At 42.1% G+C, this 72,089-nt stretch overlaps 1 protein-coding gene across 2 annotated transcripts; it reads left to right on the top strand.

Annotated features, from left to right (window-relative positions):
• Positions 1-41,318: 41,318 nt before the first annotated feature.
• On the top strand, positions 41,319-56,034 carry LOC141642757 (putative receptor-like protein kinase At2g42960). 2 transcript variants are annotated; one of them, XM_074451676.1, is made up of 8 exons: positions 41,319-41,620; positions 42,126-42,855; positions 42,948-43,052; positions 43,217-43,339; positions 43,990-44,160; positions 44,256-44,385; positions 44,917-45,126; positions 55,329-56,034. In XM_074451676.1, the coding sequence occupies exons 2-8, from the start codon at positions 42,206-42,208 to the stop codon at positions 55,476-55,478; spliced, it is 1,539 nt and encodes a 512-aa protein (XP_074307777.1). In that variant the 5' UTR covers positions 41,319-41,620; positions 42,126-42,205; the 3' UTR covers positions 55,479-56,034. The 2 variants fall into 2 exon arrangements, with proteins under 2 accessions (XP_074307777.1, XP_074307776.1); XM_074451675.1 differs by having other exon boundaries at positions 55,320-56,034.
• Positions 56,035-72,089: the final 16,055 nt, after the last annotated feature.

Raw genomic sequence — 72,089 nt, 5'->3', positions numbered from 1 at the left:
AGATTGGCGACTCCGCTGGGGAAAATTAGGACACTTGTGTCTTTGTGATCCCTAGATGGCGAGACTCGAACGAGGTCTTGGTTGGAATGCATTAATTGATATTACGGTCACGGTCGAGTTCCTTGTCCGGGCCCACAACCTAACCCTTTTCGACCAATTAGCTCGTCTTGTCGGCGTGAGTCTCTTTCTCATCCCCGCGTTTCGAATCCCGATTGAGTCAAGCATACCGTTGATGATACACATTTCTGTTTCGTCAAAGAGCTTTCATCACCTTCGAGCACGAGGCTAGGGCACCCTCCTTACACATTTTGTTTGGATTGGTATCCCTCTCGCAAATCGGGATTTGATTGCTTGGTGTATAACCCACCCTTTTAAGCCAAAACCCGTGTCAACATTATGCATAATATAATGAAACTGCGAGTGCTTATATGCTATGTGATCATAAGTCCTTCCGTGTCATTTTCAAACTTTCAAAACACCTTTTGCGCCGTTATAATGGTCATTTCAAAACTCGGTCTTTCGCCGACCGTTGATTTTCAACACGCCTTTCTAGGCCGTCGTAATGACAATTTTCAAACCCGGTTTTTATAACCATTTCAACACGCCTTTTTAGGCCGTCGTAATGACGATTTTCAAACCCGGTTTTTATAACCATTTCAACACGCCTTTCTAGACCGTCGTAATGACGATTTTCAAACCCGGTTTTTATAACCATTTCAACACGCCTTCCTAGGCCGTCGTAATGACGATTTTTAAACTCGGTTTTTTTTTTACAACCACTTCAAAACACCTTTTTACGTCGTTATAATCGCCGTGTCTAGACAAGGATTTTAACCCGTTTCGCGCCGACAATGGCTCTTTCAAAACCCGAGAAAAGCACACACCCTTTTCTCGAGACACTTTCGAGATCCTGAGGACCACACACCGTCCCCGAGACCTTTTCAAACATTTCAAACTCGATTTTCAAAACATACAATATTAAATTTCAAAAACCGTCTTGGGAAACAGTACGTTGTTTTCTAAGCCGACTCAAACTCAAACCGTCTTTTGCAAACAAACTTAAGACGACCTTTCAACTGACTGACTTGCGGAGTTCCCTATCTTCAGAAGCCGTCCATAAAGCGACAAACGAATATTTTTGAAAATTTCTATTTTCGAAAACTTCATTCCACCACTCCAATTCCGCCTCGTGTCTATCGAGTTGAAGCAAACGTACTTATGAGTCTTTACTTATGAGTCGTCTCACCACAAGACTCGTCCAACGGCGCCACGCCACCACGTTGGACGCGAGTCGGAGTCGAGTCAGCACCAAGGTACCACACACGGTCACCCTCGTCTTGTTGAGTCTGATCTTTGTTCCATCCTTTATGTTGTCTGTGTTCAGTCTTTGAACCGTGTCAGATTGAGTTGTAATGTGAGCCGTTTTTCTGCCTCAGAACCATGGCCTCATCTTCAGCTTCATCTAACAACAACAATGACAACAGAGATGTTACAACTACTCAGCTAGCCAGCCTAGTCGCTGCTCTTAAGGTCACCCTGGACCGTGTCGAGACCCGTATCGAGACCCTGGAAAACAAGGAAACTAGAGAACACAACACTCTGCCCTTGACTGAAACTGAGAAAAGGCTCAAGTTCCTGGAAGAACAACTCCTAGCCCGGAGTAATAATATCCACCTTGAAAACAATTGAAGATTTGAACCCATTGGGGATCAATTACCCGACAACTTTACCCTGACTGATGTGCCCAAATTCAAGGGAGTGGAGGACCCACTCAATCACATCCGAGCCTTCAAAGACTACATGGCCATAAAAGGGGTTAAACTAGAACTTTTCACCCGGATCTTTCCATCATCCTTGGAATCGATCCCTTGCCAATAGTACTACTCCCTTGACCCAAAGAACCTCACTACCTGGGATGAGGTTGCAGTTAAATTTGCTAAGCAATATGCCGACAATGTCGAAATCCAAGCCAATACCCGTACTCTTGAGGTCCTAACCCAAAATGATAAGGAGGGATTCACCGAATTCTTGACCCGTTGGAGGAGAGTAAGCACTCAGTTGGTCAGCATGTAACACCCCCATACTCCAAGTGCCTTACCAGGACCACTCAAGGCATGGAAGTGCTATCATCTCGGTTACCCGAGGCAATGATAATCAAATGACAATGAAGAAACATAATTTAAATAACAAAATAGTTTAAAGTGATTACATGATCAAAACCAAAACCAAAACTGAAATACAAGATTCTCAGACGGTCTACTGCTAAAACTATCAAGCTATAAAACATCGTCGACACGGCGGAAGACTTCTAAGCGCCACGTGATGACTCATCCCAGCTATCCCATATGCGTCATATCATACCGCTCAATAATCGCTCACCACCCCGAATGGATCACCACGAGTTTTAAAACATTAAACGGGTCAGTACTAATCACACAATTTATATAATCCAACAACACAGTAAACAAACAGCTCAAACGGTCACACACACAATCACACCCACTCCAATCAATCTCCGTCACCGACTGTCCACTGGACCAGCCCTGCCAGTGAGTGACCGCAGCCGTACCCACCAAATCCCCGCTCATCATACCGAGCGATAACCCTGTCCCATTAATGTGCACATCCCTTCCCGTGGCGGGTTCCACGGAGGGCAAAACTAGGGCGTGAAGCCACTCCCGCAAGTGACTCCACTCAGCCGAGAACGCATCTCGAGAACCAGAGACAAACAATCACAACCATTAGACAGCAATCAAAACCAACAACCGTCACAATACGAGTACGATAATATTCAACAACCACAACACACCAACAACACATTATGGGACTAATACTGAGTAGGGAAACCCTACCTGGAACAGCAACACAATTAGACGGTCTCAACAGCTGTATCAAAATTCCTCTTCTACGAATCCTCCTCCTAACATATAATCACATAATTATTAACAATCACAAAACTAACACAAATCTCCAATTCCCAAAATTAGGGTTTAAACAAAGTTAGCTAAATACTATAAAATTGGTATGTAGATCTTACCCTTGACGCAAGGAACACTATGATGCAAAGAACAATGATCTGACACTCCTAGCCTTGTGGATTTGCCAACAACGCGACGAGAGAGAACTACGTAACTCCTTTTACTTTTGAAAGGTTTAGAAAGGTTAAAAATGATGAAATAAACTGACGGAAACCTTTTATATCAAACTCGCGTTATTAGCAAAACCCGTCAAAACAACCCCGTAAAACACACTTACTCGATCGAGTAACTAACGTACTCGATCGAGTGCCGCTTACTCGATCGAGTACCAAGGCTACTCGATCGAGTACCCAACAGGTCAGAAACTATTTTAAAACGCAAAACACACTTACTCGACAGAGTAAGGCCCACTCGATAGAGTACCCAGAGACTCATCAAACCGTGGTATTACAGTCTTCCCTCCTTAAAAAGAACTTCGTCCCCGAAGTTCAACCCATACCCAAAAACAAACATACTAACTCGATCAAGACACAACAACCAACTGAGAACTCAAAACAAAACCCCAACTGACCAAACATGAACTCGTAACCCCAACTCCACCAACTATTCCTACTTCCACAACATGGCTCACGATATCGTACCAACTCCACTATATCTCTCTCGATCCTAACTCCATACACTACCAACACAAACACTGCTAGCTCCGTAAAATATCATCCACTAGATAATCCAACATCAAGATACTCATAACATCAAACGGAATGTTACATTCTACCACCCTTAAAAGGAACTTCGTCCTCGAAGTTTACTTACACTCATAAACATCATCATGCCACTATCAAAACTCTCGAACTCCTAAACATCACACTACTAGAAGCACGGCCATGACCTTTAACAAAATCTACCACAACACGAATCCATCTTTTATTCTACATCAAGACTCAAACTTCCAAATCGACTACAACCTATACAACCATTAAACTCTCTTTGTCGCATCCTACTCCTCTTAAGATAAATGTTACGTCCTCGTAACTTACTAATACTATATCCTTAGTTATATCTTCTCATTACTCTCATCAACATCACATGTCATAGATAACCACCTATACTCTAAACACTCGCCATGCATGTATCCAAGTCTCTCTTACTTAAAAAATTCTCATACTTCAATTCACTCGTCAGACCACCTAACCTATACCTCAAAATCTTTAGCTTAACCCGAAACTTCAACTCTTCCACATTACCGCAATAGGACATACCTCTCTATATAAACTATATAAAACTCCCATCGTCAACAGCATAACTCACGATCCACACTTGTTACGTACACTCACACTAGATCCTCGAGTTCTTTTCTTTCATTACCGCAAAACTCATACATAACTTAACATGACACCAATTCCCAATATCCTACACTCACTGTCTCAACAAAAGATTATGAACCACCTGCCGCTTTCAGATCATTACAACACATGTTCCACGAATCACTTGCCATGACTATGACTACCGATGCCTCATCTTAAAACAAGATCAAAATTACTGCAATAACTTCTCACAACTATGTCCCATCAACAGAATATCACTATATCATGACAACAACGAAAACATATACAACTCTCTTTCATATCATACTCTACCCTTATTCCAAAACTTAACTGATAAGAAACATCAATAAACAAAACAACTATCTATCTGTACAAACTGAAACTCACAGGAAGCAACATCAAACAAAACAACAATCTATGTGTAACTGGTATGTACTTTCGAAACTCGAATCATAATCATCCCGCCTACTCCACCACAACCGGTGACGGCATCGCAACACCGCCACCAACAGCCACACCGCAGTGCGAAAATACCCGCATCACAACACTAGATACTGTGCCCGGATCACCACCCGAGGCACCACAATCACATCGATAGTCATCACAACTTACACAATCTCATAAACACTGACTCAACATAACTTCTCGGACAAAGAAAACTTACTCAAATACACTTTACTAAATCACAATGCAACATATTATATGAATTAAACAGATAATAACCTCATGAATATCATCCCCTTACCATATCACGGAATAACATATATCATGAATGCATACAAGTATAACCAGTCACGCCAGATCACTCAAATTATTACCTTTTTGAATATCATTCAATTAGATTAGCGTACCTAACATGCATTACAGAACATTCAAATACAACTTTATAATAATCACACCATACCACTTCTTGTGAGGTCAAAACCTCACACAAACATTTATATATATCACAGGCCCGTAATCACATCCAACCAGTCAATCCTGATCACGTAAGTTACCACTCAACAAAGGCTACCTGTCGCCCGAGCTTAACTCATATGCCCCTCATAACATATTCTCCCATTCGCATATACATCACCCCCTGCCAAATGTAGCCATACTATTAATACTCAACTACTAACAACCGCCTTATATAACCACATCTTATGCTCTCTCACAACCATACATATCAATATGGTCTCTACAAAATCAACCTCTTTAGAATTGCTACCTTTCTAATATACCATCACCCTTAATCACTAGTCACAAACCATAACACTACCACTGTCCGGGCATCAAACCTCTTACACTCATCTCTAAACATCACGATTTATTTCCTATCTTTGGTTAACATCTCAAATAGCGAACATCGAATCCATCAACAAAATTACCTCAACATTCTTCCCAATACTATCCTTAATTATATCATCTAACTCTCCACCAAAATCTCATATCATGCAGATATTCTACCAACTTCTTACTTTCCTTAATTCCTCAAAACTCAAGACTAATCATGTTGTCCCGAACTCCTATATAATCATTAACTAACATTCTCATGATTGGTATCACACATCTCGACGACTCCTTACCTCTATATCACATAACTCCGGTCAACATTTTCCTAGTTTTATTCCCCTCATTCTTTTCTTTTACACTCGACAAAATCAATTAACCATTCAACTCCTTATCACTTCTACCTAACTCTTTAGTGTTCCGGTTACTTTCTCATTGCTCCAAAACTCACACCTCATTATTTCATATCGATATCATCTCACTCTTTCTTACCATAAATATTCTCTTATTATGCCATCAATCACCCTTGCCACCAATCCATCCATAGAATCAACGTTTACTGTTCGACAATTGTATCTCCTTTGTACATCTCTAGAAATCTAAAATTCCTTTCATACCATTAATTGCCCAAGGAAATCCCACAGTAGTTTCACCTCTTAATAAACCAAATCTCCCAAACTCACTCACTGTCTACAAATCCACCTCGCGACATGTCTCCACAAAGTTCACTATGTACCACTATTCTCAACCCCTTTAAAACGAACTTTCACTATGCATATTCTTAACCCACACGACTCCTAACCATCTCCCTTCATAATTCTTTACACATCTCAAGTTGCCATTATCCACATCCTTACTCTCAATCCTTTCATTCTCACGTTCCTTAGACTCACATCATCCCTTGCCGATATTCACTTGCTTTTACGTTACTCAACACACAATCATATCACTCATCTCATCTCAGAAAACATGCTCTATGTCTGAATTAAGCCATAACGATCTTCCTTTTCTTTTTTTTTTTTACTATCTATCGCAACCACATATAACTCATGTCCTTCCTCCGAACTCATACTCACCACAGGTGCCACTCCTTACATCATAAGATTGGTTAACTTACGCATCAGGATCAACATACATATAAAATAATGCATAAAGAAGCAAAATAACACCTTTGAATCACACATGATATGCAACGAATTCAAAAGTTAAGCATATGACCCGAATCATGGGTCACTAGATCGAGTACTGGCCACTCGATCGAGTAAGGGACTTACTCGATCGAGTAGGTGAAGGTCAGAAGCACGTAAAACAAATCACCAGGGCTACTCGATTGAGTAACTAACGTACTCGATCGAGTGCCGCCTACTCGATCGAGTACCAAGGCTACTCGATCGAGTACCCTACGCAATTCTCAACACTGTCCAGATTTCGTAAAACGGTCATAACTCACTCATTTCTTGGTCGTTTTGGGCGTGTGACCTATCGTTAGAACTATAAAAGAACAAGCTATCACCTCCAATTGGAATCACATTAAAATCATTTATGCATCTCAAGTTATAACAGTTTAAAGACAACCTCTTTATAATCGAAAAACACAACTACTTGATTTTTACTTCCAAACGACTTAAACAACAACAAGGTAGACAAAAACAACTCAGTACTCATAAAACCAGTATTACTAATCACATGTTACTATCTTCAAAAGTCAAGCAACAACATCCATCATGCACATATATTATTTAACTTATTAATCATGTACTAACCGCGGGCTTTAATTTTATAACTTTTCGTAACACAAAACATTCTCATACATTACAAATCCTATTTCCATGTTACTAACGCAACAATATTATAAATCCACTTCATCATCTAAACATATTCATATTCACAAAATCCATATTCTCATGCAATTGATACTCCATCTTTTCCAATCAGTTCATCTATTTCAACCACATTCTTCATCTACAAGTGCATATGATACCACAGTAGACAATTATATGAACTTATTATCTAACTTTACGCAAACAGAATTATGTAAAATCATATCAAATCCCCTAATCACAAGTTACTAGTATGTACACATTATAAATCATTCATCCTGTAACATCATTATTCATCACATATTATCACATATGAGCTACTTCCTTTTTTCCACCACATCATTCGTCATTCTCACATACTTTTCCAACTATTCCAATCAACATGGTAAACCAACTATCATCCAACATGCTTTCAACCAACAACATACAAAATCACACTTATTCATGCCACACATCACTATAATGGTACACAATTCACAAAATAAACACATAGCGATCCCGGCTCATATCCCATGGTGACCGGTTCAAAATTGTAGGGCGAGTTCGCGACTTTAGGACGTCTCCCAAGCCTTTGCATTAGCTCCTACAACTTTTACCCCGGGTTCATTTTAATTTGACTCCCTATATTCATTAGGTTCATTGGTTACAGGTTTCAGGATCGTCGCTCTGATACCATTTTGTAACACCCCCATACTCCAAGTGCCTTACCAGGACCACTCAAGGCATGGAAGTGCTATCATCTCGGTTACCTGAGGCAATGATAATCAAATGACAATGAAGAAACATAATTTAAATAACAAAATAGTTTAAAGTGATTACATGATCAAAACCAAAACCAAAACTGAAATACAAGATTCTCGGACGGTCTCATCGCTAAAACTATCAAGCTATAAAACATCGTCGACACGGCGGAAGACTTCTAACTGCCACGTGATGACTCATCCCAGCTATCCCATACACGTCATATCATACCTGCTCAATAACTGCTCACCACCCCCGAATGGATCACCACAGTTTTTAAAACATTAAACGGGGTCAGTACTAATCACACAATTTATATAATCCAACAACACAGTAAACAAACAGCTCAAACGGTCACACACACAATCACACCCACTCCAATCAATCTCCGTCACCGATCGTCCTTTGGGACCACCGCTAGTGGGGGACCGCAGCCGTACTCACCAAATCCCCGCTCATCATACCGAGCGATAACCTTGTCCCATTAATGTGCACATCCCCTCCCGTGGCGGGTTCCACGGAGGGCAAAACTAGGGCATGAAGCCACTCCCGCAAGTGACTCCACTCAGCCGAGAACGCATCTCGAGAACCAGAGACAAACAATCACAACCATTAGACAGCAATCAAAACCAACAACCGTCACAATACGAGTACGATAATATTCAACAACCACAACACACCAACAACACATTATGGGACTAATACCGAGTAGGAAACCCTACCGGAACAAAGAACACAATCGACGGTCTCAACAATTTTTGTATCAAAATTCCTCTTCTACGAATCCTCCTCCTAACATATAATCACAAAATTACTAACAATCACAAAACTACACAAATCCCCAATTCCCAAAATTAGGGTTTAAATAAAGTTAACTAAATACTATAAAATTGGTATGTAGATCTTACCCTTGACGCAAGTAGGGATGTCAATGGATCGGGTTCGGGTCGGGTGAAGCCTCATCCGTCATTCATCCGTTCTTTTAAAATCTCATCCAACCCGTCCGTCATCCGCGAAACATATCATCCGTCATCCATCCATCCATCATCCATGGATGAAACGGGTGGATCGGGTGATAAACGGGTGTTGTGTATTTATATATTTCAAGTTAAAAAAAATGATGATTTTTTTTTCTCTACAAAAATAAAGAAGATAATTATTTAGTTTAACTTTCTAGTGGGTAGGTTCACAAAATATCTATATTGAGAGTAGATAAATATGAAAATTTAAATATTTTATATCTTAATAATGTGTTATATGTAAAAAAAATTAAATAAAAAGTAATAAAATCGGGTGATGGATGGATGTCGGGTGGATGGCGGGTGGAATTTCTTCATCCAACCCATCCGTCATCCATCATCCGTTTCATCCGTCATCCATCCATCATCCATTTAAGTCGGGTTTTCACCCATCTTTTAGGATCGGGTGGATCGGGTTTTGATGGATGCGGGTGAAATTGACATCCCTAGACGCAAGGAACACTATGATGCAAAGAACAAGATGATCTGACACTCCTAGCCTTGAGGATTTGCCAACAACGCGACGAGAGAGAACTACGTAACTCCTATTTCTTTTGAAAGGTTTAGAAAGGTTAAAAATGATGAAATAAACTGACGGAAACCTTTTATATCAAACTCGCGTTATTAGCAAAACCCGTCAAAACAACCCCGTAAAACACACTTACTCGATCGAGTAACTAACGTACTCGATCGAGTGTCGCTTACTCGATCGAGTACCAAGGCTACTCGATCGAGTACCCAACAGGTCAGAAACTATTTTAAAACGCAAAACACACTTACTCGACAGAGTAAGGCCCACTCGATAGAGTACCCAGAGACTCATCAAACCGTGGTATTACACAGCAAGCCGGGTGAGTCAACTTTGGTGGAAAAGTTTGTCAACAATCTTCGCCCGGTGTATGCCAACTTACTGAGGTACCAAAACATCAAGACATTCCAGGATCTGAAAATCCTTGGAACCCGCATTGAAGACGACCTCCGAAAGGGTGTCCTAGCCAAAACTACCGGTAGAGGCTACCAGGGATCCACAACAACCAGATCTCGCCCTTATGGTCAAACGAACAAAATTGACGAGGTCAACCTCCTCGAGCCGACCGCCAAGAGAGCTGAACGCCCTAAAAAAGTGTTCACCAACATAGGGTCAACTTATGCAAGCGCCCTGAAAAGGCTTATGGACCAAGGGAAGTTAACAGCCGATCGGACCCACTCCAGATCCGTCTGATGCTAAGAAATCCCGCTTCTGGAACCCTAATGCCTACTGTCAATACCACCAAGGGAAAGATCATGACATGGAAACATGTTTCAAGCTCAAACACGTCATTCAGGACACGATCGAGAAAGGGGAATTACCTTTGCCTCCACCGACTAAACCAAACAACAAGACAAACCCTTTGGGAATCCATGCTATCTCCGACGATGAGCCGACTTTGGACTGCTCACACCTCATCTCACCAATTGATGACAAGGTGAATGCCTTGGAGAAGGATGCCTCGGACGGGGTATTCGTGTTCAGTGCCGCAACTATGTTTGCCATGTTCCAACAAGTTGAGGAAGATATAGCCAGTCTCTCCGAAAGGATTACCCGACTTGACGACGCCTACCGACGACTGATTTTCAATCCTCCAACACCACGCCCGAGGGAGGGTCCCCAAGCACGCAAAACTACCCTCACCCGGAAGGATTGCTCCCGCGACCATTCTGGCATGCACCTCACAATAATCACCCCCACAATAATCAACCTCACAAAAACTACCCTCACAAAAATTACCCTCACAAAAATCTCCCTCACAAAAACTGCCCACCGAGGAATACCCCTCTGAGGTACCCTTGAGATCCCGAAATCAACGGTATCTGGAGAGATGATGCTGAGGATATCTATATAGTCCCAGGGAAAGAGAAACGGACAAAAGAGATCGGTTATCTTACTCGGTCCGGACGCCCCTATCAAAACCCGAACAATTCAACAGTCGTTCCAACAACGAATGACCAGGTTGTCCCGGACACGGACACTCAACCCAAGGCTCCCGAGAATTCGATCCTCAAACAACTGCAGAAAGCAAAAGCCGAAATTTCAATTTGGCAACTGATTACTACATCCTTCGAGCATCGACAAGCTCTACTACAAGCCTTGGGAAAACTGACTGTGCCCTCTACCTCCTCCCCCGAAGAAGTAGTGGCACACGTGACAAAGGATGTCCCCGACTTGAGCAACCCGGTCATCTTCTTTGATAAGGATATCCCTCCCTTCGGAGCCAACCATAATCTTGCCCTATACATCACCGTACAGTGCCTCAAAAAGAATGTGCCTCTTGTGGATGACGAATCTGCCGTTAATGTCATTCCTCTCAAAACAGCTCACAAGCTGGGTATCGAAGAAGCTGACTTGGTCCCAACCAATCAAGGAGTACGCGCTTATGACGGCACTCGTCGTAAGGTCGCAGGGTTTATCACTCTAACCGTTGCAACCAGACCACTGGAAAGGCAAACCAGTTTCCAGGTAGTCGACATCGACGCCTCCTTCAACATGCTTCTGGGACGTCCCTGGATCCACACCGTCAAGGCGGTTACCTCCACCCTTCATCATAAAATCAGGGTCCCCTTCAATGGGAAAACGATCACGATTCCTGCTTCCCCGATCAAAGCCGTCATGAAAAAGGGAATAGCCTCCCAAGCCATCGAGGAGGACGACAACGAGATGTGGGGATTTCGAGTTGTGAATGCCCTAACTGATGAATCAGCACCCTCTGATTGTGACCCGTTTGCCAACCTCACGGTCAACCGCATTCTGATGCGCCAGGGTTATTTCCCGGGTTTACCCCTTTATCCGCTGAAGAGCCCCTTACCTCCCTTGAAACAGGCTAAGGTCCCCAACATTCCCTTTGGGCTGGGCTATGAACCTACCGATGAAGATATCCAGGAGATGAACCTCCTAATTCGGAAGCGCAAGAAGCACGGAATTATCCTTTGTCCCTATCATCTGACCCTCAATGGATACTTTATCCCCGAGGGAGAGTCCGAGCTCTACCATGGCTTTCCGGAGCCGATCTATGACTCTGTGGCTAAGGTCAGGTACCCGGGTGTAGAAGTCTTCCAGGACTGCTACTTCATCCCCAACAACACCGAAGCTACATCAACCGAGTCTAAGTCGTCCCCATGCCTCGACGGACAAGCTGTCACTCTCCTCTTTGGGGAAGATAAAATCAAGCACCTCGACTACGAGGACATTATAAACATTGCTCTAAGGGACAACCACTTTGACCCCACCGCCTTAATCTCTGATACTGACCTAGAGAAAGCTACACAGGGCTTCAGAAAACTGTCAAGTGGACAATTCGCCAAGGCCGCGTTCTCAAGATCACAACTGGAGAAAGCCCTATGTTCAAAGAGGGAAGTGAAGAAGAGTCTGAGTCAGAGTCTGTCTTAGCTCCTAACGTTCTTGATGTCCCAGTCAAGGTCCCATTCCCACTGTTTTATCACAAGCTTGTGGCTGCTTCACAGGCTGAGTCAACTAGGGTCGTCCCCACTCCCATGGAAGGTGACAACCTGGAGCCTGTTCCAGGGGCCACCTCCTCTGCTGTGTCGCCTCTGACCGACCATGAGATGTTTGTCCTGTCCGAGCTTTTCGCTCGAGTCAACTTAATGAACGCTAAGTTTGCTTATGACTCGTCTCAATTTAACTACAATGCAATTCTGAATGACTATGAGGAATTTGACTTGAGTGACTACCCACCTCACTTAGCCAAAGAACTTGACAAACGGGAAACCAGGACCCCCATCATTGAGGAGACCGAACCTATTAACGTAGGAACCGACAACACATCTCAAGAACTTAGGATAGGGACAACCCTTGACCCCTCGGAAAGACGACAATTCATTGACCTCCTACACGAATATAAGGACGTATTCGCCTGGTCCTACAGGGATATGCCTAGGATTGACAGGGAAATTACCGAGCACCGGATACCCATTAAGCCAGAAGCTAAACCCGTAAAGCAAAAGCTGCACCGAATACGCCTAGAGTGGGCCCTAAAAATCAAAGAAGAAGTGGATAAACAGTTCAAGCCTGGTTTCATCAAAGTGTTTGAGTATTATGACTGGGTGGCTAACATTGTTCCTGTACCAAAGAAAGACGGGAGTATTCGGGTTTGCTTCGACTTCAGGGATCTGAACAAGGCGAGTCCAAAGGACGAATTCTCTTTGCCACATGTTGACATTCTGGTGGACAATACCGCCGTGCACGCCCTCCTATCATTCATGGACGGGTATGCTGGGTACAACCAGATCAAAACGGCTGAGGAAGACATGAACAAGACTGCATTCATTATACAGTGGGGTACATATTGCTATACGGTCATGCCTTTCGGTCTCATCAATACCGGAGCAACCTATCAAAGAACCACTACCACTCTCCTACATGATATGATACACAAGGAGGTAGAGGTATATATCGATGATATGATTGTCAAGTCAAGAGAATGAGACGGCCACATCAACGCCCTCCGGAAATTATTCGCTCGTCTGCGGAAATATAACATGAGACTAAATCCTCAGAAATGTGCATTCGGGGTCACCTCCGGAAAACTCTTGGGACATGTCGTCAGTAAAAGAGGCATTGAGAATGATCCAACCAAAATCAAAGCCCTTCAGTAAATGCCTCGGCCTAAGAACGAGAAGGAGATTCGGGAATTTCTCAGTCAGGTTCAATACATCAGTCGCTTCATAGCCAAGCTCACCATTATTTGTGAACCAATCTTCAAGAAACTTCGCGCCTCCGATCACACCGATTGGGACGACGATTGTCAAAAGGCCTTCGACAGGATAAAGGAAATCTTATCCAAACCACCTGTCCTCATGCCACCGCAACAAGGGATTCCTTTATCCCTGTACCTGACTGTCACCGACACGGCCATGGGAGCAATGCTAGCACAAACAGTCGACGGCGAAGAACGAGCCATCTACTACATCAGCAAGAAGTTCATCGAGTATGAGACGAGGTACACCCAACTGGAAAAGACATGCCTTGCCCTAGTATGGTCAACAAAGAAGTTGCGACATTACATGCTCAGCTACACGGTTCACATCTACTCCAAGATAGACCCGGTCAAATACATCTTCGAAAAACCCGTACTAAACGGAAGGCTGTCTAGGTGGACACTCATATTGTCCGAGTTTGATCTCAAGTTCGTACCCCTCAAGGTTATCAAGGGAAGGGCAGCCGCTGATTTCCTGGCGGAGAATCCCGTCAACGAGGATTCAACGACCGACACATGGTCACTTCCTGACGAGGACATCCTTTGTGCCGACACCGACGCATGGGACCTATACTTCGACGGTGCATCTAATCTGAGAGGCTTCGGGGTAGGAATTCTTCTAATATCACCAGAGGGAGAACATGTTCCGATCTCGGTCAAGCTAGACTTCACCATCACCAATAATGCCGCCGAATATGAAGCATGACTCATCGGCCTACAAGCGGCTATAACACTTGGCATCAAGAGACCGAGGGTCCACGGCGATTCCTCACTCTTCATCAATCAGGTGTCCGGATCATGGGAAATCCAAAGTGACAACTTAGCTCCCTATCGAGCAAAAATCAATCAAGAGGCCGAGTTCTTCGACCAAGTCGACTACTTCCACTTGCCACAAGAGGAAACTCAATTTGCTGATGCCCTAGCAAAACTTGCTGCGCTCGTCAACATACCTGACGACATGACATCGATGCCCCTATGTGTCGAGAGAAGGAGCGAGCCAGCTCACATATGTGCCATCAACAACGAAGAGGAAAACCATGTCAAACCCTGGTACCAAGCCATCCTCAACTACAAAAACAAAAATGAATTCCCTCCTTACTCTGATCCAAGAGGACAAAGAGCCATCCATTTACTTGCATCACAATTCGTGATAAACCAAGACCAATTATACAAAAGAACACCCCAAGGGATTCTCCTCCTTTGCATTGACCATCACAAAGCCAAAAAAGTCATGGGAGAGGTCCACGACGGAGAATGTGGCCCTCACATGAGCGCAATGATGTTGACCCGAAAGATCATGCGGTTAGGCTACTACTGGACCACCATGGAAGCCGATTACTGTGACTACGCCAAACATTGCCACAATTGCCAAATCTTCGCAAACATACAACACATACCACCATCCCTTTATACACCATGACATCACCCTGGCCTTTCTCAACCTGGGGCATCGACATCATCGGAAAAGTCAACCCAATAGGCACTAACGGGCATTGCTTCGTCCTCGTTGCCATCATTATTTCACCAAATGGGTAGAAGCGCAGTCATACGCAGTCTTGACCGCAAAACAAGTGGCCAAGTTCATCCAAAATAACATCATCTGCAGATATGGGGTACCCCATGAAATCATCAGTGATCAAGGCTCTCACTTCCGGGCGGAAACACAAGTCTTGCTGGAAAAATACAAGATCAAACGACATCGATCATCCCCCTACCGTCCCCAAACCAATGGAGTGGTGGAGGCAGCAAACAAAACTCTTGTCACCATTATCAAGAAAATGCAAGACAACTACCGCGATTGGCCGAGCAAACTCCCATTCGCACTTTGAGGATACCGAACCTCCATTCGAACACCGACGGGCACCACACCCTTCTACCTAGCATACGGTATGGAGACCGTTTAGCCGGTAGAGTTAGAAGTCCCATCTCTACGCATCCTACTGGAGAGTCAAGTTCCTGAGGCGGAATGGACCCGTCGAAGGTATGAACAACTCACACTTCTAGACGAGCGGTGGCTCAACGCCTTGCATAACGTCCAGCTATACCAACGACGTATACAACGGGCATTCAACAAGAAGGTTAAACCCACGAACATCAAGGAAGGCGGCTTTGTCCTCAAGTCTGTTCGAGCACCATTACCCGTCGATCCGAGGAGGAAGTTCAAACCCAACTGGGCTTGACCATACCTGGTCAAGAAAATACTTTCGGGGGGCACAATGAGATTGAGTGACCTAGACAGGGAGGATTTTACAAACCCGACCAACCTAGACCAACTCAAAAAATACTACCCTTGAACCGTAGTAACCAACGACCTCACCCTATTTTTACAACTAGCGACCACCTTAACCCTTTCAAGTCAAGTTCCTCAACGTGTTCTGATTTGAAATTGCATGTTTTATCGAGTCTAAGTTGCGGCACCTTGCCCGTTTCGAATGCCCTTTGATCTGTCAAAGGCAACACCCATTTGCACTCAAACAAAAAAATCTCTTGAACTACGAACATGGTTTGATTTCACCTCTTCAGGTAGATACGTAGGCAGTCCTTCTTATACATGAGGGATACAACCACAAAACCCAATCAAAATTTACAAAACACCCTGAACTACGAGCATGGTTTGATTTCACCTCTTTAGGTGGATATGTAAGCAGTCCTTCTTATACATGAAGGATACAACCACAAAACCCAATCAAAATTTACAAAACATCCTGAACTACGATCATGGTTTGATTTCACCTCTTTAGGTGGATACGTAGGCAGTCCTTTCCTACACAGGAAGGATACAACCATCCCCATCAAAAAAACATTCCTTTATGTTTACCCACATACAAAACATCACCCTTATCAACCTTTCAAAAAAAAAAGAATGGGAAAAACATTCCCTTTCCTACAAAAATACAAAAAAGAAGCCTTTCTCCCTTCCTACAAAAATCCACCTCCCGAGTGCAATGTTTAGGATAATTCAAACCGAATTGCCTATACAAAATGGATGGAAGAAACAAGCGTTCACAGTTTTCTTTTGACACAAGCAATCCTCTTACTTAATTAATAATGAGAAGGATTACAAATTCGACAACAAATAAAGCTCGACAAGTCTACAACTTGTCAAAGCTAAGGTGTCAACTAAAACACACAATACATAGGTAGTACAACATAATAAAAACTCACAATACTAATACAACATAATAATAAAATGGGTAATGGAGGTCTTCACTCTTCCATTCTACCCTTGCTTTTTCTCTCGGGGTACATCTTCCCCTTGTTCTTCTTGTTGGCCCGCCTAGCTTGAACTTCCTCTTCGGAACGGATCCTCAACGGATCTACAATGGCGACGGCCCCCGGTCTCTTGCAAGACCCCATGTTCGGCCCAAAACAAGCCCATACATGGCCCACCACATCTTTCGGACCCGAGCTTCTCCTCTTTGGTGGCCTCATCGCATCCCGGCTAGCTCCATCAACATAATCCTTAAAGAACGCACGGTTGGCCTTGCCAACCTCTCGATACTTCAAGTCAATGACCTCGTCCTTACGAGATTTGGACCTCTCCTCCAAGGTTGGAGCTCTTGACCACTTGACATAAGCGGGAGTTACCCATGTCGTGGAAACGGGGTTTGGTACCTCCCAAATCGGCCGAGTGGCCCACCATCTTTCGAAGACCTCCACAAGCTCGGAGTTCCGAAAAACATTCTCTTGGACAAGGGTATCTTGAGCAGGCACCTTTTGTTGACGCCCCATTTGCCTCATGAGCCTTTCGGGGTATAAATGAAGGAAGCAACCTTCAAACCCACCACCGTCAAAGAACGAGGACTAGCACCCGAAGCGGGCAACCCCGTGAAGGACCTCAAGTGCCACCATGGCACCACCCAACGGATATGAGGATCACCCTCCTCCGCCAATCTCGCGGCCCAATAGGCCTCGGTGGAAGCAAAACTATCCGAGTACAACTTCTTCTTCATGGTAAGGTGACGGAAAGAATAAGAGGAAGAATAAACCGGAGGCTCTACATACCTTAGCCTCTCCAATAGCCACACTTGTAGGATCCTTGGAGATCCAAACGAGGGAGCTTCTCCACAAGAGCCCTTCTTATCCAAAGCTTGGATGATCTCGCCAAGCACCAACCATGATGGATCTCTACCATGCTCCATTTGCTCAACAACATGCACGAGGGTCATGCTACCATAGCATTTGCCCCCCCCCCCCCCCCCCCTTCTTCAAAGCATCAACAAAGAGGTATACATGAACAAGGCAAAAGGCAAGAGCCCTTCTCCTAGCCACCTCCGAAACATTGGCATCCAATCGGTTTGAGAAAATGTTGATAAGAGCCCACATATCCACGCCATGAGGAGCAAGGAGGAAATTGACTTGGCTTGTTGATAAGCCCAACATTGAACGAAATTTCTCCTTATAACACAACCGAATCGGAAGAAGCACCGGAACACAACCCGGCCACCCACCAATGGCTCCTACTTCTTCGGCAAGAGGACAAATTTCGCCTTTCGGGAAAACGAAAACATGATATTTCGAATCCCAAAACCGAGAGCATGCCTCAAGAAATGAGGATTGCACCTTGACTTGACGAAGCACCAACAATTGACCAACTCCCATGCAAACGAGTTGATACTTTTCGGGAGGCGACAAATCCCAGCACCTTTGTCGCAACGCATTCTCAAAGGCAGCCATGAATATTTTTGTGGAAGAAGAAGAAAGGTTTTGTAGAGATGTTTTTCGTGTTTCGGATGATGAAACAATGAAGCACAAACATCCTTATTTATACAAAACAATCAGCGCCTATTTTCCGAAAAAAGGGGAGGCTGACTTCTATCGCCAAGCTGCTCGCGCCTCTTTGGGCCTGTTCTCAGGATTCCCACGTTGAATTGTCCCTTTCAATTTGTGTTTTCTCCTGACACCTCAAACCTCCCGCCATAATGCTCGCGCCTCTTCGGTACGGTCCAGGACGTTTTGTGTTTTCTTACACTCACATTTCCTTGTTTTCGCGTTTTACGAAATCCGACACGGTTTCCATGACGCAGCGTTAAACATACGGATTTTTATTTCTTTTTTTTTAAGAGGGAAGGGCTAGTCGCCCCGATCCGCGACGGATCGTTTTCATGTCAGTCGAAATTCCGAAAATTTTTCGCTTTTACGCTTTTTCACAAAAATCGAAAATTGATAACACGACATCAGTTTTCCTGAAAATTTCAAGTACTCACAAATCCAAGTCTTGATCTCACAAAAATCAAATCAAATACACTCGCAAAAATCAACTTTAAATTCAACCCTGACAGTTCGAGTTTGAATTTTTCGAGTTACAAATCAATTTCAACAATTTCGATGCAATTTGATTCAAGACACGAGTTAATTGCTCAATTTTCAAACCAATACCTTTTGAGAAGTCCAAACGTGACGACTTGTCGCGGAATTTCAAAATATCATTTCAAATTTCAAATTTCAATTTTAACTTCGAGTCATCATGGTTAATTTTGTTTTCAATCAAATGCTTGTTACGTATTCACGTTTATGCATAGGTGCTACATGTTGCCTGTTTTCTACACTAACGATGCAGGAACTGGTGCGAAGCAAAAAGGGAACTGACAGCCAACAGTGCTCCTCCGAAACACAACAAAAAAAGCCAAAAATCACAAATAAACCACAATCCAAAAACACATATATACAAACCGCCTCACGCAAAATACATCGACACACGTTTGATACAAACGACTGACCATATAAACAGGAGCTAGTACAGACATCTATCATACAGACACGGGCCTAAAACAATGACCTGGGGCCTATCTACCACCTATCGAACTAAGCACTCCCTATCCTTTCGATCGGAAAAGAAAAGGAGCAACACGGGAAACGGAGAGCAACAACGGAAGCAGAGGTGGTTACCATGACGGTAACACCTCGCTCCTGCTCCACGACAAAAACAAATATAGTGTCTGGCAGACTTTGGATAATAAGGAGGCTAAGAACCATGATGCGGCGCATCACCCCGGTGTTGACCCCCAATCATCAGTCATCCTGCCTATGAGTCACAATGAAAAGGACAAGTCGGCCGCGTCAGCCGCCTCCCCTCCTCTACGGAAGCATCCTCTACCACCACCTCGGCTCTGGCAGCCTCCTCGGTCGCTTCTGCTCCTCCAGGATCATCCTCCTCCTCCAAGGCCTCAACGGCAGACCCTGTGGGTCCCAGACGCTCCCCTACAACCAAAGGCAATCAAAGAACGTCAGCCGAAATTTCGGCATTATGACGACATGAAATGGACAAATCCAAAAAAAAACCTGCAAAGCAGAACAAGGGCAATCCCGCCCAAACCCAACCAAACAAAACAATCTACAAAAAAACGCAAAAAAAGCGACTCACCCTTCTTTTCAAGCAAAAGACGAGTCAAAACAATGACAACCAAAAACGGCACCTCAAGACCCACACAAGGTCCGCCAACAACCCAAAATACGTTCCCGATGCAATGGGGTATTTTCTACCACTCAAAAAGGCAATTTCTACGCCAATTTGAGCGCAAACAGGTCAAAATTTCAAAATACGACCACAACAAGGCAACGTAATTTTACCACGTCTCAAATCAACCTAAACTACCAATAAGGTACATTTCAAAGCAAACTGACTCAATTCAAGCCCAAACGGACGCTTATTTTGTCAGACATAAGACCGTCACAAAAGGCAAAAATTCCAATTTTGCCCACAATACCCAACAAAGGTCCAAAATGGCAAACACGGTCTTCCCCGACTACCATGCAACCTAGTGGGGCACACAACTCAAGCAAATAAACTTGACATTGTGAAATGAGACGGCTTCTTCGCCTCACTCACGTTTTTCGAGCATGGAGAATGGAAACAGGGACCAAAATGCAAACTAAAAGCACCCCTATACTCCTAAACAGGTTTTTAACCTAATGCAATCATCAATTTCACTCGAAATTGGCTCAATCAAAAACGCCCAATTCAATTTTCAAGGGTATATGATTTCGCCCTAATTCAATCAACGAAAAGACCAACAAATTCAAATGGATTCAAGAGGAACTACATACCTTGAGATGACATGTTGATAATGGCAAGAAAATGAGCAAAGAAGCAAGGTCGACAATGGTCGTTTTCGCCTGTTTGTCGCGTGTTTGGAGAAGACGAAGTGAGAATCGGGAGCTTCCCATTCTCGCGTATTTTACAGAAAAAAGGGAAGCTCCCTTCCCTCGCCAAGGTGCTCGCGCCTCAATGAGGCTTCCCCTTTACTTTTCCAGCTGAATTTTGGGCTTTGGCCCAATTTCCCTACATAAACTATCAAACTTCAACAAAGGCGACCAAGACCGCCGTTTCATCTTCAAAAATAATAGTGAAAATTTAAAATTCACTATTCCTTCAAATTTCAAACGACGGCGATTAAAACTGCCATTTCACTTCAAAAATAATAGTAAAATTCGAAATTCACTATTCCTTCAAATTTCAAAAGACGGCAATTAAAAATGCCATTTCATTTCAAACAACAATAGTGAAAATTCAAATTCACTATTTCTTCAAAATTCAAACAAACAGCGATTAAAACCGCCATTTCACTTCAAAAAATAATAATGAAAATTCAAAATTCACTATTCCATCAAATTTCAAATGACGGCGATTAAAACTGCCATTTCATTTCAAACAACAATAGTGAAAATTCAAATTCACTATTTCTTCAAAATTCAAACAAACGGCGATTAAAACCGCTATTTCATTTCAAAAAAATAATAGTGAAATTCGAAATTCACTATTCCTTCAAATTTCAAACGACGCGCGATTAAAACCGCCATTTCATTTCAAACAACAATAGTGAAAATTCAAATTCACTATTTCTTCAAATGTCAACGGCGGCAACATAAACCGTCACTTCAAAAACAACAATAGTGAAAATTCAAATTCACTATTTCTTCAAATATCAACGACGGTAATTGAGGCCGTCACTTCAAAAGCAATAATAGTGAAATTCAAAATTCGTTATTTCCACGGTGGCGTCACAAGCCCCATCTGTCAAAAACAAGCAGGTAGCGGGATCCAAACCCGATATCCCCTCAAACATTCAATACAAGCACCGAAGTTCCCCAACAGGATGTTGGGGGCTTTCTCGCGAAGCCCGCTATTTCAAAACAAGCCCATTCAATGCGGCTATTTTCACGGTCGATCAACCGACCCTTCACAATGGCTGGCGAGCCTTACAACGCGCAGCGGCTGGCGAGCCCCTTCATATGTGCATAATGGCTGGCGAGCCTTACAACGCGCAGCGGCTGGCGAGCCCCTTCATATGCGCACAATGGCTGGCGAGCCTTACAACGCGCAGTGGCTGACGAGCCCCCTCATATACGCACAATGGCTGACGAGCCTTACAATGCGCAGCGGATGGCGAGCCCCTTCATATGCGCACAATGGCTGGCGAGCCTTACAATCGCATATGGCTGGCGAGCCTTACAACGCGCAGCGGCTGGCGAGCCTTACAACGTGCAGCGGCTGGAGAGCCCCCTCATATACGCACAATGGCTGGCGAGCCTTACAACGCGCAGTGGCCGGCGAGCCCCTTCATATACGCACAATGGCTGGCGAGCCTTACAACGCACAACAGCTGGCGAGCCTTTGTCCGCAAACAATATACAGATCGAGGACGTATCCCGAAGATGCCTCGGGTATGATGCCTCCACACAACTGGCGAGCCTTTGTCCGCAAATAAGACACAACTCAAGGACATATCCCGAAGATGCCTCAGGTATGACTCCTTCTTATGGCTGGCGATCCTTTATACGTCGTTTAACCGACTTTAAACAACCCGCATGGACAGTCGACAAACTCTAAACTGTTCCCGATGACAGGTCCTTGGCTCGTAACCTCGAGTCGTCTTGGCGTCGCCCTTTCCGACAGTAGGTCCTTGGCCCGAATCCTTTCGAGCCGCCTCGACGTCGCTTGGGTCTCCAGGTTGTAATCTTCGATTGACCTGGGGGCTCTACTTTGACTTTCGCCCTGTCCAAGCCTCAGTCAAAGTGGGGGCTCTGTGGATACCCAGTATCTGCTGAGACTCCAACAAACACCCGGTGATTATCGGACTACAACATGCTTAGGAATTGCAGCGTTTGATCGACAGTTTGTGTACAACTTTACGTCGGAAAACTTAAAACGATTTCGAAAATAAAACATTTCAAAACTTTTCAAAAGTACCTGGAGTGTTTAATGCATGACGACGGGGTCGCAATGACACTAACTAGAGTCAAAACCGACACGGACCAAAAACCGACTCAAAATTCAAATCCCGACTCCAACAACGAGTCAAACCGAGTCAAACACAAAAAACAAAACCATTCAAATGCTTCTATGTTAAGATTTCCCGGAATCTTACATATTCAAGTACCAAACATGTTCTTTCAAATCCTAGGATAGAACAAATCATGAATGCACTTGTGTGAAAGCGACAAGACACCTCGAAGACGTGCTACATGGCTCGCGCCTCTTTGAGCAGCCCAGGTGGCCACGTCGCTCAAAACTCACACAACCACTCATTTTCCTATAAATACCCCTCAAATGCAACCATTTGAGAGTTATGCGAGCGTCCGCCCCCTCTTTTCTCTCTTAAAATTCTAGACTCGACTTCCTAAGTCACAATCCGACACGTGTTTATGACCTACCGATCGTAAACACAAGCCTTGCACATTGTTTGGTACCGTCATCGTGCATTAAATCACTTGACCGACCATCTCGACCACTACACCATCACTAAACTTAACAAAACACTCATTTTACTTACCAAAACGGTTTTAAACCGAGTTTTTCGACCAAACAAGTTGATACACTTACGTCGATTTCTCGCCATAAGCCTAGCATGTAAGTATGAGGGTGTAAAAATCTTCTTTTATCATGTTTTCATTTGTTTTATGACTATAACATGCTAAAACATGCATAACATGGTCCAAAACATGGGAAGAATGAGCCAAAATGGGACTTTTGGTTAAGGCAGAGGCTACTTACGTAGTAGATAGGCTCGCGCCTAAAGGACCCTGCCCAGCCTTAAGTCCAAACCATGTTTGGTCTCTTCATCTCCTTACTTTTATTTTCATATTTGTAATCGTTTTTTACCATTTCAAACATTTTCAAACCATTTTTTTTTACAAGTTTTTAACCATAAAACATTTTCCACCCTTGGTTCCTCATACCATGACGGTTTAATCAGTGTTTCGGTGATAATATTTAATTAATTACATTTAAAAGTTATCTTAAAGCCTTTTATTTCATTTCTTTACATTTTGGAGGGTATTTTAAAGCCTTTCATCATTTCTTTACATTTTTAAAGTAAACGTATTAGTCACCAACACAAAGTCATCCTTGGTTCCACATACCATGTCGGATTTTAACCCGAGTACGATGATGAATGTGGACTAATTATATTCAAATGAACTTAAAAAAATTAGTTCATAATCATTTTCAAAACTATTCATGTCAAGCTTGCAAAGTCGAACCCGACATCGAATATCGCCAAAACAATGACGATTATTCAAGTCTCGCTCTTCAAATCAACACAAAGACGGCCTAAACGGCCCTTTCAAGCCGAAACGGGTTCAAATACCCATTTTTCAACACGTTTTACAAACGTTTTTCAATGGTCAGAACACGTCTTCCATCATTGACTGACCCGCACCTAAACAGGCCACTCCTTTTTCTATTTTTCAAACTAGGGGAGATCCTCTTGCATCGCCAACAGGCTCGCGTCTCTTCTGGCTGCCTGATGCAGGGTCTGTTCCCTTTCCAGCACTAGTCTAGGACGATCCCGACTTCGGTTAAGCCTAATACAGGACGGATCAGATGACTAACTTGCTCATTCAAACACCGTATTCGCAAAATGCCCTATTAAGACAAATGGATCACGTTATGCATCATGAACCTAATTTGTTAAATAGATGTTTAATTTCCGTCTTGCATGCAAATCAACATTAAGTCCAACTTGACATCTTATACTTGATACTTGGATTAAATCAACCGACATAGAAAGCTCTCACATGTTAGGTTTAAACCAATGGATGCGCATTCATGCATTTAAACCATTTTATCAACTTTTGCATTCAACCAACCAAGATCGATCAGTAGAGGCCGCTACCGCGGGCGGGATTTGGTGTCTGATTAAAGGGCTTCCCAATACGTACCTTCACCTCTTACTCAGAAACTTTGGATAGTGGACGACCTTATCCAGGGCGTACGAGAGTCATTCTAGAGATAGGATGCTAAAGAGGGACGATTCCTTATCTTTAGTACCTATGTCAAACACTGCTTTGTGCTTCGTTTGACCGAGGTATAAAGTGGATTCGAACGGGTTCCAAGCATCCCACAAAAGACCGCTATACGTTCACAGATTGGCCTAACGTGTAGGTGGCTATGTCCACAAGACCCCATCATTAAGCTCAATTAAAGCCATAACATTAGGCTTATCTCTGTTACCGGCAGAGTTTTTATGAGATGTCACATTCACTTTCAAAAATGGATCAAAATTCAAATTTCATTATATTGTTCAGCTTCCAGTGAACAAGATTCAATTCAGAAATAATTTACCCTTTAATTAAGACCGCTTCAAACTCAATTGCGGGTCATAAAATCATAGCTGTGAACTTCTGGCTACTAGCATTTACACGTGGACTTCTTACTTCTGGCCACTTGTACTTATACAATATGAATATATTGTATTGATGAGACCGTGTTAAGTTATTACACACCTTTAAAACTTTGAACTTCAGGCCAAAATTATAATATGGGCATATATGCTCATCTTTATCAAATAATATGGCCTTTTGGAACTTCAGGTCCAAAAATTATATGATATGTCCTTTCTCAAAATTTGTTTACCGCATATATGAATTTAAGGTCCAACAATATGTACAATACTTTATATGATAGATGAACCAACTCAACCAAAACCTTAAGGTGATGGTTGAGGCCCAACTATTATAAATATTCCTATTACGCTCCCTCACTCAAATGCCCGTCGGGCTTGAAGAGTGGTTAGTTGTGCACCGGCTCCCCCGTACCGTGTGCTGGGTTTCCACTTCGAGTTTTTGAGGGGTTTTGAGGTTGCCAGGATTCGAACCCGTGACCTTCGGTCACACTGACTCTGATACCATGATAAGTTCCTTTATCGGGCCTGGGCCGCACCCGTATGGAGGGGAGAGGGTCCGGCTTATAAGTCCAAAGAGGTTTCATCCCAAAACCAATTGGCAATGGGTGGAGTAACTTCTTGATTTATATGATAGACAACTCTCTCCTATTTTTCCAATGTGGGAAACTCACATGTGCCTTTATCATGGGTGAGCTGTATCTTGACACTCCCCCTCACATGTGAGGTCCCTGTTCAGGCAGATTGGATTTTTTTTAAGTCTTTTGTCCAACTGCAATTTCTCTGGCCCAGTTTTTCTTTTTCTATTTTTCTTATGAGTCTTATACTTGTTTCTTACCTAGCTTTGAAGACGACGAAGAAGATTAATGAAGATCAAGAAGACGAAGATCGAAGTTTTTATTTTATATTTGTGCAAACTCATGGAAATTTTTATCAAATTACCATGAGTTTGAGGGGGGATGTTAGAGGAATTAGGGTTAGGTTATGAGATACGATGGCTATCGTCTAGGGTTTAGACTATTTTCGTTTATTATATATATCGTCTATGTATTCAATAAGAGACACACCATTCAATAATATATTTCCCTTATGCAATGCTCCCCTCTATAATCATAACATGGTATCAGAGCCTCTTTCTTGAGGACTCTAGAAAACCGTTTCCACTTTCTTTTCGGTGGGCGAAGATCTATGGCGCTCACCGGCGGGATATCATCCATCATTTACTGTCTACTCAAATTCAAAAAAAAAAAAAAAAAAAAAAAAAAAAAAACTTAGCGAGGAAAGACCACGGCAACCATGATTCATGTGCTTTCAATAATCAAACAATTCTCATATACTATAAACAAAGCAAGTGGTGATATGGTTTTCTTTGCCTATCCAAATTATTTCTGCCTATCAATCTAGCATCTCCCAATAAAAATTTGTATTGAAACGTTTTCTTTCTTTTTCTTTGATATCTGATTAAAATTCTTCAATGTTGTTCAAGGTGGTACTTGATTTATTTGGAGTCCGAAAAAAATTAACGTTCTCCAGATCTTAAAATTGACGGATAATTTTCCGTTTTATTGATATTTGTCAGGTTCGATTAGGGTTCCTGCAAATTAACTCATATTCGACAAGTCCGAAAAACTTAACGTTCTTGTTCGAAAATTTTTAACGAGTCTTATACTCGTTTCTTAGCTACCTTATGCTCGTTTCTTAGCTACCTTTGAAGATGAAGAAGATTAATGAAGATCGAAAAGGATGGAGATTGAAGATTTCATTTTTTTTTTCTTTGTATTTCTCCAATCGTAAAGTTCGTACTACGTACTGCCTTTACGATTGCGGGAGGGTATTAGGATATTAGGCTAGGCCCATTAGGGTTACAAGATATGGCGGCTATCGTCTAGGGTTTATGGTAGTAGGTGTATTATATATACACCTATATATTCAGTTAGAAGGATAACAATCAATAATACATTCTCCCTTATTATCGTCTCCCCTCTATAATCTTAACAATCAATATGTACAATACTTTATATAATAATGTATATCGAAATCATCATGATCAACTAAACCAGCTAATTTAAATTTACACTATGTTAAATTGGTCAAATTAATTTTGATGGGGCATATTCTGCACCCGCTGACCAAGTCAACATATTGAGCAAGGTCAAAGATATCCACAACAAGTCAACGACTTAGACAGCCTAACCGACGCAGCCTGTCGGCCTGTCTCTTGTGCCTCGGCTAGGGTAACTAGCCAGCCGGGGCACACATTCGCGAACTCATATCCAAGACCCCTCGGCGGCGAGTCGACAGGGCCCGCCGGCCTGCCATGGGTCCCTCGGCCGAGGGTAGATCAGTCTTTCCACTTGGCCACATGGCCACTACGTGACAAAAGGTGAAAGTCTATAAATACTCCTCAACTCTCATTGAGGAAAGGATCCACAATTTAACCTAAACACCTCATAATCTGGTAATATCTTCCTTATCTCTCTACAATATATACTTCGCCAAGTAACAACAACTTATCTCTCTAAGTTTACTGACTTGAGCGTCGGAGTGAGTTCGCTCGGCCCAAAGCCGAGCCCTCGCTTGTTCATTGTTTCAGGAGACCGAAAGGAGGATTCAACCAAGAGACGTCATTCTACAAGCACGGGTGGTAACAAATAACTGCTCTGGAATTACACCCGGAACAATTGGCGCCGTCTGTGGGAAAAGGTACTAGAAGCTAGTCACATTCATTCCCAAACAAAAAAAAACACAAAACAAAAACCCACCCAAAAAGCTAAGAAGATGTCGAAACAACAAGAGGTATTCGTGACTGACGAAACCGAATTCTACCAAGATGATACCGTCCACAGTGCGGAGTTGCGCACCCTCCACCAGGGTAATTCAACCGGAGTACGGGATGCCAATAATACAGATACGCCGCCGCCCGCCAACCAGGTCACCATCATGGGACATGTGGTTGATGCAAAGAAACCGAAGCTACTCCTGGACCTAATTGGTAGTACGCGGCTCACACCGTCACACCGACAAGAGCGGCGGAACCCGTCCAGGAGACCAGGGCCCAAAATGTGAATCCAAGAGACTTGAACGAGCACTTTGGAGGAAGCGCCTGTCAAGACGCGGGGAGCCCAGTGCTAGTGGTAGACACGAGTCCTTCCCGCACTCGCGGGAGGACGGCGTCGCGCCGCAAAGACCGACGAGGCATGCCCCAGAGGAGTGAAAGAAGTCCGACTCACCAGAGTCAGAGAAGAAGCCCGACTCACCAGAGTCGGAGAATAAGCCCTTACCGCCACGGGGAGAGAAGCCGGACTAGGGATGCGAGGAGCCGATCGCCGCGTGTCGTTCGACACGTGGTCAGACAGCCCCTCAGCGCCTACGTCCTAGATACCCCGGTGCCGACTAAGCTGAAGTTGCCACCCATAGCATACAATGGAGAAGGCGACCCAACCGACCACGCCGAGGCCTTCGAGTCTTACATGTCGGTATGGGAGCAACCCGATGAGGTTTGGTGCCGAGTCTTCCCAACGACACTGCATGGGATGGCACAAAGTTGGTACAAGGGGCTACCCGATGGGTCGGTATACTGTTACGTCGACTTAAGGGACATGTTTTTAGCCCAATATTCTTGCAACAAGAGGAGGGCCGTCGAGACATCGGACCTCCTAACTATCAGGCAGGAGGGAGGCGAGTCTCTCCGAAGTTATGTGAAGAGGTTCGACGCCAAGGTTCAGCAGATTCGTGAGCTGAACAGTGAGCTGGCGGCCTTCGCACTGATGAAAGGCCTCCCAAGAGGGGACTTAAAGAATGAGCTCATCAAATGCGGAGGCCCGGAGTCCGGGAAGATGGCCGATCAAGCCATAAAAGTGGAGGACTATCACAAAACCTGGGTAGGCCCCAGCGAGACCGGGCACTCAAAGAGTAAAAGCCGCCGGGAGGACAACCCGGATGAAAGACGCCGTGACGATAATAGGTCACGGTCTGACAGGTCCGCCAGGAAGCAGAACTCGGCGGGCGCCGGGGGGAGTTCGGGAACGTACTACCAGAAGCGGTACAATGACCACACCCCCCTGGTTGTATCTGCTGCCGAGGTCTTCGCCCTGAGCAAAAACGAGGGTCAGAAGTGGGAAAGGCCTCCCAAGCCGAGGAGTGACGGTGACACGAGCCTGTACTGTGAGTACCATGGCCACACCGGCCACTTAACTGACAACTGTCGGCATCTGAAGAATGCCATCGAAGATCTGATCCGGAAGGGGAGCCTCGGCAAATATGTCGCCAAAGGACAAAAGGCTGATGCCGGCGGCTCGAGTAAGAAATCCGTCTTTGAACGGATAGGAGTAATCCATGTTGTCATCAGGGGCAACGAGAACGGTGGGTCCGCTCATGGGCACAAACGGCACCTGAACGAGCTGTATCAGGCCATCAACTTTGTGCCCAAAACAGCGGTCCCCGCTTCCAACATCCCCGACATGACTATTGGAAAGAAGGACTACGAGGGAGTCATCGCCCCTCACAGCGACCCACTTGTAGTCCACCTGGACATATCCAACCACCTGGTCAAGAGGTGCCTGGTTGACACAGGCGCCTACACGAACATCATGTTCAGGGAGTGCTTTCTCAACCTCGGTCTGAAGGTTGAAGACTTGAGCCCCCGCACCAATCCGCTGTACAGTTTTTCCGGGGCCGGCCTGGTACTCCTGGGGTCGATCAGGCTGCCAGTGATGTTCGGCGAGGGGGATGCGGCTAAGAATGTCCTAGCTGAGTTCGTGGTCATTGACGGCTCGTCCGCCTACAACGTTCTCATAGGCCGAGTCACTCTGAGCGAGGCCGATGCAGTAATGTCCATCCGGGCCCTGACACTAATGTATGTCTCGGACCGGGGGGAAGCGCACAAGCTCGTCTCAAAGGACGAGAAGGACGAGGTGGTCAACGTCCGGATATCCGCGGAGGGTGCAACATGCAATCCCTCAAAGTGGCAAAGAAGTCCGAGAAAGGGAAAAGCCCATCCTTACTACAGGAGGGCGACCACATGGATTCAATCGTCGCATGGTCGAGGGGGCCGAGATCGAAGAGGTGGAAATTGACCCGGGCGCACCGTAACTATCGGTGTTAACCGGAGCCAAAATTCGGGCCGCTCTCCTGGACTCGTGAAGAAAAACAAAGACGTCTTCGCCTACTCGGCGGCCGAGATGTCAGGCGTAAGCCGGGAGGTAATTGTTCACAAGCTGAACGTGATCTCCACCGCTCGCCCTGTCAAGCAAAGGATGAGGAACTCCTCAGCCGAGAAGGATGAGGCCATCAAAGCCGAGGTAGATAAATTACTAGCGGCGGGCTTTATCATGCCTTGTACTTATCCTGAGTGGTTAGCTAATGTTGTAATGGTGAGGAAGTCGTCGGGGGCGTGGAGGATGTGTGTAGATTTTACCAATCTTAATAAAGCATGCCCCAAAGATTGCTATCCCTTGCCTCGAATAGATAGTTTAATTGACGCCACGGCAGCTACACTATCGAGCCTCTTTGGACGCCTTCTCAGGATATCATCGGTATTCATGGCCGAGGAAGACATGCCTAAATGCGCATTCATCACCGCCAACGGCACATACATGTATAAAATGATGCCGTTTGGTTTGAAGAACGCCGGCGCAACTTACACAAGACTGGTGGACAAAGTGTTCCAAAATAAAAAAGGGCGAAACATTGAGGCTTACGTCGACGATGCTATTGTAAAAAGCAAGTCCGACAAATGAGCACTTAGCCGATTTACACGAGACATTTTGTTCACTAAGGAAATACAAGATGAAGCTCAACCCAATGAAATGCAACTTTGGTGTCCGGGCGGGTAAGTTCCTCGGCGTACTTGTCGCGCGCCGGGGGAATTGACGCCAATCCGAGAAAGTCCAAGCAATCCTGGACTGCCGGAGCCGAGGAATCGAAAAGAGGTTATGATCGACCGGGAGGATGGCGGCTCTAGCCCGTTTCATCTCTCGGTCAGCCGACAAGAGCACCCCATTCTTCAAAGTGTTGAAGGGGAATAAAGACTTCACTAGGGGGGAGGAGCGAGCACGGCTTTCAAGCAACCGAAAGCTCATCTTCGACTCTCCCAACCCCGTCCGGCCGATCTTTCGGGGAGACGCTATATCTATACATAGCGATTACCTCGGCCACGGTCGTCGTCGTAATCGTCAAAGAAGAGGACAAGCAAAGAAGACCCAATCTACTTTGTCACCCATACATTGTTGCCCGCCGAGAGAAATTACCCGCTGATTGAAAAAGCAGCCTTTGCTGTCGTCGTCGCCGCAAGGAAATTGAAACCCTACTTCGACGCACATCCCGTGACGGTCTTAACCGACCAGCCATTGGAGAAAGCATTGGAAAAATTTGAGCAATCCGGCAAGAGCTCATCAAATGGGCAAGAGCTATCCGGCTTCGGCATTCAATACAAGCCGAGGCCCTCGATAAAGGGGCAAGCACTTGCAGATTTCCTGGCCGAGTGCACATATCAAGAAGAGCAAAACCCCGGGGTATGGGAAGTGTACACCGACGAGTCCTCCACGGCGAACAGCTCAGGAGCCGGCATCCTTATCATCAGCCCAAACGGGGACGAGTTTGAGTATGCCTTGAAATTTACCTTCTCGGCCTCAAACAACGAATCTGAATACGAGGCGGTGACAACCGGAGTCGAGCTAGCTAGAGCCGCCGGGGCAGAGCACATCATTTTAAAGACAGATTCACTTTTAGTGGCTAATCAAATCAGAGGAGAGTACGAGACTCGAGACGACGGGATGGTAAGATACCTGGAAAGGGTAAAAGCTGACACTTCTAAGTTGAAATCTTTTCAGATACAATGCATTCCCAGGTCTGAGAACAACCGAGCCGACGCTCTCTCAAAGCTTGCCAGTTCGACCATCAAGAATGTCAGCCGAACCGTGCTGGTGGACATCAGGAATGCCAAGAGCATTACTGAGGCCGTCGGCATGGTGGGTAACATAGAGACCGAGACGACGTGGATGACTCCGATAATGAAATACAAATTGACAAATGAGTTACCAGAGGACCGCAGTCTCTCGCAGAAAATAAAAAGGATCGCAGCAAGGTACTTGGTATTTGAAGGGGAATTGTACAGGAGGTCCGTGATAAGGCCACTCCTGAAATGTGTCGGCCCAGCCGACGCGGAGCTAATACTAACATAAATTCACGAAGGCATCTGCGGCCATCACATGGGGGCAAGAACACTAGCCCACAAAGCTCTCCGAGCCGGCTACTTCTGGCCCACCATGCTTGCGGATTCCAGAGCCAAAACCAAAAAGTGCAACAACTGTCAAGTGCATGCTCCGGTGATACATGCACCCTCCCGAGACCTGCAGCCGGTGCTTAGTCCCCTTCCTTTTGCACAGTGGGGGATGGATCTACTAGGGCCATTTCCAACGGCATCCGGAGGAAGAAAGTACTTGATCGTCGCCGTTGACTACTTCACCAAATGGGTTGAAGCTGTCGCGGTACCTGCCAAGACCACGGCGGCCGTAAGAAAGGTAATCTGGGAAAATGTCATAACTCGTTTCGGGTTACCCCAAGTCATGGTATTCGACCACAGCCGAGAGTTTTGGAGTGACACAATAATGAACTGGTTGGAAGAACTTGGCATCAAATTTGCGTACTCCTCCGTCTCCCCGCCACCCACGAGCAACGGACAAGCGGAGGCGGAGCGACCAATAAAACAATCCTCAACGGTTTGAAGAAGACAGTTGAAGACCTAAAGGGAAGATGGGCCGATGAACTACCCGACGTCCTGTGGTCCCTCCGGACCACGGAGAAAGAAGCAACGGGGTACAGTCCATTCCACTTAGTCTACGGATCCGGCGATCCCGCAATTGAGGCAACGGTGCCAACATTCGAACGGCCACCTTTAACCCGGTTGAAAATGAGGAAGGTCTAAGAGCCTCCCTAGACCTGGTCGAGGAAAGCCGAGATACAAAGACGCCTCAACTTGGCAAAGTATACCAAAACCGAATGAGAAGAGCATACAACCGAAGAGTCCACAAAAGGGACCTAAAAGTAGGAGATCTAGTCCTAAGAAAGTCAGCCGCCACCAACAAAGGGAACATTCATGGTAAACTGACGGCTAACTGGGAAGGTCCCTACAAAGTCGTTGAAGAAATGAGGCCGGGTACATACCGGCCGTGACATGGAGGGTGTGCCTTTGATGAGCCATTGGAACACTGACAACCTCAGGAAATACTTTGTATAGCGGCGGAGGTGCCTAAGACAACTGTGGGCACCCCGACGCATGTTTATGTCTAATGAAGAATCGTCCAAGTTTTCCATCAATCATTTTCCCCCCATAGTCACTACCAAGAAGTAGACGCCACGGCAGTCACTACCAGGAAATAGACGCCACGGCAGTCACTACCAGCGCAGTTGCCAGATACAGACGTTATAGCGCCGTAACCCCTAGTCGCCTCGGCCCACCGAAGGCCTGGCAGGGGACACAACAGTCGATACGCTAACAGACGCTATCGCGCCGTAACCCCTAGTCGCCTCGGCCCACCGAAGGCCTGGCAGGGGACACAACGGTCGATACGCTAACAGACGCTATCGCGCCGTAACCTCTAGTCGCCTCGGCCCACCGAAGGCCTGGCAGGGGACACAACGGTCGATACGCTAACAGACGATTGTCGCACAGAACCTCTAGTCGCCTCGCCAAACCGAAGGCCTGGCAGAGGACACAACGGTCGATACGCCAACATGTTCACAACGGCGGTTGGGAAGCGCAATTCCGACGCCTCGGCTAGACCGAGAGTGAAAGAGGAAGCGACCAACATGCTAACATGTTCAAGAAAAAGACGTTAAACGCAGTTGAGATGCGCATTCTAGCTGCCTCGGCCAAGCCGAAGGTAAAAATGAAAAAAAGCGCTCAATTAATAACGCAAGAAGACAAGAGAAGACCTCGGCCAAGCCAGAGGCAAAATGAGCAAACTCTTATTACAAATGAGAAGAATACAGACGACGGCCGTCCCCATAGGGATGAGCCAAAACGCAACCTACCAAAGTTTTACAAAAACAAGGAAAAGAAAAGCAAAAGGTTACAAACATGACATTTGAAGCGCCAAAAGATGGCAGGGAGGAAAGGCTCAATAGTTGGCCCCCGAACAGCTAAAGCTATCCGAGATGCCGGGTGAGTCTGGTGACGACCGCCCGTCTCCCTACGCTTGTTGCTGCCCCCCATCGGCAGCAGCAGCATCATCTTCGGTGGCCGGCCCAGAGGAAAGCTCGTCATTTTCACGTGCCTTTAGCCTCTCAGCCTCCTCTTTGGCCTCCTTCATCTTTGCATCGTAGGCCACCTTGGCCTCAGCTATCTGAGCCGCCTTCGCCGCCTCCGCCTTTTCCGCAGCCGCTTTTTCCGCAAAGATCGGCCATCTCATCCGAAGTCGCTCAAATTGTTGCCACGGGAAGGAGCCTTCAGAATGAGCTTCTTGATTGCCTCCCCGGTCGCTTCCTCGGCCTGGTCCCGGTGGGCGCACATGGTAGGGATGATCTCGATCGAAGCATCTCAATATCTTTCTCCTTTTGGGCAAGGATATCCCTTGTGCCCCTATGTGCCTCCGATCGAGCCAAGTACATTTCCTTCCATTCTTCCCTCTTGGCAACTACGACGTCGAATCGCCCTTATACTGTCCCGCTCCTCCAAAGAACTTGGCGGCGGTGGCATCGCGACCTCAACTTTGGCCCTCTCGGCCAATAGTCGCTTCTCGGCTTCCTCCACACGCTTTCGTGCAAAGCAAGAGGTCAAGCTTAGCCTTCCCGCTTCCCCTTTGCAGCGGAAAGGTCAAGCTTAAGCCATTCGATCAATGGCCCAGCTTGGGCCATAGCCTTCTCTTGCTCCATAATGTGGGAGCCGGCTAGCTGAGTCCATTTCGCCAGCCTCTTGTATATTCTCGTCCCCTCCGCCACAAGCTCGGCGGGGAAACCTTCGGACTAAGGAGTCAACGGTGACATTTCTATCACCCGCCTTCTCAGTCTGCTTCTCTAATTGCCGCTCGGTGAGAACGGCGGTGCCGACGGCGGATCTACAAAAAAATTCACACAGTAGCATCCATGTCAACATTCATTGACACATCGAGAGTCGTCATCGGGAATGCATAATGAACCAGCTAAGTCGAACCACGGGTTAGGTCTCATACCCGATCTGGACCTTCTTAGATAAAGGACCAGGGTGAATCATTCTTTCCCCGCAACGGTGGAAGCCGGCGGTGGTTCTTTTCTCTTCTTTGGAGGAGGAGGGCCCTTCGCAACAGTCACCACCTCCGCGGTAATATCGACGACCTCCACATGCTCCTTCTGGACCGTTGGGGTTGAAGAGGGAGTTGGGGTTGACGCCGTCGCCGACCCGGACGCCGCCTTTGGTTTTCTCTTGGCACGCCTCCGAGAACCCGTGCTTGAGCCACCGCCGGATCCGGTGCCTTCAATCGCTTGTCCATGAGTTCGTTGGGAGCCAGTCTACGATCACGCGCGTCAGCCTGAGGATGCTATTGAACGACCTCCCCGTCCTTATCAAGCCCTAACCTCTTCAAGGTCCTCTCAGACAGATCCTGGCCAAACCGGTCTGCAAGAAACCAGACAAGAGTTACATGAAAGAAGTAAAACAAAGCTCTAAAAACAGGAGCATAACAGGCAAAAATGGGCCTCACACCGACCCTACTCACCCTGGTTGAGGGCCGGTATGAGGCCGACGCGCAAAGCAAAGCGGCTCATCCGAAGAATAATCGAGTCGGGGCATCCATCCCTTCTCAAAGCATCAAACAGTGCATCGCCGCTTCTCATCGCATTAAGATAGACCTTGAAGCGTCCATCTTAAGCTTACTCCGGTTACCCATTTGTCACGCTCCGCCTCGCTCTCGCACCGCAAATTAACTTGGGTCTTTGGAAGGACCGGCGTGGATAGTCATCCGGCGCTTCGACATACACCCACCGCCCCTTCCGGTCCTTGCGGGAAGAAAGCTTATCAACGGAGATGTAGCCCGGCTCCATCTGCACGCTGTACCACCCCACTTTACCGGGGTCGATGGCGAAGATGATGAAGCCGGCGGAATAAGTTAATCGTAGGGACCTCCCCTTAAAGAGACAGAGCCACACGAAGCCAACTATCGTCCTAATGGCCAACGGATGCAGTTGAGCCACGGCGGCGTTCATAGCTTTGATGATGGCCGTGACGTATTCATTCAAAGGAAACCGGAGCCCATACTCCGGTGCACGATATATACGCCGATATGACCGGGGAGGGCAACAGACCGCCCTGACCCTCCTCGGGGATAACAATTTTGTACCCCTCACCGAAGGAGAAATGACCCTCGAAAAGAGTTCCACCGGAACAACTGGCGAATTTATTGGTCCAGGCACGATCAAGACCAGTCATGCAGGCCTCGCCGTGATCCATGACGTACTGCCTCCCCTCATTAGGATGAGCCCTTTCAGCGTCATCACCGTCATCATCAACATCATCATCATCCTCCCAATCCTCCAAAGCTTTTGGATCGACTTCGGGAGAAGGAGACATAGGGCCCCCAGACCTTATCGGGACGGCGTCTAGTATCTCCTCCTCATCAAGACGCGACTGGGAACCCCCCGGCGCACGGTTACTAGTTCCGGCATCAGCAGAAGACATGGTAGCAACAATTAGCAAAATAAGAGATTGAGAGAAATTTGTTTGTTTACCTTGAAAAAGCACTAGCCGAAGTAACGACTCTGAAGATTAGAAGAGAAAGAAGCCCTTGAAAGTTTAGAGAGAAGAAAAATTTTAGAGAAAATGAAATTGGTGGCCAATTTCAGGGACTAACTGCCCTATTTAGAGGGGAAAGCCCATGAAGAAGGACCAATCAGGGCACAGCCCATGAAACGTCAGCCAATCAGCGAACAGACACGTGTCAGACATGCAACCACGGAATGTCAATCGTTGCAACAGTTGAACGTCAATCAATGCAACAGTGACCAAGCGTCTTCAACACGCCCCTTCATATTTCTCTGCCTACTCATCTTCCTCAACAAACTCCTAAGTATCTGTTCTCCACCGGCCACATGATCAACCAAGCTAGGTAGCACCGGCCGGGGGCAATCAAAAACAACCGACACTCTCAACCCAGGTCTCGGCCAGCGTCACTTTCTTTTCCACATCGGATGCCCCTTACACATCCATGTGGAGGGGGGATATGGTACGGCCTAAACAGAACCAAGCCGAGGTAGAAGAAGCCGGGGCAGAAAATTTTTACTTACGCAGAATATACGCTCAACATACATCGGAGCCCATACCACGGCATAGACTACGCTGGGGGCAAATTGATGGGGCATATTCTGCACCCGCTGACCAAGTCAACATATTGAGCAAGGTCAAAGATATCCACAACAAGTCAACGACTTAGACAGCCTAACCGACGCAGCCTGTCGGCCTGTCTCTTGTGCCTCGGCTAGGGTAACTAGCCAGCCGGGGCACACATCCGCGAACTCATATCCAAGACCCCTCGGCGGCGAGTCGACAGGGCCCGCCGGCCTGCCATGGGTCCCTCGGCCGAGGGTAGATCAGTCTTTCCACCTGCTAGCCACTTGGCCACTACGTGACAAAAGGTGAAAGTCTATAAATACTCCTCAACTCTCATTGAGGAAAGGATCCACAATTTAACCTAAACACCTCATAATCTGGTAATATCTTCCTTATCTCTCTACAATATATACTTCGCCAAGTAACAACAACTTATCTCTCTAAGTTTACTGACTTGAGCGTCGGAGTGAGTTCGCTCGGCCTAAAGCCGAGCCCTCAGTTTGTTCATTGTTTCAGGAGACCGAAAGGAGGATTCAACCAAGAGACGTCATTCTACAAGCACGGGTGGTAACAAATAACTGCTCTGGAATTACACCCGGAACAAATTTCATGGGAAGAAAAAAAAAAAATTAGTCAAAATATTCAACCAATATCTCCATAAACAAAGACAAATTGCAGATCATTAAGCCTAGTAATGTCAAATCAAAGTTGGGAAAAAATTTACATTCTAATGGCGTATGGAGGAAATTATCATTACATCGTCAATTCTTTTATGAAATCCTTATCCTTATTAATTCATGATTTTAGAGGACTCAATCAAATACTCCGTATTGGTATTAACAAAAACTCATGTTGCAGAAGGATGCATTCTCTTGTAATTATCAATTAGGAAGCCGATGCAATTATCAAATGAGTATTATCATGATAAATGAGTTCTAGCCTTCCAGGACCCCGAGAGTATAGAAGTACTAGATTCAAAAAATAAAAATAAAAATTGTTTTGTATATTATAGTCATTTGAATTAGTAAATAAAATTACGCAATTGCTAAATTCCGCACGCTATTTTACTAAATCCTACACAAATTACCGACATATTCCCGTTTTGCCCCTTTCATTTCACCCCAAACTAAAGAAAATTAAACCTAATTTCCTCACCCTTCTCTTTCTCTCTCCTCTCCCAACCGACTAACCTCCTCTGCCGCCTCAAACGCCGTCGCTGGCCACCGACCGGCGATGATAATTAAGTCGATTAACTCTCCGCTCGCCCACCTATCGCTCTTCAACACCCACACCTCATTCGTCGAAACCACAAATACACCGTCTTCTCTAAACTCTTAACGGCGATGTCGTGTGCAGAAGAAGTCAACTCTACCGCCTTCGGTAATGCGACTGACGATGTCGTTCCATTAAAAACGTCGATTTTGAGCGGTGGTCTGTGATTTTGATTTGAATTTGAAGTGTAATGTTATTTTGGTTTAATATTCTGATTTTGATTTAATTATATTGAAATGAATTTGTGTTAAGTTAATTATCTCGTGTGCTATTTCATGATTTTGAAACAAATTGAGGGGTTTTGTGTATAACTGGAGTCGTTTGAGACGGCGGCGGAAAGGGAGTTGATTGGGAGAGAGGAGAGGGAAAGAGGTGAGCTTTTTTTTTGTCGTGTATGTCAAATGGAAGGGGCAAAACTGGAATGAGCGGTAATTTTGTGTAGGATTAAGTAAAATAGTGTGCGGGATTTAGCAAGTCCCTAAAATTATTAATAGCAAATGAAAATACCTAAATCGGCTGAATAATAAAGAATAAAGATATGATACAAACCTCCTCTATCAAATCTGTATATATAATATATGAATCTGTTTTTCTTTTTCATTACCCAATCAGAATATATGAATCTGTTTTTCTTTTTCATTACCCAATCAGTTAGAGTAACTTCGTGCTGATAACGTGTTGTGAAATAAAGATAGTAGAGAATTATAGAGAGAAGTTAGAGAGAAAAGGGAGACAGAATTGTATTCTTATTGCATTAAGAGGGGGTATATATACACATACAATGAGGGTAGGGTTTTCATAAGATAATATACTCTAAAATATTCTAAGATATGGACACCCATATATAATAATATTTCATAACAGTTAGGATAATTTTAGTAAATTTGTTTCGAAATCTACTATTGTTAGGATTTCTTAAAAAGTTGGACTCTTTAATATCGCTCGAAAAGTTCCTGCTTTATATATATGTATTGATTACTAATTGAGTTAAATAAATAACAATTTAATCTATCTATATATATATATATATATATATATATATATATATATATATATTAATCTTCTAACTTCACCGCTGACATGACATCATATAATTTCACCAAATATGACATGTCTTTTTATGGGTAAATAAGAGCATCTTAAACCAGAAAAATGATATACTACAAAATTCTTTCCTAATTTAAGACATTGATTGTGTATATTAATTACGTTGTATGATATCAAACTTTTAATAAGTTTAGATTTTATTTAGGGAAAAAACGTTATTTTAACAAAAAATAAAAAACATTCTATTCCTAAATAAGATCTCTTTGAAACCACTATATAAAAAAGTAGATGTAAAATAAAATACCTTTTTTTTTTTCTGGGAATAAATCTAAATAAGATCATCTTTAATCTAAGAGGTCGATTCTTTCGGGTTGGTTTTTGACCCTAAATTAACGGGTCATTTCGAGTTTGGATTAACGGGTCATTTTGGGTGGGATTTCGACCTTAAATTACCGGGTTATTTCAGGTTTGGGTTAAACGGGTCTCGTGTTGAGATTTTATGGGTCTTGACATTGGAAAAAGTAGATAAGGCGGATCAGGTTTATAGGCCAGGTCAGAATTTAACACCTCTAGGTGTTGATCCTAATAAATTAGCAAATTGTTTTGTTGTAATTTAGTCTTGGGTAGCGTTTCAAGATTTAAGGGTTTATGACCATGAAAAACGGTTTAGGTTCAGACATATTTGCAATTCTGGTCAATTTGATAGATCTACATAATACTATGTAGACCAATAACGTTTAATTTGTTAATGAGGAAGATCAAACTTTAAATTCTATTTTTTCAAATTATTGTACAAACTACAAAGTGCAACATTAATAGTAACAATGTTATTCGCGTTATTTAATACTTCCTCCATTTTTTTATCTTCTCATTTGCTTTATTATGGTCTCTAAAACAGATCTTTGACATATCTTCCGACTTCTATTTGTTTTTTTTTGTCGAAAAAATTATTAAACAAAAGATATTTTGATAATAAGTAAATATTTTATTTTCAACATATTTACGATTAAAGTTAAGAAATTTTGGCATTCAAAAAGCAAATAAGAAGATAAAAAAAATGGAGAAAATATAAACAAATTTTAAAACAGACCATGAATTTTACGGTTTAAAACTAGTTGTTATGATTTCTAATACCATCATCTAAAAAAAGGTACATTTATACGATAACTTCACTAATCTCAGAAAAAACAAATTGTAGATAGAAAAGAAAGTTTAAGAAAAGAAAAAGGAAGGCAAAATAATCGTGTTAGCTTTGCTGTCAACTAGAGTCATCAACTCATCGTCATCATCATCTTCAGCAACACTCCACAGTCCACATCTGGACTTCACCCTTCAACTTCCCCGATCTCTCGCCATTAACGCCCTTTCAAAGCTCTCTCATTCTCTATCCTCCACTGACACCTTCCATCCGATCTCTCCTTATCGCCATTGTCGATCTGTGAAGCCCAATTTCGCCACCAATCAGCTGCTGTGGTTACGTTTCTTTCATTTTTTTTTTTTTTTTTTTTTTTTTTTTTGTTTCAAATTTTAATTTTAATTTATGTTGGTTTTCTTTCTGGGTTTTTGTTTAAGTTAAATGGGTAGTTTTCTCATTTTCAATTAGAGCAAACTTGACGAAAATTAGAATTAGGGTCCTAACATAATTTGGGGGCTTTTATGTGAAATTTGAAATGAATGTGAGCAATTGCGTTGGTGTTGACTTTACTTTCGTATCTGATTTTGTGAAGATGTTGAATTGAATGAAATGTGGTTATAAAATGGATTATGGTGTAATTGGATCTGAAAAGTTTCATTCTTTTGCTGGAAAAAGCATTTGCGCTATCCCTTAGGAGTATGCTATTCTACTATGAGAATTTTGCTGAATTCTATTTCTATGATTGAATATTGAAATATTCCCCGCGATAAGTTATTTCTTTATTTTTTACGTTCATTTATGGTGAAGAAACTTTCTGAAGTAGTTTTTTGTATGCTATTCCAGGTAGAATGTGTAATTCTGTGACTTCTTGGTTGACATAAAGCTCAACCAAATTCGATTTTTGTATAGCTAAGAGGCAAATAATGTCTGCACTGAGTAATAAACTTTCACAGAAGACAGCCGGAGGTCTCAAGCTGTGGGTTTTGATTGGTTTATGTGTTGGTGTGTTTATAGCTCTCATTCTTTGTATCTTATCTGTATGGGTTACATTCCGGAGAAAATCTAAACGACACTTAGACACTTTTGCTCTTTCTCAAATTCCGAATGTAACCAAGGATATAAGGGTTGATAGAGTCGGGGTATCACATCCTAGTGATCATCAGGATGATGTATCATATAATGTCCATGATAAATCAAGTGATATACATGCAAGAAAAATGTTTTCTCATTTGGGTAGGCAAAAGTCAAGTGATGTTGACACGACCAGCCAATGCAGCTCTACACATCACCATGATAAAGCTTTTAGTTCACACTCTGGGGAAGATGGAAGTTTTGGCACCATTCCAAAGCACGGTTCATCATCTTATGGCCTTGCATCAGCCTCTCCTTTGGTTGGTTTGCCTGAGATATCACACCTTGGTTGGGGACACTGGTTTACTCTTCGGGATCTTGAAATGGCAACTGCCCGTTTTTCTCCAAATAATATCATAGGGGAGGGTGGATATGGTGTAGTATACAAAGGACTACTAGTAAATGGAACTGAGGTGGCCGTGAAGAGACTTGTCAATAATTTGTAAGTACAGTTCACATTTGTGCTTACAATGGATCACGTATTTTGTGGCCAATACCTTTGAACTTAAATTGAGGCTGATTGATTTTCTACAGAGGTCAAGCTGAGAAAGAATTTAGGGTGGAGGTGGACGCTATTGGTCATGTCCGACATAAAAACTTGGTGCGGCTTCTTGGCTATTGCATTGAGGGAGTTCACCGGTGAGGCACCATCTTTCTTTGTTTACAATATACTTACATGAGTTGTATGTGCTTTCTTGATGGTTGAGTGCCTCACAATTTGGATGCTTTACAAACCTGTACATAATGTGCCACTATCTAGGTATTTTGCTACTTCTAATCTGTTTCTGATATCAACTTATTAGGATGCTTGTTTATGAATACGTGAATAATGGAAACTTGGAACAATGGTTGCATGGAGCTATGCGTCACCACGGGACCCTTATGTGGGAGGCCCGTATGAAAGTTGTTCTTGGTACAGCTAAGGCGTAAGTTCATTATCATATTTAAGATTTCCTTTCAAGTGATAATGGATGTTAGATACTCCCTCCTTTCCAATCATTTGTATACATATTCCATTTTGAGTATATCCACTCAGTTATAAACATTTCCTTATTTGTAAATTTATTGTAGAAGTTACTATTTTACCCTCATTTCTCACCTTTTCCTCTATCCCTATCAACACAGGAGCCACCACATTTAACTCCCACCGCCAAGCCACCACAATCATCTCCCACCACCGACTTGCCCGCTTACTACCCACACTCAAACTCGCCCACCAACCAACACTCGAGTTGCCCTTTACAATCCACCACAACCCAACTTGTCCACCAACCACCACTCGACAGATGTGGAACCATCACTAACCATGACCAATATGCTACCACCCACCCACCGTGACACATCCAGCCTCTATCTCTTCTACCTCTCAGCAGTCAGCCCTCAATCTAATCTTGATGGCCGGGTCTTGACTATTGACGTAGTGGTTTAGGTAGAGTCAGTGATGGTGGTTATCCACAGTGGACTGATGATAGTGGGTTGGGTGCAGTCCGGAATGAGATGTGGTGGTGGCACATTGATTAATTGGTCACCTTTTATTTAGTCAGTAGTTGTTGAAAACCATTTCTTTGTGTTGCAGGCTTGCCTATTTGCATGAATCTATAGAGCCAAAGGTTGTTCACCGAGATATAAAATCGAGTAATATATTGATTGATACTGATTTCAATGCAAAGCTCTCTGATTTTGGATTAGCAAAGCTCTTGGATTCTGGTGAAAGCCACCTAAACACCAGAGTCATGGGAACTTTCGGGTTCGTGTCATTGTCATGTTGATAGTTATCGTGTTCAATGTAAGTGTGCTATTAATCAGACAACTTTTCTTGCTGTCGCCATTTGTAAACTATAGGTATGTGGCACCAGAATATGCCAACAGTGGCTTGCTGAATGAAAAGAGTGACATTTATAGTTTTGGTGTCTTGCTCCTGGAAGCCATAACTGCGAGAGACCCTGTAGACTATGCCCGGCCTGCTAATGAGGTATTTGAACCATGCTTCTGAGAAATTGAGCGTTTTGGACATCACTATCCAAGTGTCATCCTCTTTTGTACAATCCCCATCCCTACATGTGTTGTCCTTATTTGACTTCAGTTGTCGAGTATTTTGACTACTTTAATTCATATGTTCTCACTATATACAATAATTACAACAAATAAATGATAAAATGCTATTAGTTGTTTCCATTAATTAGTAATTACGACAAAATTATTGTCCTAATTACGACAATAATTACATCTTCAATTCATGTCTTCTCACCCATTACTATATAGTTTGTATCCCTACACATATTTGGAGCATTTAATGGTCAATGTTGACTTGATATCAATTGACAATCAAAGTCAAATGGAGTAAGTGAAAACGGAAAGAGGTAGTTATGTCATATTGTATTGTGCACGCAGCATCCTGCATGGGTCCATCTTTTGTTCTGCTCAAGAGAAAGTAAATGTAGATATCAAACACAATCGATCATACAAAAGTTCTACCAAATTACTGTCATTTTTCTCTTGACAGGTCAATCTTGTAGAGTGGCTGAAAGTCATGGTAGGAACTAGAAGGGCCGAGGAAGTCATAGATCCAAATCTCGATGTCAAACCTTCAACTCGAGCTTTGAAACGAGTGCTTCTCGTAGCACTTCGATGTATTGATCCTGACCCTGAAAAAAGACCTAAAATGAGTCAAGTTGTAAGAATGCTGGAAGCTGATGAATATCCAAATCGTGAGGTATCCTTCTTTGACCTAAAGTATCTGTAATGCATCTCTATGTTTTTGCTTCTGACTTCTTAATTTGTATTTTTTTTTATATTAAATTTCTCTAAAAAGTGTTCTGCCATTTGTCTTATTTTTTGAGCTCTAGTATTAGATACATCTTTTATTTATCCCAAAGCAGCATCGAGAATAAAGAGTGCATGGTCAGAAAGATAAATCTTTGATCTAAGATTTGTGTGTAACTGTTGACTAGCGTTCTCTTGAAAGCCATATCCGTCCTTGCTTCTAATGTGATCAGGGTTTGGTTATTTCGGTTTTTAGATTCTTTTGTTTGCAGGATTTGTTTCCGTGACAGACCTAAACAAATACTCCCTTCATTCCATTTATAATTGTCCATGTTTGACTTTGGTGGACGTTGACCAATATTTTGTTCATAAAAATACAATAGTAACCACTTTGGAAAGATGATAACTCAAACATAACAAACTATGTATATTTGGTGGATCAATGGTCCAAGCGAAGGTCGGTTGATCATGAAAGGTTAATGGGGAAGATAAATTTGAGATGGAAGTAGTGACTTTTAAATTCGGGGATGTAGCAAATTACCCCCATAACTTATGTACTATGTGCAATTCAACCCCCTAAGTTTCACTTGTAGCAAATTACCCCCATAAGTTTTCAAAAATGTGCAATTAAAACCAAATCAATTTTTCTACCATTTTTTTTAACTAAAATCTATTATTTTCTATTATAAAAATCATTTTAAATATCTCTATATATATATATATAAAAGAGAGTTTTTTCGAGCGATTTGAGAGCGTCCACATCATCAAAAATCAATTTAGGAAAGTATAATTTTTGATGTAAAAAATAAAGTGGAAAATCTTTTAATTATTATAATATGTATATTTCCTAAATTATATTCAAGTGATATTTCCAATTTTTATATCAAACTTTTACATTTCATTTGGCAAAAAAATATCGTTAAAAAAATTATGAAAATAATATAATTAGCTTTGTGTTAAAAAATGCTATCATTAGAGTATAAATTTCATATTATTTGCACATATTAAAGATGGTGTACTTCTTAATACGTAAAATTGTGTACTTTTTAGTATGTTTTGTCCCACATTGAAAAATAATTAGGTGTGGTGAATATACTACATATAAATAGTATAATTGTCCCACATCGAAAGATTAGTATAAGGTCATGTGATCCTATGATTATAAATAGGATGCATATTTGGAACTTATGTATCCACCCAAAATTTTTTGAGTCTCATAAATATTGTTTTAAAGAGCTCTTAAGATTTTCTATCATTATCTACGATATGATATAAAAAATAAAGTGGAAATCGTTGGGAACTACCCGGGAAAGAGTTAAGAACATGAACAAGAAAATAAAAAAACTAAAGATTTTACTAATGGTTGTCTTCTGAATGCAGTAATAGAGCGTTAATGAGTCGTTACATGTACGATGTAGAGATCCATATCTAATGATCGAGACTAAGTGATTTTACCTTCAAAGAAAAATAATATGTATACAATAGTGGTTTTTTTAAGAAGAGACATGTATTTCTTGGTATGTTATATCTTTCACATTGAAAAATAATGTACGCATTATGAACATACTACGTCTAAATAATTAAATTATGTATCTCACATTGAAATAATAGTATACGGTAGGGTGATTCTATAAATATAAATAGGAGGCATCCTTGAAACTTATGTATTAATCCAAAATTTTTTGATATAAAAGATTTAGACTTTTTAGTATGTTATATGTCCCACATTGAAAAATAATGTAGGTGTTGTGAATATATTATGTGTAAATAATAGAAATGTCCCCTATATATACATTTTCTATATTATATTAAAGTAATGTTTATAATTTTGATATAAAAACTTTATATTTCATTTGAAAAAAAAGTCTCGTATGAAAATTATATAATTAGATTGTGACAAAAAAATGCTATCATTAGAGTGTATATTGTATTGTATTTTCTCATTATTAAATGGGGTTGATGTCAAAGTAGGTGCCAAAAAAAAAATGGTGTACTTAGTATGTTATTTGTCCTACATTGAAAAGTAACGTAAGTGTGGTGAATATACTATGTATAAATATTAGAATTGTCTCACATCGGAATATTACCATAAGGCATGGTGATCTTATGATTATAAATAGAAGTCATAACCCAAAATCTTTTGATTCCCTTAAGTATTGTCAGAGATAACTCTTAAAGAGTTTGTATTCTTTGTCACGTGCAATAATGGTTTCTAATCTAAGTTAATGTTTGGAAAATCTTTTAGTTATTATAATATATACTATGTATTTCTTATTTTATATTCAAGTAATGTTTTTAATTTTTATATAAAAACTTTTAAATTTCATTTGACAAAATCATGTAGGTAAAAAAATTATGAAAATAATATTATTCGATTCATGGTAAGAAATGCTATCATTAGAGTATATATAGATTTCATATAATTTGCACATATTAAAGATGGTGTATTTCATAGTATGTTATATCTCCCACATTGAAAAATAATATAGGTGTGATAAATATACTACATATAAAAAATAGAATTTTCCCACATCAAAATAGAGCATAAGGTTGGTGATTCTATGAGCATCCTTGGAACTTAGGCATCAACCCAAAATCTTTTGAATCGCTTAAGTATTGTCTTGGAGAGCTCTTAAAAGTTTATATCATTATATTTTCTACCTATAGATTTTATATGTCCCATATTGAAAAATAATGTAGGTGTGGTAATAAATATATTATGTTTAAATAATATAATTAGAATTGTGTTAAAAAATATTCTATCATTAGAGTATAGGTTCTTATCATTTGCACATATTTTAATTATGATAAAAAAAAATAGAAAACAAACGTCCATGGTAGCATGTGTAATCTATCAAAGTTCAAGGTTATCATGAGAAATTTCCAAATATTATAATGATATAGTTAATTAAATTTGCTTTTGAAAGAGAGATATCCGTACCAATAAAACAATAAAGGGGGTATTATTTTTTAATTGTTATTTTATTGTCACGCCATCAAACTTAACGTCCATTTAACAACCTTTACATTATGGGGTACCATGGGCAAAAAAATGGAACCTCAAGGCCATAGGCAGATTTTTAAAAGTAGGGGTAACATGGAAAATCTAACAAAATTAAGGGGTACCACGAGAAATTTTCGTATCTCAATTATGTTAATTTTTTTTTTGAAGAAAAATAACGTACAAATATTAATGGAGAGTACTTGATCATAATATTAAATTTAAATATAACTATTAGATATAATAAGTAGCAATTGTCTGTAGTCGGTATTCGAGATCTGGTTGGATGTCGAACTAAGTGCAGAAAAAGATGGAGTAATTCTGAGTATGTTATTTGTCCCACATTGAAAAATAATGCAGGTTTGATAAATATATATTACGTATAAATATTAGAATTGTCCCACATCAAAAAAAAATCCAATTTTTGTGAATATTACTTATAAATAGTAGAATTGTCCCACATCGAAAGATTAGTATAAGGTGGGGTGATTATATGATTATAAATAAGAGTTAACCCACGTATATATTAATCTTTTATTTTTTTTGAAAGAGAGATTTTAATAATATGTAAACAAATCATTAGACATATAATGTAAACATTAAACGCTTATAACATTTTTTTTTTGCATTATAAATAAGCTAATTACCCCGTTGCAACGCACGGGCATTCAAACTAGTATCTATTAAATTAAATACAGTATTTACATATTCAGCCAAAAATGTGAACCAAATTTAAGATCAAAAAAAATTTGGATATGTAACTTTTCATTGTAACTTCACTAAAAAGTAAAAATTCTCATATTATGAATATTTTTTCACCAAAATAAATAAATAAAAAATATTTAAACATGCTTTCTAATAATTAGGAATTTCAGGATTAATATTTGATCAATATTTTTGACTTTTAATAATAGTAAATATATTTAATTTAGACAACAACAACAACAACAACATCAGAGCCTTAATCCCAAAATGATTTGGGGTCGGCTGACATGAATCATCCTTTCGAACCGTCCATGGGTGAACGCACGCCTCAAAATGCGAATAAAAAAGGGAAGATAAAAAACAAAAGGGAGAACGAAAATGTAATGGAAAGTCAAGGTGAACTTAGGGGTTTTAAAATCGAATTCCGTCTTTCTTTTATAAAAACTTAAAATTTAAATCGAGAGAAAAGATTAAAACGATTTTTAAAAACCGAAATAGAGTTAAGGATCCGGAATGAACCAGGTAAAATCTATAAGAAAGTGGTTGTTGAAAAAGTGTGTAATAAAGGAGAGAAAAATAAATAAATTAATTTCTTTAAATTAAATAAATAAATAAAAACACTAAATCTGTCAAAAAACATCAAATACTAAAAATCCACATGTATCCTTTCCCTCCATTGTGCCCTCTCCGTCACCATACTCTCCTCAAGCCCCGGAACTCTCATATCGTGCTCTATCACTCTCAACCTTGTCTGTCTCGGTCTTCCTCTGCCTCTAGGGACCTTTTCTGTTCTCCAAGTTTCCGGCCTCCTAATCAAAAGTGCGTCCATAGGTCTCCTTCTCACATGGCCAAACCATCTTAGTCGGTTTTCCATCATCTTGTCCTCTATTGGCGCCACTTTAACCTTTTTCCTAATCACCTCATTCCTTAACCGATCTTTCCTTGTATGTCCGCACATCCACCTCAACATGCGCATCTCCGCCACACTCATCTTTTGAATGTGACAATGTTTCACGCCCAACACTCGGAGCCGTAAAGTAGGGCGAGCCTAATTGCCGTGCGATAAAATTTTCCCTTTAATCTTTGGGGCATATCTTTATCGCATAGAAACCCCTGAAGCACTTTTCCATTTCAACCATCCCGCTTTAATTTTGTGAGCCACATCTCCGTCTAACTCCCCATCTTTTTGAATAATAGATCCTAGATATCCGAAGAAATCCGAACCCTCAACAACATTCCCATCGAAAATAATACTCCCCGCCTCTGTCGATCTCAACCCCGCCACCTTAGTGAACGGACACCTCAAATACTCGGTCTTACTCTGCTCGGCTGAACCCACGAGTCTCTAAAGTCCGCCTCCACAATTCCAACTTTCTCTCCACCCCCTCTTTTGTCTCATCAATCAACACAATATCATCAACAAACATCATACACCAAGGGATGTCGTCCCGAATATCCCTTGTCAACTCATCCATAACTATAGCAAAGAGAAAAGGACTAAGTGCGGAACCTTGATGCACCCCGATGGTAATAGGAAATTCTTCCGTTCTCCCAACATTAGTGCGAACACTTGCACTAGCCCCCTCATACATGTCCTTTATGAGGTCAATATATTTTCGCGACACACCCTTTCTCGCCAAAGCCCACCAAAGTACTTCTCTTGGTACCCTATCATATGCCTTTTCCAAGTCAATAAAAACCATATGCAAATCCTTCTTCTTGTCCTGATGGTATTCCATCAATTGTCTCATGATAAAAATCGCATCCATAGTCGATCTCCCGGGCATAAATCCAAATTGGTTTTCCGAGATGTCTACATATCTCCTAAGCCTTTGCTCGATTACCCGCTCCCATAACTTCATTGTATGACTCATAAGTTTAATTCTAGATAATTGGAACACTCTTGGACATCACCTTTGTTCTTGTACAAAGGGACAAGAGTGCTTTTCCTCCAAGCCGATGGCATCTTGTTGCTCCTCCAAATCTTGTTGAAGAGCATGGTTACCCATTCAATCCCTTTCTCCCCGAAGCACCTCCAAACTTCTATGGGTATACCATCCGGTCCCTCCGCTTTCTTTGACCCCATCTTCCTTAACGCCTTTCTAACTTCACTCTTTTGTATTCTACGCACAAATTCCTAATTAACCATGCTTGGTGTTACTTCTACATCCCCAAAACCTTGTTCCTGATGTCCATTGAATAAATTATCAAAGTAAGAACTCCATCTAGCCTTTATCTCGTTATCCTGAACCAGAACCTTGTCGTCCATATCTTTCACACACCTAACTCTCCCAATATCTCTCGTCTTTCGGTCTCTTATGCGAGCCAGTTTATAGATATCCTTCTCTCCTTCTCTCGTGTCCAACCTGGCATACACTTCTTGGTTAACTTTTGCCCTCGCATCCCGTACGACCTTTTTAGCGGCTCGTCTAGCTTCCTTGTACTTTTCAAAGTTCTCATCACTCATGCATTTCCCCAAAACCTTATAGCATTCACGTTTAGTCTTTATCGCTTGTCTCACCACCTCGTTCCACCAAGATGTGTCCTTACTTGATGGTCTATTCCCTTTAGATTCCCCTAATACCTCCCTCGCCAACTCCTTTACAACATGCTCCAATTTATCCCACGTTGCATCAATATCTTTCTCCTCACAATCCGACCAAATATCGCTACTTCCAACCTTATCCAAAAACGCTTGTTGGTTTCCCCCTTGTAGCTTCCACCACTTGATCCGTGCCTCACCGATTATCTTTCTCTTCCTCAAGTCTCTCTTACCCCGAAAATCAAGAACCACTAGTCTATGTTGTGTTGCGGCACTTTCCTCGGGTATGACCTTGCAATCGGTGTACTCTTTCCTCCACACATTCCTTACCAAAAGGAAGTCAATTTGACTAGCATTACCTCCACTTCTATAGGTCACCAAATGAGAATGTCTTTTCTCGAACCAAGTGTTCATTATACCCAAGTCATATGCCAAAGCAAAATCCAATATGTCACTTCCTGCTTCATTTCTCTCCCCGAACCCAAAACCCCCATGAATGTTCTCAAAGCCAACTCGACTAGTACCCACATGCCCATTGAGGTCACCACCAATGATCAATTTCTCTCCAATAGGGACACGTTCTACAACCTCTTCCAAATCTTCCCAGAAGGCTCGTCGAAAAGAAGCATCCAAACCTACTTGGGTTGCGTAAGCACTTATAACCGTCACCACCTCATCCCCGACTACAAGCTTAATACTCATAATCCTATCACTCTTTCTCGATACCTCTACCACATCATCAATGTAATCTTTATCAATGACAATACCCACTCCATTACGACTTTTGTCTTTACCCGTGTACCAAAGCTTATAACCCCAAGGCGCTATCACCCTTGCTTTATCTCCGATCCACTTTGTCTCTTGTAGACACATTATATGCACTCTCCTCCTTTTCATAACCTCCCCTACCTCAGCTAATCTCCATGTCAAAGAGCCAACATTCCAAGTACCAAACCGTAACCTACTACCCTTCCTAAAGTCATGTCCTGATTTCTTTACCCGCTCTTGACCATGCTTCCTAGATCCAAACCTATTTGACACCACACCCATACTTCGAGGTGGCGCGCCGCTTTTGGGCGACGACCTAACAACCCTAGCATACTTTTCACTACACCCGGGTCTAGAAGATGTAGCGCACCCTTGCCTATTTGACACCACCCCCAGATGTAAAGATGGCGCGTCGCTTCCGGGCGACGACCTAGCAACCCTCACATACTTATCACTACACCCGGTCTAAGAAGTGCGGCGCGTCGCTTCCGAGGAGACGCCCAACAATGTTCAAATTCCGATTCATGTCCATAAAATGTGACTAAGTTTTTATGCTGGCTGCCACAGACCTACCGCAACCCTCCTCCTTTATCCGGGCTTGGGACCGGCAGCGAATGCCCGAAAACACTCACAGGCGGAGTTATATATTTAATTTAGAAATTTCATTAATTTCATTACTAAAAATAAGAGATGTGGTAAATTGCACATTAAGAGAAATTTATGGGGCCTATTTGCTACATTTATAAGTTAAGGGACTTAATTGCACATCGTATCAAACTTATGGGGGTGATTTGCTATATTTCCCTTTTTAAATGCCTCTAAGGCCCTGTTCTTTTGGACTGAAACGGATCTGATCTGAACTGAACTTATAGGATCTGAACTGAACTTATAGGATCTGAACTGAACTGAACTTATTGGATCTGAACTGAATTGAACTTATAGGATCTGAACTGAATTGAACTTATAGGATCTGAACTGAATTGAACTTATAGGATCTGAACTGAACTGAACTTATACAATCTGAATTGAACTTATATGATCTGAACTGAACTTACACGATCCGAATTTAAATTAACTTAAATTAATTGAACTTAAATATTATTATTGTTATTGTTATTGTTATTGTTATTTTTATTGTTATTGTTATTGTTATTGTTATTATACTCCCTCCTATTCATAATAACTCTCTCTCTATTTCCTTTTTCATCTATTCATATAACTCTCCCTCTTTCCTTATTTAGTAAAGTTTTATTCTTATTTTAATCACCTCACCCCAAAACAATATCCCACAATACTCATACTTTATCTTATTTTAATCACCTTACCCCACAACAATATTTATTTTAATCATCTTACCCACAATAATATCTTCCCTCTTTCTCCAATTACCTTACACCACCACAATACTTTACAATAAAATAACCCTCCCCTTAATTTGCGTGCCCTTTTGAAAGGGGAGAGTTATTATGAATAGGAGGGAGTATTTATTATTATTATTATTTTGTTTTTTTTTTATAAAACCACAATAATTATTATTATTATTATTATTATTATTATTATTATTATTATTATTATTATTATTATTATTATTATTATTATAAAAAAACGCAAACTTTTAGTGAGATTAAACAAAATTTTTACATGAAATTAGTGGGTAGCCAAGAGAGAACACTGATAAGAAAATATAATCTAAAACACATGGTAAAATAATAACATTTTTCCGCTTTATATACATTGGTTTGTTCATACATTATACTACGGTTACATTACGATAAAAAATAATGAGAAAAGTGATAATTTTGTTTTGAAAATAATAATGTATATATGTATCGAATAATTAATAATGTCAAATGTTTTTGCGTCGGTTTAAAAAAAAAATACTCTGTATATTACTTTTCTAAACTGAATTTATAGGATTTGAACTTATAGGATTTGAACTGAACTGAACTTATAGAATCTGAACTGAACTTATAGGATCTGTAGTGATCTTAAATTAAGTGACTTTAAGTCCAAAAGAACAGGGCCTAAAAAGATCTCGTTGTTAGCACGGCCGGCTCAAACTTTTTGGAAGCCTTATGCAAAGAGTAAGAGATTGCGTCCAAAAAGTGAGTCTGGTTAACTATATTTGTTTTGTATTGAAGTCCGATGGGCACCTATTCTTTTTTGTGAATAGTAGAAGAAGAGAATTTTTTTTAGGGTAGAAAAATGAAAAAAATTGATTTCAACTATAAGCTAGGTTAAAGTCGCATGCTTGAGCACCTAATATGATTTTAAAGTAGGTTGTCCAGCTATCATTAGGTCATCCGTAAATGTACTTTCGTCATTTTTTAGGGACCCCCCCCCCCCCGCCCCGCCCCGAATATATTTCCCTAAGGGCCCTACCCCAAAATAGTACTATGAAAATGGGGGATCAATCATGAAACAATATAAAATTTATATCAGAGCTCTGACATGTGAGACTTGAGGTGCAATCATTGACATGACCCGAAAACTCAATATGAACCCCGTACGAAGTTAGCGGGTTAAGGTTGAGACATTGTGACCCATTTAAGTAATTGGGTTGACACGGACACGACACGAAACTTAAATGAGGCGGGTTAGGTTTGAGCTCTTTTGACACGAACCTGACACGAATAACCCAATTATTTAAAAGTGTCATAATACGGAGTATATTTTAATATATTTGGGTTGAATCTATAATCCAACCAAACAATTTAAAATTTTAAAAATAAGCATTCTCATTCATCATTTCTGGGATAATAGGGCTATAAAGCTTAGCTTACTTATTAGTTTATTAGGTTAAACGGGTTAGGTGGGTTTAACCTACAATAAATGGGTTAAACAGGTCGGGTTGGGTTATACAAAAATTAAATGGGCTGAGTTAGGGTTCAGACAAATGACCCGTTTATGTAATTGGGTCAGGTTAGGGTTGAGGTAGTGATGACACGTTTAAAGTCGACACGAACACGACACGACCTGATCTGTTTGCTAGGTCTATGTGAGACCAATTCTTGAACCATATAATCAAATGAGGAATTCATAGGTATTTGAACTGGTCTGCAGATGTGAAAGTGTCTCATATAAGACTTATTGGTTCTAACTTCTAAATATTATCTTACAATTTTAGTCTCTCCAGGACCGGAGAAATAGAAAGAGTCGTTCAGCCAGCATGGAATTTGAGGTCGTGAAGGAGACTGCTAGTTCAGTCGGTGATGAGAGCGTGATAGAAGGCATCGAGAAACATGCCCCTGGAACAAGTGAATGTATAACAGTACCTCTAATATAACATTAGTCTAAACTGCCCCTTCCCGACAAGTGACGCTACCTCTGATTTTCGCGCTAAATGAAAGGGTAGGCATATTTCCAAGGTTCAAGACTTCAAATACTCTTCCACAGGGATTACTACCAAGCTTGGCCTTATGTTCTGTATAGTTCCCATGGGGTTGAAGCCTTTAAATGAATGCATGCCTCTCTACTTTAACGTGTTCTCTCAGCTCGAGGAAAATGGAAGATGGAAATTTTGGAGGAGCACCTTTGTACAAATATGATTAGTGTGAAGGGATTTCTGGTTATCTGTTGTGTTAATTATCCCCATGATTACATTTGTTAAGTTGGGATGATCAGGGTGTTAGTAGCTGGTCATTGTACACCCCTATATTTGTTTTTACCTCATTTTATTTATTTATTGGGTTTGCATTTCATACTTGACTAATAGCATACCACTTAGCATATGTGGCTGGACAGTTGCGTGAGAAATGGACGTCCATGTTATGGAAAAAAGGATTACTGATACATGGTCTGACCCTTTTTAGCAAGTGAGTTTATATGTATTTTTCCGAGTTTTTAAAGTTTATAAGTTATATTTTATTGACGTCAAAACTTAAATTAATTGAATTTATATATATATATATATACTAGTTGGGAGCACGCGGCATCCAACGTTTTTCAATTGCAGCGGTTGTGTTTGCAGACGATTATGTGACACTCCTACATACCAAGGTGCCTTACCAAGACAACCCTAGCATAAGAGACCGTCACCATTTCGGTTACCCAAGGCAATGTATATCAAATTGACTATAGCATGAGGGACCATCACCATCTCGGTTACCCGAGGTAATGTATATCAAATTGACCATAAAGAAACATACTTTAGTAAATGAGTTTAAGTGATTACATATCCAAAACCCAAAACTGTAAAGTGAAATACATCTGTTCCAAGATATCAAACCAACTGAAAGAAATATAAGTTCAAGACACAACGGAAGACTCTAGTGACACGTGATGACTCCATCCTAGCTATCCCTCGTGCAAACCATCTCATACCTGCTCAATCTGCTCACCATCTCTGAATGGATCACCACAGTTTATAAAACAATTACCGGGGTCAGTTTACTGCATAATCAAAATAAGACAAGTACAAAAGGCAAACTGCTGATCATCATCCACCTCCAAACTCCCGAACTCACATAGTAACCGACTACACACCGAATTGTGTAGCCCTGCCAGATTACCCATCGCAACAGGTAACCCTCGCCACCAGTGGGGGACCGCAGTCAATCCCCACCTAAGCCCCTCTCATCAACGAGCGATAACCTTGTTCATTAATGTGCACATCCCCTCCTGTGGCGGGTTCCACAGAGGGCGAAATTAGGGCGTGAAGCCACTCCCGCAGGTGACTCCACTCAACAACCACATCAACTCCAACGCTCCAACAATGATCAACAAACAATCAATCGTACACAATACAACATAATCTTAAATCAATTAACGGTAAACTGAGTAGGGAAACCCTACCTTCTCGTAATCTATTATGCCGCAGCCAATCATAGAAATGCACAAGGAGTAACACATCATCACCTACAATAACGATAATTAACAATCAACAACACATACGATGACCAAAACCCCAAACCCCCAAATTAACCCAACCTAGGGTTTGCTAACTTATAAGAACAATAATAGATCGACAAGGATAAGACACTTACTACGGCGATTGACACGGAATAAGATGCTAGAACCCACAATCGACGACCTTTGCCTTGGAATTGATGAAGATGATTAGAGGAGAATGAAACGTAGTTTAGGTTTTGGAGGAAATGACTTTAGAAACTGACAAACGACTTATATATAATCTCTAATCATTTTAATCAAAACCGCGGAAATGATCCGTAACAGACCGGGTACTCGGTCGAGTATAGAGTATACTCGGTCGAGTATCCCCTACCCGGCCGAGTATTACCATACTCGGCCGAGTATTCCTGGACAGTAGCCTGACTAGAAACACACGACGCATTACTCGACCGAGTAAGCCATATTCGGCCGAATAATAGACTTAAAAAACCGTAGTATTACACTCTTCCCTCCTTAAAAAGAACTTCGTCCCTGAAGTTCCAACCCAGCCTATAAAAAAATGGACACATAACACTAAGTCTACCAACCACGCTTACTTCCACAACATGGCTCACGATATCGTCTCAACTACAACATAGTCTCTCAATACTAACTCCATAGTACTATCGAATACCTACAACATAAATGTTGCCAACATAAATGTTGCCAACATAAATGTTGCCAACATAAATGTTGCCAACTCTGTCTTACTTCCATAACGCTCACTAGCAAACTCAATACCAAGACAATCCACCAGACAAGATCAACCACCAAAACGGAATGTTACATTCTACCACCCTTAAAAACGAACTTCGTCCTCAAATTTTACTCACACACATAAACATCATCACATAATCCGTTAACACTATGGAAGTTTACTCACACTCCCAAACATCATACTACTACAAGCACTGCCATTACCTATAATGAAATCGACCATCACACAATCCATCCTTATTCTACACCAACACTCAAACTTCCAATTGCAACCTGTATGACCATCAAACTCTCTTGTCGCATCCTGCTCCTCTTAAGATAAATGTTACGTCCTCGTAACTCACTAATACTAAGTCCTTTGATATACCTCCCATAATCCTCATTACCACCGCATGTCAACGATAACCCACTATAACCTCAACACCTACAACCATTCCTATATCCAGGGCTCTCTTTCTCTAACAGTCCTCATACCTCAATTCATTCTGCACTCCATATACCCTATACCATAAAATCCTCAGCATAACCACTACCCCAACTCTTCAATATTACCGCAAAACGAAACACTTCTATATATATATATATATATATATATATATATATATATATATATATATATATATATATATATATATACACTCATCTCCACGATCATAACTCACGATCCACAACGGTTACACAAACTCACATTAGCTTCTCAAGTTCATTTCTTTTATTACCACAAAACTCACCCATAACTTAACATGCTACTAAGTCCCAATAAAAAGGGTTATAAACCACCTATAGTTTCCAGTTCAATACCACACATGTTCCACAATTCTCTTGCCACAACTATGTCCACCAACGCCTCATCTAAAACAAGATTAGAAGTACTCTAATAACCTCTCACAACTGTGTCCCATTAACATAATATTACTATGTAATACCCGCCCTTTTGGAGACCCGTTGACCAGCGTTGACCGACCTAGGGAGCAGTAATAGGCCTTAGAAGTGCGTACCAAAGTTATCTTGTGTTTTGAGTTAGGGGTGGTACTCGATAGAGTAGAGGCTACTCGATCGAGTAGCTTGGATACTCGATCGAGTAGGGGCCACTCGATCGAGTAGGTGGGCCACTCGATCGAGTAGCGTCTTTTCAGCGAGGGTTTATAATCGCGTTTTGTTAAATCCGCAAATCATTTCCGCCTCTTTCTCCTAAACCTAAATGTCGCCCTTTCCTCTTCCCTTCACCATATGTCCTCCATGGAAGCCCTTGAAGGTTCTTATGCCTTAGGAGTGCGTAGCTTGAGTCGGGTAGCGATCCTTTGCCAAGTTTTCCTCTTATAGGTATGTCGTCATCATCATCTGTGTCTTGTGTTTTCAGTTAGGACAAGAATGATAGTAATAGATGATTGTATTGTGTATATAGGTGTTGCTTGGTTGCTGGATATTGCGTGTGTTGGCATGGAATGGTTGTAGTTGCGTAAAGGTAGGTTCGCCTACTCAGTTCCTGTGGATGGTCTAGTGTGTCGGTTGTTGAGTCGTGATTGTTGTGTTGTTGTAGTGTTTGTGTGGCAGCGTATATGCGGTAATTGGTTGGTGTACACAGTTTGTTGGTTGTGTTGTATTGCAGCTGTCTGTGACTCTTTGTCTCTGGTTCTCGAGGTGCGTCCTCGGCTGAGTGGAGTCACTTGCGGGAGTGGCTTCACGCCCTAGTTTCGCCCTCCGTGGAACCCGCCACGGGAAGGGATGTGCACATTAATGGGATAGGGTTATCGCTCGGTATGATGAGCGAGGATTTGGTGGGTACGGCTGCGGTCCCCCACTGGCAGGGCTGGTCCAGTGGACAGTCGGTGACGGAGATTGATTGGAGTGGGTGTGATTGTGTGTGACTGGTTGTGCTGTGTTGTGTTGTGTTGATATTTGTTGTTGGTTTCGTTATGTCTTATCTCAGTTACTGACCATGTGTGGTTGTCTTGTTTGTTTTTGTGTCTGCCGTGATCCCTTATGGTGAGCAATCAGTCTTAGCAGGTGTCGATGCTGTTGATAGCTGGAGTTCTGGCGGGGATGAGTTATCACGAGTACGGATAGAGTTAGTGTGTAGCTGACGAGTTGTATCTTTATTTTGTGGGTTTGATGTAACACTTGTAAATTTAATTATAATTGTTCTGTTATCGACCTTTGATGATTATTTACCTCGGGCAACCGAGATGGTAACGCCCTTATATGCTAAGGAAGGTCTAGATAAGGCTCCTCGGTATATGGGGGTGTTACATACTATGCCATGACAACAACAGAACCATACCCAACTCTCTTTCTTATCATACACTATTCTCACTCCCAAGCCGACAATAATAAGAAACATCGGTAAACAAAACAATGGTCTACATGCCCCGACCGACACTCACAGGAAACAACAGTAAACAAACAACAATCTATGACAACACGAAAATACTCGTATCACAACACGAATTACCGTGCCCGGTGCACAACAACCACATCGATAGTCATCACAACTTATTCAATCCCATAAACACTGACTTAGTACGACCTCATTGACCAGAAGACTTAATAAAAACCGCTTTACTAGATCACAACGCAACATATTGCATGGGATCACAGATACTAACTTTATGAATATTATCCATACCATGACTCATGATGTTAGAACCTCACACAAACATTTACACATATCATGGACCCATAATCGAATCTGACTAGCCAGTCCTGATCACGTAAGTTACCACCTGATAAAGGTTACCTCTCACCCGTGCTTAACTCGTATGCCCCTGCTATTACATTCTCCCATTCGCATAACTATCACTTCCTGACAATGTAACCACACCATTAATACTCAACTACTAGCACCCGCCTCCTATAATCACATCTCATACCCCCTCACAACCATACATATCAACCCGGCCTCTACAAAAATCAACCACTTTAGAATGGTTATCTTCCTTATTTAACATCATCCTTAACCACTAGTGACAACACTACGACACCACCATCTTCCATGCAACTACTCTCTTACTTCACTTCTTAATATAACAATCCATTTCCTCTCTTTGGTTATCATCATCCCAAATAACGAACATCAAATCCATCAACAAAATTTACCTCACATTATTTCCAATTCTATCCTTTATTGCATCGTTGTGGACACGGAGGGCCCACGAGGGCGCTTGGGAAACCAGCGTTTGCATTTGTGGAATTGCCACCATTTATTGTGGAAAATTGGAAACCATTCGAATACTTTGCGTCATGTCAAGACACAAAGTAATGACATGAACACTAAGAACTCGTTACCCTTAGCATTCCATGTCTAGAATGACTCTCGTGGATGCCAATAAACACGGATGTTCACAGAGATTTGGAGTAAGGGGTGAGGGTACGTATTAGGAAGTCCTTTTAATGAACACCTAATCCCGCCCGTCTCGATAGCGCCTCTACTAATGATTAGGGAAAACGTTTGTACTCGATATGTTGCCGATTATATGCATGCAATGCAACATCCAACGTTTTGATCCTAGCATGTGAAGAATTAACTAAGTCGGTGAACACGTAATTAGCACTCAATTAGGTTGAAGTTGGGAGTTAGATTAATTACATGTGAATGGCAAATAAATAAATCATACAAAATAATAAAATACAACAAATAAATTGCGATAATTAAAATTACAATAAATTACAATGGTTTAATGATTTATGTCAAAAATATATCTAAGACGGATAATTTGAGAAAAACAAGAGAAAATAAATTAGGATAATACGGACAGATTAAAGGTGATATTAGGGTTAATAGTCGATTAATATGTAAACTAATGAATTAGGTCAAAGCAAGAACGGAAGTTCAGAGTCAGAACTCAACCCGGAATAGGCGCAGCAATGCTGCGTCTCTTGGAAGAGGCACAGTGGTCACTGCGTCTGTTCCTGAGGTGAGTTCTGGCTGTGAAATCGGAACTGCGTGTTGTTTATGTTCGTTGGTGTGTTTAATGATTGATTATTGATATTTGACTCGGATGAAAGTGATTTAGCATATTATTAACATGTGAAATTGGTCATAAAAGCGGTAAAAACGAATTAGAACTAATTAGAACGAATTAAAATGGATTAGAAATAGTTACGAATTAATCTCCTATTTACTAAAAGATTAGGCGATACTACGTTTTTTCCCGCCTAAAAGTTAATCTAGAATTGGGCCTTCTGGCTTAAGACACTACACGGGCCAAATGTCCAATCTAAACTATTCCCTAATAAATTTCCACATAAATAGCAAAATAATCTTAGTAGCAATCTGTCTAGCATCTGATCACACTATCAAGCAAATATTCAGTGCCAAAAATAAATTTCCTAAATTAATAATTAATCATCATCTAACTATTTTATATATTACGTAAGATTACAGCAATAATTAATAATCATCTAAATATGGGAACTACGTCTAATTATTTTATAATATAATTAATTCATCTAATCATCATCTAATTAATCATCATCAAACGTGAGATTACAGGGTTGTATCGTAGTGTATTGTGAGAATATTTTTTCTTTTTTTTATATACAATGAGTATTTCTTTTTAGTAATATGTAGGACTTTTAGTTGCATGTAATGACAATATTATTTTTAACAATGATTATAGTAGAGGTTAAGACAGTAGATAATTTGAATGTAATCCAATTGTAGTCAGCATCTTTTTGTTTTACCTAATAATACTAATATTATATTTTATATTTAAGTAGAATTATAAAGTTAAATAAAAAGTATTTTTATTTAATGTCAATAACTTAATTGTAAATAACTATATGTAACAAAATCTAAAAGATGTCGTGCTATAGCACGGGGTCTAAGCTAGTTACAAATTAATTAGGATTGTTTAGGTAGAAACTATTAAGAAAGTTGTGATAAACAGATGAAACCATATACAAAAGTCGAATTCCAGAGATTTTATATGAACGAATCGAATCTCCAAAACCGGGGTTTGATTTGATGACGAAAACCCGCAAATATTGATTATATGGGATTTAAGTCGGTTTAAAAGCGATAAATTATTATGAATATGTGTTATGATTATTATATGAACGAAAGAAAGAAAAACAAGAAATTAAGACAAAAGGGACGGATTAACAGAGGATGGAGGAAGTAGAAGAAAAGCAGGAACTGCAGCAGCCTCTGGAAGAGGCGCAACAGTTGCTGCGTTTCTTCTCGACGTCTGCCTATAGTTAATCCGTAAAAACAATTTGATAAAAGGGTTTTTAGAAATCGTTCTTAAGCATATTTTTGACGTAAACCTTACATTAATTGGTACAATAATAAAATACAATAATAAAAGATGGGATTTACACCCTCAGACTTACATGTTTGACGAAACGAGATTAACTAAGTTAACGTTTAGTGATTGCTCGACTCGAATGTATGATGAAAGTGCCCTCGTGATAAGATTTAGATTAAATTGATTGATTAATTGAGTGTAGTTGGTCAAATTGGTCGGTCATGCAACGTGACTGGTACTCAGAAGGATCCGAGCTTACGTGGTCGATTGATCAAGCACGTAGACGTCAATAAGCTTAGAGCACGGTCTTAGAATGCAAAGGGAGAAGAGAAGGGCGGACACTCGCGTGAGAAATATGAGGAACGAAGGTCCCTATTTATACTAATCACACGGAGGAATCATAGAATGACTAAAACTTTGGAAACAAATCTCGAAAAGATCTGAAAATATGCAGAAAACAGCTGTGGAAGAGGCGCAGAAGCCACTGCGACCCTTGGAAGAGGCGCAGCAGGTGCTGCGTCCTTTCCTCAGAGGTTTCCTCCTGCGGAAGAAAGATTTCCGCGTTTCTTTTATGGAATTGCGGTAGATCTCAACTTCCTTATTCCTTAAAATAAGATTTCGGGATATATTTTGCCAAAAGATGTAAAAATATATTATGGAATAGAAATATCCGGAATATTCCAGAACATTCTGACTCGGCATTTTAAACGGTTTATTAGAAAATGAAGCGGTTTTTAACCCGGACTACAAATGAACTCTAATTACTGTCAAAACGACCGTAATGGCGTGTAGATGACGACCAAATGGTAGACACAAGTATTTGAGCTATCACTTGATGATAAACTTACGAACTGTCATAAATCGTTCCGCGTACCAAACATGCGGCCCAATCATCACCGGGTGGTTTGCGGGAGGTGCAGAAATGAGGTATCTACAGAGCCCCCATTTTGACTGAGGCTTGGACAAGGCGAAAGTCAAAGTATAGCCATCAGGTCAACCGAAGATTACAACCTGACGACTATGGCGACGCGAGGCGGTTCAAGGGGTCTGGGCCAAGGACCTATCGTCGGGAACATTTTAGAGTCTGTCGACTATCGGGGAGGGTCGTTTAAAGTCCATTAGACTACGTAAGGAGGCTCGCCAGCCATAAGAAGAAACCATACCTGAGACTTCTTTCTCGAGATGCTTCCGGAGGTGCGTAGGAGCTAAGGCTAGGACCTAAAAGATACATAAGGGTTGTGCTAGGGGTGTGGGACCCTAAGAGGAAAACGTCGGCGAGAAAGGCGGCCAACGAGTAACCGTGGTTTGAGCGTATGAACCCTGAAAAAAGGCGATCCTAAGGGGGTTAGGATCCTATAGGTGAGGGCTAGGTGTGGTAACATGGGCAGGTTGGGAACCTAGAAGAAGGTTGGTATGAGAACATCCGGAGAACGATACCTTTGCAAAACTCCAAGGGGAAACAAAACATAATATTGAGGGCAGCAGGACGTCGGTAGAAACTGCTGGGGTGAATCTGCTTGCGTCGATCTCAAGCGAACTCCATATCTTGAGAAGTACAATCGACTGTCATGAACTCTCGCTGGGAAAATAAGGGTATTGATAAGGCGTGTCGAAACATCGTCGAAAATCCGCTCGTTGCTGTAAGCGAAGTCTTGATGAAATATCCTTGCTGGGCTTGATAAAGTACTGCGATGATTCACAGTCTGCTCGAAGAAAATACGGGTCCGGACAAACATAAATGCCCAAGAATCCAAATATATGACATATGGTGTTGGAAAAGAGGCACACCAAAGATGGGCCCATAAATAACGAATTCATAACGAACTTTTGAAAATTGAGCTGGAGGAAAGCTGGGGAAGAGGCGCAGCAAGAGCTGCGACTCTTGGAAGAGGCGCAGCATCTGCTGCGTCCTTTCCTGAGCTCGTCCCTGTCTGAGTAAAAACTCGACAGAAGTCGTGTTTACTCATAATAACAAATCACAAAAACCTCTTAAACTCTCTCAAATTCCAACCATTTTCCGTCAAAATTTGATCAAATCCTTCCATTAATCATGACTAATCGAGGTATGTGTCTTATCCTTGCTTTAATTCTCGTGTTTGCTTGATTTTGATCGAAAAAATTAGGGTTTTCAACCCAATTATTTCGAAAATTTGGGGCTTTTTCCCCCAAATGGATTTGCCTTGTAAAATTGACAATAGAAATGGATAATTGGCAATGTTAGGAACATAACCATGTATTCTTTTTGAATTTTTGTTAAGTATTGAGCATTTGAGTGAAATTGAGACGGTTCCTCAACTATTTCGAAAATCACTTTGAAAATGGCCTTAGGATTGCCCATTTTTGATGAAATTTGGTTTTTCTAATCCTTGTGTGATGGGTAAACTTCCTACCATTTTGGATTTTTGATTTGTGACGACTTTTTCAGGACACTTTTCTAGGGCATAATCGCCATTATAGCGAAATGTTGGCGAAATTTTGACTCAAACCCATTACTAGGCTCGGACTTAGACTTGACTTGACCCAATTTACCACATGAGCGGTCGGGTTTTAAAAGAAATGGCCAAAGATGGCGAGAAAAGACCATTTTCGAGGCTTGAAAGGGCTTAAAACCACCTTCACCGAGGCTTGTTGTCATTTGGCGCGGCCTAATTTACTCTAATTTTGCAGGTGACATGGATTCTACGTCGGGGAAGGCTCCCATGAATGTGGACACCGACTTCGACCCTTCTCTCACTTTTGAGGAGGTGCTCAAGGAGGTTGTACAGGAAGAGGTTGAGGAGGTCCCGCGGCGGGCCAACGTTGGACAAGGTGGTCGCCAGCTAGCGGGGGCACCTGAGTGGGCTGAGAAATGGGATGGTCGACATCTCATTTGGGCAGCGGAGAGCCACCTGTTTTACAAGACGGCGAGGAGCTTGGTAGATTTCAAACATGCCATTTCCTTATCATCTTTCCTTATTCGTTTGCCGTTTCATTTCTCTTTTGCTTTGAGCTAAAGGTAGCTTTGCATCGAATGGATACAGGAGGCCAGGAACATGCGGTCCTTTTCCGGCTATACAATGATGATGGAGGCCTACAAAGCTTTGACGGAGGAGGAGAGGGCCATCATCGAGCTAGGAGCCTTCAGAGCTTTGGTGGGAGCGTGGAGGGCGATCAAGGAAAGGAAGCTTCGGGCTAACCTTTACCTGATTCGAGCCTTCCTTGATCAGTACTGGGACATGACCTCGACCTTTCACATGCCTTTCGGGGAGGTCGGGGTCACTCTGGAGGACTACGACATGATCTCCGGTCTGCCGTGTGGAGAGGAGGCTGTGCTGTGGACGTTGACGGCCATGAGGGTGCACTCGGTTGAGGCCAGGAGGTTGATCGGCTGGAACCTGGGAGAGGGTGCTGCCAGCGTTCCCGGGTTGGTGCCGAGTACTTACGTCAGGGACTACTTTGCGGGTAGGACCCCGCGTTGGTGACGATGGAAGGGAGGAAGGTGGCTCCTCCTGCTTGTACTGCGGAGCAGAGGGCTCGTCTGTGGCTCTGGTGGTTCTTGTCTTCGCTTTACCTCGGAGACAAGGGGGAGAGGCCGTCGACGAAGCTTCTTCCGTTCCTTTTTGACTTGAGTGACCTAGGTCGGTGGGACTGGGTCACTCCTGGCTTTGCGGTCCTCACTCGCTATATGAGGGCCATGGTTCGTCTTGAGCTGATGGACAAGGGGATTTCTTCTACTACTGTCGGTCCTGGACTGCTGTTGGAGGTATGAACCTTTATTGCGTATCATGAAAGATCATTACTTCTTCTTTTGCTATCAAACTGTGAAAGATCATTATCGATTGTCTTGTTTTGCAGGCGTGGGTGTACTCCTACTTTCCGGGCTTCGCGCCCAAGAGGACGGAGCCTGAGCCGCGGGCTTACCCAGTTGTGAGGGACTGGGTGGTGTATCGTAGGAAGAGTCAACGCTCTTATTACGATGTTTGTCGACGGGGCGTGAATGCCTTGAAGCTGAGTGACGTAAGTATTTTTGATCATATTTCCTTTATTGTTATTCATTGTTTCTTGGAAGTGATCATAAGAATGACCCCTAGATTGCTTGTTTTAGTGGGTGCCCAGACCTTGGGTGGACTACCCCGATGCTCCACCTTTCGTGGCTGAGGTCCTTCGACCTAGGAGCTCGAGTCGGTTGCTGTTGAGGACGCCCAGGGGTCCAGTGTGGTACCTGGGCGAGCGCTTGACTCGTCAGTGCTCTGTGACGCTTTAACGGTTCCCATCGATCCTCCGCGGACAATGTTTAGGGAGCCTTCGGATGCTGAGAGAGAGGCTGACTTGGCGGACGTTGGTGGTGACGCTCTTCTCCTTCCTGGTGAGGAGTACTCTCTGTTTGTTCGCCAGAGGTTGGCGTACTGGCCGATCGTGGTAAGTATTTTTCCTTTTCTTTTGACTTGATTTGACGAGCTGACAAACGATCGTCGAATAAAGAATTCATTTGAACTTTGCAGGAGGTCGAGGTGGCAGGCGTCGAGCCCCCAGCGTACCCCGAGACCCTTGAGTACACTGACGCGACGGGGATGACGACGATCTCCGATCTCCGCGACTTCGACGAGGAGGTGACGGACGCTGGCCTGGAGGAGTGGAAGCACCTAGTGAGGAGGGTAAGCCCCCAACTTCGGTTATCTTTTGCTGTCTTTGTTGCATAAGAATGCGTTTTGTTCTTTGTTGAAAACCTTTTGTTTCTTGAAATGCAGGTGGCGCCGTCACGGCATGTGGCGTTGTGGAGGGTGGCCAACCGGCTATGGGCCACGGCCATCGAGGTGCTTGCAGGTTGCCGAGGACGACAGGTATGAACATCTCATTCTCTTTATTTGAATTTGTCGTGCTTTTGTTTGAAATAATTGAATGAATTTATTGAAATGAGGCATTTCTTTGTCACTTGCAGAGGGAGCGCGACCTAGAGCGTGATCCGGCGTAGTCCCAGGAGGAGACAGCTCGCCTGTTGAGGGAGTTGGAGGTCCGCGACGTCGAGATTGCTGCCCTCGAGGCAAGGGTAGCCGAGTGGAGTGGCGACTAGGAGTAGTTGCTTTTTCTTTTTGTTGTCGGTTGTCTTGTATATACTTTTTTATGTTAGACCTCATCTTGGACCTTTGGACCTGTTTTGGGCGAGAGCCTCCAGTTTGATGTATATAAGATGGCCTGAGTGTTTTTGCTGCTGGGTTGTCTGTTGTTCCTGCAAGTACGCTGAGAAAACAGGTTTGGTAGATGACGGTTTACGCCATCATGCTGCCGAAATTTACACAGGATTTTCACATAAAACACATAATATACATATGACTTAAATTAGCGCAAAATGAGAAAAGCAAAAAAGTGCCTGTAAATGAGCAAAAATGAAAATGCGAAAAATTGCTCAGAAATGAGTGAAAATGACAAAAAATGCCAAAAAAATGACCGGACAGTAGGGAGGGCTACTCCCTAAAAAAAACGTAAAAAGAAATGTATAAGTTTGAAATGAAATGTGAAACGAGGAGTGAAATGATTCCTCTAAAAAAGAATGTAAAATGAAATGGGTAAGTGTGCTCGTTTGGCGAGAATGTCGATGTTGTCTCGAAAAGCGTGCCCGGAAAATTAGGAAACATAAAATTTGGTAACTTGACGGAATTACCAAAATAATAGCCTATAGGAATAGGAAATTATAGCTAAAATAAATTAGGAAAGATCCAAAGCTGAAAATCACGGAAATCAGCCTGGGGAAGAGGCGCAGCAAGAACTGCGACCCTTCGAAGAGGCGCAGCAGGTGCTGCCCCACTTCCCCAGTTGGTCACTTCTGACGGAAATTAGGAAACATCTTTTAGTATAAATAGAGACGTCGGGGGAGCTTTTATTCTCATAATTCCTCCATCTTTCTTCCGTCTATTTATAAAATCTCTAAAAAATTCAAAATCATGGATGCCTTTGAAAACCGTCTCAAGATGTGGACAAATGAGTTTACAAATGTTGAGGTGCATGACATGGGTGATTTTAAGTTGGGATCAATCTTGAATCTCACATTGGTGAAGGTTGTAAAGCCTTTCTTGGATGCTTGTCTTGAATATTGGGATCCTAATTTCCATGTGTTCGCCTTTCCTGGAGGCGATATTTGTCCTTTCCCGGAAGAAATAGCTGCTATTGGAGGATGGGATCCAGAAAATGCACCCGCTATACCTTTTAGCTCTCAAGGGTATAAGGGTAAATTTAGAGACTTGCTGGGACTGACTAAAGCTGAGGTTGATCGTCTTGTGACCTCAAAAGGAGTCCGTGTACTTGACTTCATTGACCGATTCATAAGCAGGGAAGACCCTTCTATTTCTTATGTTGCTAAACGCAGGGCGTTCGGGTTTTGTCTACTTCACTGTTATGTCTTTCAAGGGCATGTTGACAAGGAGATGAGAGGGGACCCTAATTTATTGAGCTTAATGGAACAAATGGAGCTGCGCAAGAGACCAGCATGCCTGTGCTTAGGAGAGATTATCTTGGGGTTGGACAACAGAAAAACCAACCGCGAGCTTCCTTATCTGGGAAGTCCTATAATTTTGCAGGTAAGAACCTGTTTTCTTCTTTTTTGTATATGCCAACCGTTTTTTTTTGGTTGACCATATGGGCATTAATTACCGTCTTCTTTGTAGGTTTGGCTTATGGAGCGTCTGCGTTTGATCGAGCCCCCAGTTAATGTGCCAAGATACCATGCTCATTCAATTGCGATGAGAACCAGGCTCTACATGGTGGACTTCACTCGGGTTTGCAAATATTGGGAGAACAAGTTGAAGAATGAAGGAGGTCCTTTGATCCGATGGATTGTGCCATGGTGGCATCTCAGGTCAGTCACTGGAGTTTCATCTTTAGATTCTACTCGGTCAGTTCGCATTCATGGCTTGGAATTCATGATATGCATCTTCCCGGAGAGATTGATGAGGCAAGTGGGCCTTAAGCAGAAGATCCCTAAGCTTGACACTGTTCCTCAGACTGCATTGACACATACTACAGAGACTCGTCGAGAGTGAGCCCTCAAGTGGGCTCAGAGGAACGTGTGGTTCATACCTTCACTACTACAGATACAGGCTATAACAACGGGTAAAAACCGTTGTAAAAACAAAAAGCGGCCGTTGTTAAAGCGACCGTTTTAAAAGGTATTTACAACGGTTAGGTTATTTACTAAAACCGTTGTCGAAAGTATTCACCACGGTTAAAAGCCGTTGTTGTTGCGAGTAAGCCGTTGTGGAAAGTGTTTCAAAAATTTGGTGGGAATAATATAACAACGGTTATCATATAAATAACCGTTATTGTATCTTTCCCACCAAAATTGTGAAGACTTTTAACAACGGGTATACGCTAAATAACCGTTGTTGAAAGAGGTAGTAATAACGGTTCTTCGTTTAAAACCTATTGTTGAATATTATGCGCGGGTATTTGTGAAAGGTATTTACAACAGTTTTTTGTTTTAGTAACCGTTTTTATTACGAACTCCTAATTTTTTTAAAAATTAAATTTGTTTCATGCCATTCAAAAACCTGCATATATCAAGACACCATATATCAAAGACACAAAGATAAATCACAGCTGGGTTCATCAGAACTCAATAGATTCAATCAACCACAACAGCAGCATCATATATACTTACAAGGAGTTAACTTTACATGAACTAAGATCATTCCCTAACTTCAACAAAAAATTTACTAAGCTGATCTAAGCTCTGAGTATCATGCATTTAGCCTTCAGCATTGCTATGTTCTAAGACGTATTTGCCCAACATTTCCCTTACCTCGTCTATATGTTGCCATTTGTACTGCTGAAGTTCTTGTGGCGCGCTGATTACATACTGCGGAAAAAACAAAGACAAGACATTATTGTAACAACATACATCATTCAGCATAGCAACATCATGGTATAGCAGCAAGCAAGACAACATCAGCTCTAATTTAAAAAAAGTAGTAAACACATTATTAAATTACTAACCTTTTCTGGAATAAGGATATATCTTTGCATAGTAATCTCCAACATGAACCGACAAACGTAGTATCCACATTGTATGCTATCCGGCTGGCGAGGGACCTATTATTACATAAAAACAAAGAGACGAGAGAAGGCCCACATCAGAATCTTGCACTTTAGGTATTGTATTACTATTAAACACAGATTTTTGCACTTAAGGTATTGTATTTGAGCACATACCCCTGTTATCGTAATAAAAGTAGGGCCATCATCAGAATCTTTCGTAGGTTGATCCTACTTGTTAGCTTTTTTTTTCCTCAAAGGCCTTTTTTTTTTAAAAAAAAGGAGGCAGAAACTCATATTTTTGGGGCAAAAATGAGCTTTTTGCTATAAATAAAAATTGAAACTTAATGTTATTATAAATAAATCAGTATTATAAACTTACTTAATAATCAAGCCCTTAAAAGTCTCGTTTGGTTGTCCATGTAAAGAGTCCAAGCAAAAAACTTTCTTCTTCGTCAGCATGATGGCTGCTAGAACCCAATGAGTCCTACATCAAGAGACATCATCATTATTAACAAGTACATATATTAGTTATGAAAATGCAATTGTAGGGGGAAACGTAATATTAATTTGTTTATTACCCGTTTTCATTATAAGGGGCAAAAACCAGCTTCTTGGTTGTCGCCAATTGCTGAGCAATATAATCTACCCGATCTTCTAACGAGAAAATCATGATATCCATAGATAAAACATAGGGGCACAGGAATCCGTATTGATCACATGGAATCTTGTTCTCGGGGATCACTCTCAATTTCAATATCCTACATTATTACGGTATTAATTCCGGTATTTAAAACACTATCTAGTAGTCAGGATATTAGAATATGAAATGATTTATTAAGAAACTTACTTCATCCAAACAAATAGGTGTTGGACATCAATCTCGTCTAGGCCAACCCAAATGGCTAGCATATCCCATGACATAATTGCTTCGCGCTCAACCCCTACAATATGCTCCTCGAGCAGAATAATTATCAATTGCTCGTTTGCTATGCGATTGCTAGCCTCCGAATGTAGTTTTCTCATCGTCACCGTTC

Source organism: Silene latifolia, chromosome 2 (assembly GCF_048544455.1).
Source record: "Silene latifolia isolate original U9 population chromosome 2, ASM4854445v1, whole genome shotgun sequence".
Taxonomy (NCBI): Eukaryota; Viridiplantae; Streptophyta; class Magnoliopsida; order Caryophyllales; family Caryophyllaceae; genus Silene; species Silene latifolia.
The sequence above is the reverse complement of the archived record's forward strand: the minus strand, read 5'-3'. Positions and strand labels throughout refer to the sequence as shown.

Bases quoted from the DNA above. Each gene is read 5' to 3' on its own strand.
- LOC141642757 (XM_074451675.1), top strand. From the start codon at position 42,206: ATGTCTGCACTGAGTAATAAACTTTCACAGAAGACAGCCGGAGGTCTC. The intron at 43,053-43,216 runs GTGAGGCACCAT...TCAACTTATTAG, and splicing joins TGCATTGAGGGAGTTCACCG to GATGCTTGTTTATGAATACG. The intron at 43,340-43,989 runs GTAAGTTCATTA...TTTGTGTTGCAG, and splicing joins GTTCTTGGTACAGCTAAGGC to GCTTGCCTATTTGCATGAAT.